Source organism: Bactrocera neohumeralis, chromosome 5 (assembly GCF_024586455.1).
Source record: "Bactrocera neohumeralis isolate Rockhampton chromosome 5, APGP_CSIRO_Bneo_wtdbg2-racon-allhic-juicebox.fasta_v2, whole genome shotgun sequence".
Taxonomy (NCBI): domain Eukaryota; kingdom Metazoa; phylum Arthropoda; class Insecta; order Diptera; family Tephritidae; genus Bactrocera; species Bactrocera neohumeralis.
Genome location: NC_065922.1, coordinates 59,822,445 through 59,894,524, shown reverse-complemented (window position 1 = coordinate 59,894,524; position 72,080 = coordinate 59,822,445). Strand labels below are relative to the sequence as shown.

Sequence of the window (72,080 nt, the reverse complement as noted above, 5' to 3'; positions counted from 1 at the left end):
TGCTTATCCCACGGCCAATTGTTCGTCGCATGCTCGAGAGTGGGAACACCAAGGTGCTTATTCATTTACGCGCCAGGTGGCAAAACCAAAAATGTTATATACCAATATGTTTTAGAAATGTTTTATAAATAAGTTTTACAACAATAAATAAAACACAAAGTAAAAACCCTTAAGAGTTTTAATCGATTTAGGTAGCGAAACGCACAGGGTAACAGCTAGTTATTTATAAATATATAAACTATTTTTAATAGTTTGTTTTGATATTTTATATTATAAAAAACGGTAATTGAAAACATAGATGCGTACAAAACTATATATGGCTGATTTCTGTATTTTTACCACGTTTTTCACTGTTTACACATTTCGCTCGCTAAGGAAGGAAAAGGACTGCAGGAATAAAGGGTTGTGAGAGCGCCTCAAAATTAGCGTTTTTTATAACATTTTCCATTATGGCCAGATTGAACAAAAATTACAATTTTTGGGCATTTAAATTCCCAAACACCCAACATTTAGTATGAATAAAAATTACTATATAGCGGTTATTATTATATGGAGAAATTCATTTAAATTTTGTACATTATTATAACAACTGATCCTTTCAATGCCCAATAATTGGATTTAAGCTTGTTAGCTCTCAATCATTAAACGTTTTTAATCATTTTTCATTGAAAATAAAACTATGATGCTTCAAATTACAAAACGTTTCATCAAATATCTTTAAATTTTACTAATTTATTTAATTTTCATTTTTATAAGTGGTCTGAACGATGCAACAAATCCCTCCGTTTATATATTTTTTTGGTAAGATTTCAATCTGGCCATCACTCGTTTCCAATTGGTAAACGTCAAAACCTCCTGAACTCGATCAACTGTCAACGCTTAGGTGGTTTTGACGTTTAGCAATTGTTCTCTCACTTCCAGTGAGAGAGGAGTTAAGCATCTCTTTATCTCTGAGGACTGTTTCTGCTATATAAAAAACGCTAATTTTGAGGCGCTCTCACACTGGAATAAGTTGGTGAGGGAGCAATTGCTAAATGTCAAAACCTACAGAACTTTGACAGCTAATCGAGTTCAGTAGGTTTTGACGTTTATCAATTGGAAACGAGCGATGGCCAGATTGAAATCTTACCAAAACAATATGTAAACGGAGGGATTTGTTGCATCGTTCAAGTCCAGTTATAAAAAATGTAAAAATAATTAAAATTAAATAAATTTGCGAAATTTTAAGGCATTTGATGAAGCGTTTCGTAATTTGAAGCATCATAGTATTATTTTCAATGGAAAATGATCAAAAACATGTAATAATTGAAAGCTAACAAGCTTAAATCCTTTTATTGGGTATTGAAAGGACAAAAGTCAGTTGTTCTAATATTCTATAAAAAGATTGAAATAGTTTCTCCATATAATAAATAAGCACTATTTAGTAATTTTTATTCGTACTAAATGTTGGGTGTTGGGTTTTTAAATGCCCAAAAATTGTTATTTTGTTCAATCTGGCCATAATGGAAAATGTTATAAAAATGGCTAATTTTCAAGCGCTCTCACACTGGAATAAGTTGAACATCCCTTTATTTCTGTCAAAAGTATTGCGATAATCCTCTTCATTCACTCCTGGCAGACATTGGACCGCTTTCACTTAGCGGAATAAAACTTATACTATGTTCGGACCGACACTGAAAACATTTTGAAAACACATTTGTATGTTGTGGAATCTAAGTCGTTCGGACCGACAATATGTGTTTTCGATGAGTTTTCACTGACAACTATCAATAGCGGCATTCTCTTGCTCTTGCAAGATTGCACAATGACACAAAATGCAAAAATCCTATACCGAAATATGCAAGACAAAGAGAGCACCCATTGCAGAATCTAGAGATATATGACGCCACGATAATAAACGTCGCTTTTGGTCTGACATATTTATAGCCACTGCAAATAATTTTCTGTGTGTATTTGTTGTTGTGCCGTTGCACCAAGAGGAAAATTCTGCAATTTCTGTACCGTGCAAGGTTTTGCAAGTGCAAGAGAATCCCCCTAATATGAGAATATGAAGTGACAGCTATATTTGTATATGGAATGAAAACAAATATCAAGTGACAATTTAGGGCCGGCAAAACATGTCTTCCAAAAACATCGATTAAACTAGAGCAGGCAACGATTATAATGAGTAAGTTCTCATGTAGTTTTCAGCGAGAACTGTTTTTTTGTTTCACAGATTTTACATGGACGAAAACACAAGTTTTCGTATATAAATTTACCACAAGAGGGGCAGGTAAGTGCCAAATAAATGCTATTGAAACCAAATCAAAGTAATTATCTAATTTTTGGTATTATACTATGTTCGGACCGACAACGAAAACATGTTTTCGTGGGAAAACTGGTTTTCGCACGAAAACTTGTGTTTTCGTCCATGAAAAATCTGTCAAACGAAAACACAGTTTTCGCTGAAAACTACTTGAAATCTTACATTCCACTCATTATAATCGGTGCTTGCTCTAGTTTAATCGATGTTTTTGGAAGACATATTTTGCCGGCCCTAAATTGTCACTTGATATTTGTTTTCATTCCATATACAAATACAGCTGTCACTTCATATTCTCATATTAGGGGGATTCTCTTGCACTTGCAAAACCTTGCACGGTACAGAAATTGCAGAATTTTCCTCTTGGTGCAACGGCACAACAACAAACACACGCAGAAAATTATTTGCAATGGCTGTAAAATATGTCAGACCAAACCCATGTTTATTTCCGTGCCGTCATATATCACTAGATTCTGCAATGGGTGCTCTCTTTGTCTTGCATATTTCGGTATAGGATTTTTGCATTTTGTGTCATCGTGCAATCTTGCAAGAGCAAGAGAATGCCGCTATTGATAGTTGTCAGTGAAAAGTCATCGAAAACACATATTGTCGGTCCGAACGACTTAGATTCCACAACATACAAATGTGTTTTCAAAATGTTTTCAATGTCGGTCCGAACATAGTATTAGCATCCAATCAATCAAAAGTCCAGTTCCAGTCTCCCGGTAAGTCTCAAACAAAAACAAGCCTGCTATCACTTTAAAAGCTACAAATTCTTCCGATATATTAGACCACTAGAAACACGTCTACTTTCACTAACTACTTGTGCTTGTAGACACATGTATATCGTGTATGGCGCTGTATGCACACAAAATCTCATTTTTCTCGTATCGCCGAATAGGAAACATCGCGAACAATTTTCTGCTTGCTTGTCGCACATATTCACTCTTTGAAGAACGAACGCAAAGTGGATTTGCATGCCGTGTATGGCGAAACCAGCCTCGGATGAGAGACCCACCTTTTGATGACGACCATGGCAAACGAAATAAGGACTACGATATAAGGGCATGTACCTGGAATGTCCGGACCCTTAATTGGGAATGTGCCGCTGCCCAGCTGGTTGATGTCCTCGCGAAAATAAAGGCTGACATCATCGCCGTCCAAGAAATGCGATGGACGGGACAAGGACTGAGACGAGTAGGTCCTTGTGACATTTACTACAGTGGCCATATAAAGGAGCGCAAATTTGGTGTTGGATTCGTGGTGGGAGAGAGACTCCGTCGCCGAGTACTATCATTCACTCCGGTGAATGAACGTCTAGCCACAATCCGCATCAAAGCGAGGTTCTTCAACATATCGCTGATTTGCGCCCACGCCCCGACGGCAGAGAAGGACGATGTGACCAAAGATGCCTTTTATGAGCGCTTGGAGCGCGCTTATGAGAGCAGCCCTTGACACGATGTCAAAATCGTGCTTGGCGACTTTAACGCCAGGGTGGGCAAAGAAGGTATCTTTGGCACTACAGTCGGTAAATTCAGCCTCCATGACGAAACATCCCCAAATGGGTTGAGGCTGATCGACTTCGCCGTGGCCCGAAATATGGTTATCTGTAGTACTAGATTCCAGCATAAGAAGATTCATCAAGCTACCTGGCTGTCTCCGGATCGAAAAACTACCAACCAGATCGATCATGTTGTGATAGACGGAAGACACGTCTCAAGTGTTTTAGATGTGCGTGCGCTCCGAAGTCCTAACATTGACTCGGACCACTATCTTGTTGCAGCCAAGATTCGCACCGCCTCTGTGCAGCAAAAAACGCACGCCAACAAACACAAGGAAGGTTCGAGGTCGAGAAGCTGCAATCACAACAGACAACCGATCGATTTGCTACTCGGCTTGCACTCCTGCTCTCTGAGAGCAATTATCAACAACTCGGTATAAGGGAGCTGTGGGACGGCATTTCAAATTCCTTACGTACAGCTGCAACCGAAGCCATTGGTTTTCGGAAAGTGCAAAAGAACAGCTGGTACGACGAAGAGTGCCGTGTCGCAGCGGAGAGAAAACAGGCTGCCTACTTCGCAACGTTACGATCGACCACAACACGTGCGGGATGGGATAGATACCGAGAGTTGAAAAGGGAAGCGAGACGCATTTGCAGACAGAAAAAGAAAGAGGCTGAAATGCGTGAGTAAGAAGAGCTTGATAAGCTGGCCGACAGGGGTAATGCTCGAAAATTCCAGAGCATACTTAAATTATGAAGGGAACCCTTCTCCAGCCTGCTGAATGGCAGTGAACGCACAGCACCAGGAGCAGGCGAACCCGACTCCCTAATCGATGACGATGGAGCAGACGTTCCATTGCCCGACCATGAGGAAGTTCGAATAGCAATCACCCGCCTGAAGAACAACAAAGCGGCGGGGGCCGATGGATTGCCGGCCGAGCTATTCAAACACGGCGGCAAAGAGCTGATAAGGAGCATGCATCAGCTTCTTTGTAAAATATGGTCGGACAAAAACATGCCTAACGATTGGAATTTAAGTGTGCTATGACCAATCCATAAAAAAGGTGACCCCACAATCTGCGCCAACTACCGGGGGATTAGCCTCCTCAACATCGCATATAAGGTTCTATCGAGCGTATTGTATGAAAGATTAAAGCCCACCGTCAACAAACTGATTGGACCTTATCAGTGTGGCTTCAGACCTGGAAAATCAACAACCGACCAGATATTCACCATGCGCCAAATCTTGGAAAAGACCCGTCAAAGAAGAATCGACACACACCACCTCTTCGTTGACTTCAAAGCTGTTTTCGACAGCACGAAAAGGAGCTGCCTTTATGCCGCAATGTCTGAATTTGGTATTCCTGCAAAACTAATACGGCTGTGTAAACTGACGTTGATTAACACCAAAAGCTCCGTCAGGATCGGGAAGGACCTCTCCGAGCCGTTCGATACCAAACGAGATTTCAGACAAGGTGACTCCCTATCGTGCGACTTCTTCAACCTGCTTCTGGAGAAAATAGTTCGAGCCGCAGAACTAAATAGAGAAGGTACCATCTTCTATAAGAGTGTACAGCTGCTGGCGTATGCCGATGATATTAATATCATCGGCCTCAACACCCGCGCCGTTAGTTCTGCTTTCTCCAGGCTGGACAAGGAAGCACAGAAAATGGGTCTGGCAGTGAACAAGGGCAAGACGAAATATCTCCTGTCGTCAAACAAACAGTCGTCGCACTCGCGACTTGGCTCTCACGTCACTGTTGACAGTCATAACTTTGAAGTTGTAGATAATTTCGTCTACTTAGGAACCACCATTAACACCACCAACAACGCAGGATTGCTCTTGCCAACAGGTGTTACTTCGGACTGAGTAGGCAATTGAAAAGTAAAGTCCTCTCTCGACGAACAAAAGCTAAACTCTATAAGTCGCTCATAATTCCCGTCCTGGTATACGGTGCAGAGGCTTGGGCGACGTTACGAGTTTTCGAGAGAAAAATTCTGTGAAAGATTCATGGTCCTTTGCGCATTGGCCACGGCGAATATCGCATTCGATGGAACGATGAGCTGTACGAGATATACGACGACATTGACATAGTTCAGCGAATTAAAAGACAGCGGCTACGCTGGCTAGGTCATGTTGTCCGGATGGATGAAAACACTCCAGCTCTGAAAGTATTCGACGCAGTACCCGCCGGGGGAAGCAGAGGAAGAGGAAGACCTCCACTCCGTTGGAAGGACCAAGTGGAGAAAAACCTGACTTCGCTTGGAATATCCAATTGGCGCAACGTACCGAAAAGAAGAAACGACTGGCGCGCTGTTGTTAACTCGGCTATAATCGCGTAAGCGGTGTCTACGCCAATTAAGAAGACGAAGAGTATGGCGAAACGATTTCATACAGACCGAACACACTAGTGTGTCGTGTATGACTACTTTTAAGTGTTGAACACATAGAGCGCGACCAAGAATGATAGAAGAAGAGATTACGCAATGCGCATGTTAGTTTTCTGTCAGCTGTTCTTGCTGACGTCACGGTTGACTTATTATTCGCCCGCGCCTTTGAATTTGAATTCGAATTGTATTTTCGCGTGTAGTATTAATTGTGAAATTTTATATTTTTTTAAATGAGTTGCGCAGGGTCCGGATGCAATAATAATAATGTTAAAAATAGTGCTACGAAATGAAAATTTTTATATTTCTCTTGGGATAAAACAGTACTAAAACAGTGGATTAATTTTTGTGCACTTCGCGCCAGAAGCCTTCGAAAGAAATTTGCAGTTTGAAATGGGTAATTATAACATTTTGATTACAATAATTTTACTTTTATAACCAAACACTCTTGCAGGTTTAAGTTCGCGGAGTCTAACGAAGTTGCTTCCTATCGCTTTTCTCACGTTAACCAGATTAACTCCTGCAGAGGCTAATGAACGGCAGAAAAGGATGAAGTCTCGTTTAAACCAGGGCGTTTTAGAAAATTTGTTTGGCGTAATCAGGTTAAAAGGCGGTCTTCACGATTACCCTGACAGGAAGGAGTTCAAGTATAGGCTGCGTTCCTATACACTTGGTCACAACGAAGGACCGATTACAGATGAAGGAAATGTTGAAGTCCACAACACCCCAGATTTGGAAGGGAATTACTAATCTCTAACCGGTAATTATCAAAATATTAAACGTACATAGTATTATAAACCTAAAACTACAGAAAACATTCTTATATAAAAATGTATTGATGTTAACAATAATGCAAATATGTACTTACATACAAACAAAGTTTTTACCACTGTTTCTTATCCTAATTGTAATAATAATCTTAACTAACAATTTATTCCATTTATTTATACGCATGTATGTATGTTTATTATATTTTTGCAGGTAATATTTTTCAACGTGTGTCAGTTGATCTAAATTCCGCTGACCCAATTGAAAAAAATTATGACTTGAAGATTCTCAACACCGACGGGCTTGAAAATTTTGCAGGGTACATCTGCCACAAACTTGGTAAAGACAACCCCGAAATTTGTGCCAATTCAGAAAATTGTTCGTCTTATACTTGGGTGGATCACCTATCTGAAGGAGGACCCTCAAAACCAACAGATATGTTGATGGAGCATATGAGAGCCTTGCAAGCAGTATTTGACGACTTAAATGGTACTGATTTGCATATACAAATGTACAAATTAAGTCCAGAAGCACTTAGATTTAAGTAATTTTGTAAATTGCTAGAATGTATTTTAGGACTCGTTCCTTAAATAAAAACTTAATTGAAAATATGTACAGCAAAAAAGAAAATTAAATAAGACAATAAATTGATAGTTGGTCACAAAATATTCAATATTTTTATTTGCATAAATGTATATAGTTGAAACAAACACAACAAAGAGACAAAATTAAGGGGTTATTCTACTCTAGAATTTTGAAAAATTCGATTTTTTTTTATATATTTAAAGTTTAGACCCGTAATAACATATCCTCCAAAGGATTTTTAAAAATTAAAATTATTTTAAGAGCTACAGTTACTTTAGTGACGCAGTACCTAGCCCGGTTCGGCTTGACTCACTTTTTTAAACGCGTTTTTCTCGAAACTACTTTTTTCCACACGGTACCGGCACTATCTCAAGTTCTATACAACCGATTTACTACTTGAAATTTTGTGTGAACCTTCTTTATATAATTCTTTATCGTTCTTACCAGCATCGTGTCAAAATTTTTGTTTTAATATTTTTAAAGAATTCAGGAATTTCAAAACAAGCGTAAAAAATGATTTTTATTTTCAGGCAGTCGCCATTTTTCAAAAAATTTTTTTCGTGTTCCCTGAGGTAGGGACTATAACAGCATCCTTACTGATTAAGAATTTGTTTTGATTTTTTTTTTTTCAGACCACCAGGAGAGTCAGGATCAATGTCACCAGGATGCGCCATTTTTTTTTACACCTGTCTCTCCCTCCCCCCCTCTAATTATTTTAATTTTTAATATTTTTTTGTAAAATTTTTTTTCTGTATTCTTAAGATATCAATAAAAACACTATAAAAAAATGGATAATAAAAATATTTTTTGGTTTATTTTTTAAATACAATTCAAAAAACTGCCCAAAATTTGATTTCTGGACTAGAATACCCCCTTAAATAATACAACGAAACTACAATGAAATGAATACTCGTATGTATGTAGGTAAATGTTCACTATAAAATATTCACTTATATTGATACTATCTTTTATTAATATTAACTTATATTGATACTCAGGGGTGTTGTGGAATCCAAGACAGAATTGCTTAGCTGTCAGAATTGCAAACCAATTCTGATTTTCATCGGTGTAACAGAATCTGATTGGATTTTCGTCTTTTCGAACATACGCAAAACCAATATTCGAATCAGCTGTGTACTAATGTGACAAAACTTGCAAACGAATACATTTGGTAGCAATCCTATTAAGTTTTAAAGTAATGAGTTCTGAATTAAAGAAAGAGTTTAAGAGATAACATTTATCGAATGAATAAAGACGCATTTGGATGTTAAATTACGTTTATTACGTTTTGTAAATCTTCTTTAAGGGGGAACCTGCTTTAAAAGCTTTAAAAAATTGAATTTTTTTTTTGCTTAAATCTCTTTAAAAATTATTTAAAAATAAAATAGAATCATTCCCCAAAGTTATAGATGGGAATTCGAAAAATTGTCGAAGCTACAAGGGAAATAGTGACCGAGCGTCTAGCAGATATATGAGCGCTTGGTCAGAAAGCGAAACTATGGCGCGCGATTTCTGTTTTTCAGTTCTACGATTTTTCTTAATTGGCGGGCAGGATAGAAAAAACTAAACGTCGTATGGAATTGGGGCAAATCTTTGGCATTAAATTATTTACTATTTAAACTAAAAGAACTAAGAAAAGTTACGTTTGAAGATATGTTCAAGTAAAATTTTTTTAGTTAAAAACCACTTTTTTCAAATTTTAAAATATTTCATTTTTTTTTGTTTTATTAGTTTAACTTGAACATAAGTTATTAAAAACTATGAATCTCTTTGAATTTTTTGTTTCCGATAGAAATCGCGACCTGCATCTTGCCCGACATATGCATGTGCGAAAAGCATCTGACAATTGCTTCCCAAAGGTAAGCCTTTAAAGGTTTCGTATAAAAAAAATTTGCGGATGATGTTTAAATAACTATAAATCTTAAAAACTTCGCTTTAATCAATTATTTCTTTCCCTCCAAAAAAAAGTCAAAAAATCGATTTTTTAAGCCTCTAAAGCAGCCTTTCTTTTAAATATCCGCATTTTTTTGAAAACTCAATAATTAAGACATTTCGTATTTTATTCTTATGTTTTCTCCTATAGAAATAAAGATTAATCAATTCGTAACAATAAAATAACTTGATTTCTTAACTTACATTTCAGATCTGTGTGCGACTAAGTATCTTCTTGATTTGTTTCTGACAGCAAAACCGATAAAATTGGTTTCCGTGACACCCAAAACCGATACAAATTCTGTTTCGAATATCAAACCAATAATATCTGAATTCATGACACCTACTGCTTTTTTTGATCGGTTTCAATTCTGATTCCGACAACTATCAGATTCCACAACACCCCTGACTATCTTTTATTAATATTCACTTATATTGATGTTAACTGTTGATGATGTTCATGTTTTTGTATGCCTGCAATACAAAATTGATTCTTATTGCAAAGAAAAATAAGCAACTGAAAATCAGCTGATTGTACGATGGTCAACCGTGACGTAGTGCGCAGAACAAACAAAATTTCTCACTTAAAGTGGCCATACACGACACACATGTGCGTTCGATCGGTATGTGTGCGATTACGGTTTATTCATGTATGGGCTTGTCCGCTTCAGCTCTCGAGCCATTATGTCTGGCGGCGTTATCCCAGATATAATGCTAGCGGCTTAATGAGATACCGTGCGGAATGCGCTAATAGTTCTAATTGCGCTTAGGCGGAACAATGATTGTGCCATTCTTGCATATGTTTTTTGCATAAGCGCTGGTCCCCATACAGGTGCGGCGTACATTACGATTGACTGGCTAACCTTGGCCAAAAGTGCTCCGCTGCTTTGTTTTGGACCTCCTATGTTGGCCATAATTCTGGTTAGGGCCGCATTCACACGGGCAGCTTTTTCGCAGGCTTTCTCAATGTGAGTTTTGCATCTCAGTCTAGCGCCGATCATTACATCAAGGTACTGTAGTGCTTATTGTGTGTGCAATGCTATGTCGTCAATGTTTAAGGAGACATTCTCGAGTTTTTTCTGTTTGTGATAAGCACTGCTTCCGTTTTTTGTTCCGCGAGTTGGAGTTTTGAACTATTTAGCCAGAGTTTTATTTTTGGTATCGTCTCACTACATATCCACTGAATTTGGTGGAGTTCTTTGGCCACTATGGTTACCGCTATATCATCCGATAATCTGTACTTCCTTAGGCAGCGGGAGGCGTAATATTCCATCATACAAGACATTCCATAAGAGTGGACCCTGTACGGAACCTTGTGGCACACCACCAGTTACCGTATACTCTTTTGGACCTTCGTCTGTGTCATAGAGCAGCAGCCTTTCGGACAAATAGTTCTGTATGATGCTCAACAAGTAAGTTGGTATTTTTTTTCGCCTGTAACGCACGCAGTATGTGAGACCAGTACGCCGAATTAAATGCGTTTTTCACATCGAGCGTTATGACCGCGCAGTATTGTTTATTGCCGTACATCCATCTTTCTCCTTCTATGGCCTTTTCCGCAATGCCTGTGAGCTTCGTAATTGCGTCAACAGTTGAGCGTTTTTTGCGGAAGCCGTATTGGTTATTAGATAGGCTGCAGGCCTCCCCTTCTAGGTAGCTTTCTAGTCGGACACAGATAATCCACTCCAGCATTTTTCCCATTGTGTCGATCATGCATATTGGGCGATAAGAGCTCGGTTCCCCTGCTGGTTTATTTGCCTTCTGCAATAGCACTAGACGTTGCATTTTCCATATCTTGGGGAAAATTCCGTCACGTAGGCATCATGTAAATAGCTCCATAAATGATTTTGATTTATATTTCACTGCGAGTTTTCGGACCTTGTTCGGGATTCCATCCAGGCCTGGTGCTTTGAAGTTGCCGAACCGTTCAGCATCTTGTAGCACTTCGAGGTCATTCACTGGTTCTGCATCTGTGGGCTCTGCTTTTTCGAGAGGTAAACTTCCACCTTCTTGGCTTTGCTTAGGAAATAGCGTTTCTACCACATTTCTTAGCAAAGAGGTACAGGTCGGTACTTGCCCTTTGTCTCCTCCTATCCTTCCCATTACTATCTTATACGCCTCTCCCCATGGGTTTTCATCTACTTTTTCACATAATATCTTGAAGCAAGAAGTTTTGCTTGCCTTTATCGCTTTTTTGAGGTCCCTGCGCTTTCCTTTGAAAACTTTTCTCATCCTCGTACCATCGCCGCTGCCTATGCAACGTTGAAATCGGCGCCTCGATTTGTGGCACTTGCTTCTCAGTAAAGTGATTTCATTGTTCCACCAGTATACCGGCTTTCTATGGGCTGTTTGCTTCCTTCTGGTCATAGCCGCATCGCAGGCTTTGGATATGTGTTCTACCAGCAGTTTGGCTTTGAGTTCTACGTCAGTATCTTCCTTCAGGGTATCGTCCAGCATAAATTGGAAAAGTTCCTCGTCAAGTGTTTCGATCCTCCACCCTATGGACTGCACTCTTTGGAGACAAGTGGTTCTGCATAGTCCTTGCGTGGGTTTACTGATATTTATTAATATAGCCAGATGATCACTCTGGGTATATACTTATATCGCTTACCCGCCATTCAGTTGATCGAATTAATGTTCTGCTAGCAAAGGATACGTCAATAATGGAGCCACATCCAATCTTTTCAAAGGTGTTCTTTGTCCCTGTATTCAGCAGAATAGCGTCTAGCACCGCGAAGGCTTTAAGCAGTGCCCTTCTTCTCGGGTTAGTTGCTTTGCTTCCCCATTCTATCGCCCAGGCATTGAAGTCCCCGCAATTATGTTTGGTGTAGTTGTAGTTGCGCCTTTCACAAGTTCGTCAAGTATTTTTTCATATTCGTCAAGTGGGATACTTGGCGGTATATAGCAGCTGTAGAAGTTGATCCCGTGTATTTTCGCTCTTGCGTAATAGCTATATATAATTGCTTAATACAGCACTAGCTCCTGTCTTCCAAGTTGCTGCACGCCTTCGCCACATGTCCATATTCGAGACACCTAAAGCACTTCTTCAGTTGAGCTTTCTCCCTTATCCTGCAGACTGTCCAGCCGATTTTAATCTTCTGGGCCTGTAGCAAATCAAGTTTCTAAAAAAAAAAAAAAAATCACGATAGCTATCTAGGTGCCCGCGTAGGCCGCTCTGATGGTTTTTATTGCTGAAAGAGGCCAAGCTCTTTAATTTCTGATCGGATTGCTTCCGCTATGTCTTCTTTTGTGCTGATATCGTCCAGGTCCAGCAACTCCACTGTGGTTTCTTGCTTCAGTGTTTTGATTTGTGCCTGGTCGCCCAATATTCTCCTTATCTCTTCTTTGTATCCTTCAGTGCTTCCTGTTTGCTCCTTTTTTAGTTCAAGTAGAATCTCTCCTTTGGCTGTCTTTTTTACTCTCGAGACATTTTTGCCAAGTTCTTAAAGTGTCCCATTTGTTTTAACTGTTCGAAGTATATCTGCGTACGTCATTTCACCAACTTTTGCAATCACGATAGCATCAGGTCGGAGCCGTTGTGTCGTGTTTGCATTCTTCTTAACTTTTTTTTTCTGTGTCCTATTCTGGACCGTGACCCATTCTTCACACACATGGCTCAAGCAGCTCACTACTTCCGGTCTTTGACCAAGTATCCTCTGGGTAGCCTACGAGCATCCGTTCGAAGGCGAGCTAAAGTGAGAAGGCGAAAGATCCCCTCCGCCGGGTTGTGCGCTGGGTTTGGGACCCGCCACGTAAAAAAACACCCCCAATGAAAGGAATCAACAAGCCTCGGATGAGAGACCCCCCTTTGATGACGACCATGGCAAACGAAATAAGGACTACGATTTGAGGGCATGCACCTGGAATGTCCGGACCCTTAATTGGGAAGGTGCCGCTGCCCAACTGGTTGATGTCCTCGTAAAAATAAAGGCTGACATCACCGCCGTCCAAGAAATGTGATGGACGGGACAAGAACAGAGACGAGTAGGTCCTTGTGACATTTACTACAGTGGCCATATAAAGGAGCGCAAGTTTGGTGTGGGATTCGTGGTGGGAGAGAGACTCCGTCGCCGAGTACTATCATTCACTCCGGTGAATGAACGTCTAGCCACAATCCGCATCAAAGCGAGGTTCTTCAACATATCGCTGATCTGCGCCCACGCTCCGACGGATGAGAAGGACGATGTGACCAAAGATGCCTTTTATGAGTGCTTGGAACGCACTTATGAGAGATGCCCCCGCCACGATGTCAAAATCGTGCTTGGCGACTTTAACGCCAGGGTGGGCAAAGAAGGTATCTTTGGCACTACGGTCGGTAAATTCAGCCTCCACGAGGAAACATCCCCAAATGGGTTGAGGCTGATCGACTTCGCTGGGGCCCGAAATATGGTTATCTGTAGTACTAGATTCCAGTACAAAAAAATTCATCAAGCTACCTGGCTGTCTTCGGATCGAAAAACTACCAACCAGATCGATCATGTTGTGATAGACGGAAGACACGTCTCAAGTGTTTTAGATGTGCGTGCGCTCCGAAGTCCTAACATTGACTCGGACCACTATCTTGTTGCAGCCAAGATTCGCACCCGCCTCTGTGCAGCAAAAAACGCACGCCAACAAACACAAGGAAGGTTCGACGTCGAAAAGCTGCAATCACAACAGACTGCCGAACGATTTTCTACTCGGCTTGCACTCCTGCTCTCTGAGAGCACTCATCAACAACTCGGTATAAGGGAACTGTGGGACGGCATTTCAAACTCCTTACGTACTGCTGCAACCGAAACCCTTGGTTTTCGGAAAGTGCAAAAGAACAACTGGTACGACGAGGAGTGCCGCGCCGCAGCGGAGAGAAAACAGGCGGCCTACCTCGCAACGTTACGATCGACCACAACACGTGCGGGATGGGATAGATACCGAGAATTGAAGAAGGAAGCGAGACGCATTTGCAGACAGAAAAAGAAAGATGCCGAAATGCGTGAGTATGAAGAGCTTGATAAGCTGGCCGACAGGGGTAATGCTCGAAAATTCTACGAAAAAATGCGGCGGCTTACAGAAGGTTTCAAGACCGGAGCATACTCTTGTAGAACCCCCAAAGGTGATCTAGTGACCGATGCCCAGAGCATACTTAAATTATGGAGGGAACACTTCTCCAGCCTGCTGAATGGCAGAGAATGCACAACGCCAGGAGAAGGCGAACCCGATTCCCCAATCGATGACGATGGAGCAGACGTTCCATTGGCCGACCATGAAGAAGTTCGAATAGCAATTACCCGCCAGATGAACAACAAAGCGGCGGGGGCCGATGGATTGCCGGCCGAGCTATTCAAACACGGCGACGAAGAGCTGATAAGGAGCATGCATCAGCTTCTTTGTAAAATATGGTCGGACGAAAGCATGCCCAAGGATTGGAATTTAAGTGTGCTATGCCCAATCCATAAAAAAAGGAGACCCCAAAATCTGCGCCAACTACCGTGGGATTAGCCTCCTCAACATCGCATATAAGGTTCTATCGAGCGTATTGTGTGAAAGATTAAAGCCCACGGTCAACAAACTGATTGGACCTTATCAGTGTGGCTTTAGGCCTGGAAAATCAACAACCGACCAGATATTCACCATGCGCCAAATCTTGTAAAAGACCCGTGAAAGGAGAATCGACACAAAAGGAACTGCCTCTATGCCGCGATGTCTGAATTTGGTATCCCCGCAAAACTAATACGGCTGTGTAAACTGACGTTGAGCAACACGAAGAGCTCCGTCAGAATCGGGAAGGACCTCTCCGAGCCGTTCGATACCAAACGAGGTTTCAGACAAGGCGATTCCCTATCGTGCGACTTTTTCAACCTGCTTTTGGAGAAAATAGTTCGAGCCGCAGAACTAAATAGAGAAGGTACCATCTTCTATAAGAGTGTACAGCTGCTGGCGTATGCTGATGATATTGATATCATCGGCCTCAACACCCGCGCCGTTAGTTCTGCTTTCTCCAGGCTGGACAAGGAACCACAGAAAATGGGTCTGGCAGTGAGGGGCAAGAGGAGTCGTCGCACTCGCGACCTCCACTCCGTTGGAAGGACCAAGTGGAGAAGGACCTGGCTTCGCTTGGAATATCCAATTGGCGCCACGTAGCGAAAAGAAGAAACGACTGGCGCGCTGTTGTTAATTCGGCTATAATCGCTTAAGCGGTTTCTACGCCAATTAGGAAGAAGAAGAAGGCCCATTCTTCAGCTACAGACGAACGGCGGTTTCGCTCTAGCATTTTTAGGATAGCTTCCTTTGTCCTCACTTGTCAGATCGACTACTGTTCTCATCGATAGCACTTCATAGGCGGTTTTGGTTTTCTTTGGGGGCGTTCTTCTCCCCATTTGCTTGCCGTCACGTGGCCTTTTAGGGGTTATTTCGACTACCTTTGTCTGGCTTGACACATTACGCTTTAATTCACCCAGTCGGGAGTGCTCCTCCTTGGCATAGGCGTGGATCTTCGCGATAGAACTAAGAGCTCCCGCATGGGGTTATTGATGGAGCGCTGTGGTGGGCGCATCATATCAGCTAACTTCTGTATCATTTCTCCTAACTCCGTCATGTGATCTCGTTTGCCTAGTCTTCCCATTAATGACGGCGTATTTTTCTGCAGCGCTGGGGGTGAAGATTGGGCTCGCGCAGGTCTATCCACCGATAGCATTTTTACAGGCGATCTGGCCAATCGCGAAGCCTTCTTAAAGGATCCATCTCTGGGTACTCCACATTTTTGTTGCTGCTATTGTTGTTGTCGTCGTTGATTTTTTCCATTATTTCCTCGATAAATCAGTTTTACCAGCGCATCGTGTGCAGGGGAGCGGACCGAAATAGACAGGAACGGGTGTACCCTCGTGGACGATGCCCCTACACCAGGTCCCTGAGGCCTGTCCTTCGCTTTACCGGTCCCGGAATACGCGGACGAACCGGCGCTCGCCCGGAGCAACGCAGACTACTAGTTCTGCGCCCACTGGACACTTGCTGACCAAGGCCCGAAGGGGCTGGTTACTGATACACAACGTGGCTAACACTTCGGAAGAGCAAGCTCACATCACCCTTTCCACACCATCAGTGGTAAACAGCTGATGGTGTTTCGTAGGACTCCCAGTGCGCCCCCGCACCTAACATGGTGAACAGACGCTGACCAGGAGCCGCTCATTGTGAGTCCGTCGCGCCTGGGTTTTTATATTACCCACCATGCCCATGCATGATGGGGGGGACACCTATTTTTAAGAGGCGGTATCGACTCGCCTCTGTCACAGGGGCTTTATCGGCTTAGCTGGCTTTTATACCGCGACCTCCACTCCTGCCGCTGCTCGTCGGGGGTTGCTTATTTCGCAATTAACCTGCTACTACAGGCCGTCCGGCTATCCGCGACCTGCCGACCCCCCCGGTAGCTTAGAGCTTAGCTGAAAAGCCTGGTCCCACTGAAACCAAGACCAACGGGCACATGTGTGTCGTGTATGGTGCTGTGTGCACACAAAATCTCATTTCTCTCGTGTCGCTGAACAGTGAAGATCGCTGCCCAACAATGGCAAGTGTTAAGGGGGGAGCCTGCTTTAGAGGCTTCAAAAACTCGATTTTTTGAGAATTTTTTTGGGAGGGAAAGAAATAATTGATTGAAACGAAATTTCTAGGTTTTATAGTTATATATTTGAACATATTTCACAAATGTTTTGGATACGAAATCTTTGATATTCTGCCTTTGGGAAGCAATTGCCCGATGCATCTCGCATGTGCATTTTTCGGACGGCGGGCAGGATGCAGGTCGCCATTTCTATCGGAAACAAAAAACTCAAAGAGATTCATATTTTTTAATAATTTATCTTCTAGTTAAACTAAGAAAATTCTATAAAGAAGTGTAAAATTTTACAAATTTTTTAAAAGTAAAAAAAGTGATTTTTGACCAAAAGAATTTTACTCTATGTTGTTTAAAAATATGTTCAAACATGACTTTTCTTAGTTTTGTTTTAGTTTAAATAGAAGATAATTTTATGCGAAAGATAATAAATATGCCCCAATTCCATACAACGTTTAGATTTTTTCTATCCTGATCGCCAATTAAGAATAATCGTAAAAACGAAAAACCGAGAAATCGCGCTTCAAAGTTTTCGCTTTTCGCCCAAGCGCTCATGTATCTGCTAGACGCCCGGTCACTATTTCCCTTCTAGCTTCGATAATATTTCGAATTCCCAACTATAACTTTGGGGACATATTCTTAAATAATTTTTAAAGAGATTTAAGCAAAAAAAAAAAAAAAATCGATTGTTTGAAGCTTATAAAGCAGGCTCCCCCCTTAATAAAGATTTCGTATTAGAATTTATTGATCTTATAAAAAATGAAGTGGCAATTTGGCGAACGAAAAGTGATAAATATAAAAATAAAATTGAGAAAAATAAAAGTTGGAATAACTTATTAACGAAATACAAGAAAATGGGCAAAAGTGATACATTAGAAATAAATTCCAAGAAATGTTCCGCTTGCCTGTCGCACATGTTAACCAGGAATAAAGGGATGTTAAACTTATTCCAGTGTGAAAGCGCCTCAAAATTAGCGTTTTTTATAACATTTTCCATTATGGCCAGATTGAACAAAATTACAATTTTTGGGCATTTATCAACCCAATACCCAACATTTAGTACGAATAAAAATTACTAAATAGTGGTTATTTATTATATGGAGAAACTATTTACATCTTTTTAAATAATATTTAACAACTGACTTTTGTTCTTTCAATACCCAATAATAGGATTTAAGCTTGTTAGCATTTAATCATTAAATGTTTTTAATCATTTTCTGTTGAAAATAATACTATGATGCTTCAAATTACAAAACGTTTCATCAAATACCTTTAAATTTCACAAGTTTATTTAATTTTCATTGTTTTACATTTTCTATAAGTGGTCTTGAACTTTGCAACAAATCCCTCCGTTTACATATTTTTTTGGTAAGATTTCAATCTGGCCATCGCTCGTTTCCAATTGTTAAACTTTGACAGATAATCGAGTTCAGTAGGTTTTGACGTTTAGCAATTGATCTCTCACTTCCAGTGAGAGAGGAGTTAAACATCTCTTTATCTCTGTGTTAACTCTGTGAAGAACGAACGCAAAATGGATTTGTGTGTCGTGTATGGGCAAACGAATTCATACCGATCGAACGCACTTGTGTGCTCGTGTATGGGCACTATTAATGAAAACACTACAGCTGCCCTTTTTCGTCGCCGAAATTAGAAATGGTTTTAATTTAGAGGCAACTACATTACAACTACAAGCTTTTTGCCGTGAAGTCATGCTGTAGTCTAAATAACTATGTCCATAACAAGAATGATAGAAACAAGATTGCGCAATGCGCATGTTTGCTTTCAGTCAGCTGTTCTTGCTGACGTCACGGTTGACTTATTATTCGCCCGCGCCTTTGACTTTGAATTCGAATTGTATTTTCGCGTGTAGTATTAATTGTGAAATTTTATATTTTTTAAATGAGTTGCGCAGGGTCCGGATGCAATAATAACAATGTTAAAAATAGTGCTACGAAATGAAAATTTTTATATTTCTCTTGGGATAAAACAGTACTAAAACAGTGGATTAATTTTTGTGCACTTCGCGCAAGAAGCCTTCGAAAGAAATTTGCAGTTTGAAATGGGTAATTATAACATTTTGATTACAATAATTTTACCTTTATAACCAAACACTCTTGCAGGTTTAAGTTCGCGGAGTCTAACGAAGTTGCTTCCTATCGCTTTTCTCACGTTAACCAGATTAACTCCTGCAGAGGCTAATGAACGGCAGAAAAGGATGAAGTCTCGTTTAAACCAGGGCGTTTTAGAAAATTTGTTTGGCGTAATCAGGTTAAAAGGCGGTCTTCACGATTACCCTGACAGGAAGGAGTTCAAGTATAGGCTGCGTTCCTATACACTTGGTCACAACGAAGGACCGATTACAGATGAAGGAAATGTTGAAGTCCACAACACCCCAGATTTGGAAGGGAATTACTTATCTCTAACCGGTAATTATCAAAATATTAAACGTACATAGTATTATAAACCTAAAACTACAGAAAACATTCTTATATAAAAATGTATTGATGTTAACAATAATGCAAATATGTACTTACATACATACAAATAAAGTTTTTACCACTGTTTCTTATCCTAATTGTAATAATAATCTTAACTAACAATTTATTCCATTTATTTATACGCATGTATGTATGTTTATTATATTTTTGCAGGCAATATTTTTCAACGTGTGTCAGTTGATCTAAATTCCGCTGACCCAATTGAAAAAAATGATGACTTGAAGATTCTCAACAACGACGGGCTTGAAAATTTGGCAGGGTACATCTGCCACAAACTTGGTAAAGACAACCCCGAAATTTGTGCCAATTCAGAAAATTGTTCGTCTTATACTTGGGTGGATCACCTATCTGAAGGAGGACCCTCAAAACCAACAGATATGTTGATGGAGCATATGAGAGGCTTGCAAGCAGTATTTGACGACTTAAATGGTACTGATTTGCATATGTATATGTACAAATTATGTCCAGAAGCACTTAGATTTAAGTAATTTTGTAAATTGCCAGAATGTATTTTAGGATTCGTTCCTTAAAAAAAAACTTAATTGAATATATGTACAGTAAAAAAAGAAAATTAAATAAGAAAATAAATTGAAGGTTGGTCACAAAATATTCAAGATTTTTATTTGCATAAATGTGTATAGTTGAAACAAACACAGCAAAGAGACAAAATTAAATAATACAACGAAAATACCATGAAATGAATATGTAGGTAAATGTTCACTATAAAATATTCACTTATATTGATATCTTTTATTAACATTCACTTATATTTAAGTTAACTTTTGATAATATTCATGTTTTTGTATGCCTGCAATACAAAATTGATTCTTATTGCAAAGAAAAACAAGCAACTGAAAATCAGCTGATTGTACTTTGGTCAACCGTGACGTAGATGCGCAGAACGAACAAAATTTGAACTCGTCATTGCGCAATCTTGTTTCTATCATTCTTGATGTCCATAAGAACTTGCGTATTTTAATATTTGTCGTTTGTCGTTTATCGCCGTCTATGTGTACCACGTAGTATACAAAAGCAAACATCAGGGGTATTCTCTTGCTCTTGCAAAACCCTTGCACGGTGCAAGAATTGCATATATTTCCTCTTGGTGCACCGGCACAACAACAAATACACGCAGAAAATTATTTGCAACGGCTGTAAAATATGTCAGACCAAAACCTATGTGTTAGCTGTCATTTTACATAAAGACATATTACGTCGTTAAATTGCTGAGGAAGGTAAGTTTTAAATAGATTTTATTATTTCTATTTAAAATATAAAGATTTGTTACAGTTTTTTTTTGTTAAAAATGTATTCACAATATCCATGCTTAATAGTCATTCACAACAAATTGACCGAATTAGCCATTCATATATCACTAGATTCTGCAATGGGTGCTCTCGTGCCCTTGTATATTTCGGTATAGTATTTTTGCAATCTGCAATCTTGCAAGAGCAAGCGAATACCCCTATCGAACTTCGCTGTCAAAGCAAAGAGAACCAAAAGTTGTATGTGAATTAGCCATAATAGAACATCAATTGAAGTGAGTTATCAACACCGTTTCTACCATATGTTTGGATATGTGAACTCTGTAGTGGGAATCAAATAATTTAATTGAACTACAGTGATTCGAGAGATAACATTGCGCTAGAATTATGGGGCCACTTTTTAAGAAGCAACCTAAAGGCTTTGCCACGAAAGCTATTCACGCAGGACAAAATCCTTCGCAATGGAATAGTAGAAGTGTTGTACCTCCAATTAGTTTGAGCACAACATTTAAACAACACGGTCCTGGAGAACACGAGGTGTGTAAAATTGCAAAGTTATATTATAAGTGTTTCATTTCGTGTTTCACACTAACATATTTTTGTTTGGGTTGAGGTAGGAACCAAGTGACTTATTCTATAGGTGTTATTACACCTACATACATATTTCATAGACTTGGAAGTATTTTGATTTTCACTTGTGCACATTATCGTCAATATATACTTATGTTTGCTCTTACATATCAATAATACTTGTCTAATATTTATTTACTACGCTTACTATAATTATAATGGCAACATATTTTATCAACGACTTATCACTCAAATATATTTATTTTTTGATGACAAGTTTAAATAAAAGTTGTAGAAGCGGTTTGGAATATGTCGTTATTAAATTATTACAGTATTATACCTGGTTTTAAAGAATTTAATTTCTAACTTCGAAAGTATTTTGAATATAATAGCTGAGAATTTAAATAAATATTTTAAAACCATCTTTAGAAATGTTTATCAAGAAATTAAATACAATGTTAATTTCCAGTCTGTAGTAATAAGTTAACAAATATATTTTATTTCGATTGAGTCTCAACTATCTTGACAAATTTATAATAAAAAATTAAAGGCTGCGATTTAGAATAGCTTCCCCGGATTTCGGGGAAAAAATGGGTATCAATGGAAAGGTGACGTTCTCCAGATCACGAAAATATATACATATGTATATATATAGTTGGCTGACATAGTTTTTAAGATATTTGCAATTAAAGTTAAAAAATTCACAACTTTTAACTTGTTAATTTGTATATTGTGACCCATTTTATCCCCGAAATCCGGGGATGCTATTCTAAAATTTACCCAAATTAAAGAAACATAGATTTGTAGAGTTTTAAAATGAGCCCAACTATACTTCAATTTTATTATCTGCTCAGATATGATAGTAATTTGATACTTTTGTAACATTTTGTATAATATGTTCCTTGTGCATTAAATGTTATCACTTTTTAAAACTGATTTTAGTTTAAAAACGTTTATTGCTTATCGATAGCAGATCTTTTGCCAGTAAACAATATACTATATCATATATGTTTCCTTATCTTTTTGCAACAAAATTTAAACTTTATTTAGGGCCAATTTCAGCAATTAATTTGACTTTTATAAAAGATGACAACTCTTTATGTTTGATCCTCTCCTTTTTTATTCTCAAGATTAAAGGAAAATTGTTATAAGTTTACATATGTATATTTCCATTATAAAAAATATATAAGTTTGCGTATATTTATAAGATAAGAATATACTCTTTAAACATACATACATACGTACATTATACGTGCCATAAATGAAGGTCATTTAAATTTTTATACTCGCAACATGTTGCTGCAGAGTATAATAGTTTTGTTCTCTTAAGGGTAGGTTCCAGCTCTCAAGAAATGTAAAAACTTCATATAAAAAAACTCTTAAGCAGCTCTAAAGAAATCTAGTACTAATTTTTAATAAAATTTTTTCAATAAAATATGAATATGGCAACGGATGTTATGCGAAGAAACATGAAATCAACAATTGTTTCTTGAAAGAAATTCAAAGTAATCGTTAAATTCATCCTAGATAAATTAAAATCATTATTAAGAAGAATAGTTCATGTTGAAATGTTGTAGAAAACTTTCCAATCATCAACAACATTCCTTAAATTGCAATGAAAATATTTATGTTACTACACACATACATACATATATACATATTACACAAACAGCTCTATTCTCATGCCCTCACAAAAGTCACCAACCTCACTACAGTGATGTTTCTCACTATAGTGAGGGTTACCTTATTCTGTCGAAAATTCAAAAGCTCAAATGCTCACTATTATCACAAATATCTGTGACGTGTGAAAGCAGCCATCATAATACAAAACATCTGGGTTTGTTTTGTTTTACATCAATATTTGACATTTTTTAAAAAATATTTGAGTGTTATGGATGTTATGTTATAGCATGGAGGAACTGTTCTTTGTGTATGCGACAATTGTTGAGGAGGGGGAATCGGGGGGTAGAAGGAAAATTTTGAAGGGTTTACGAGACAAAAGCGATCCTTTTACTGTGCAAGACACAACAATTATAAATACATTTCGATTCCCAAAATCGCTATGTAAAGTACTTATAGGTGAATTAGTTCCGCATGATGTGCAGAAGTCGAATATATCTTTTGATCTGCGTTTCCTGGCGTGTTTGTATTTTTACGGGCATGGCTCTTACCAAAAATTCGTTGGTAATAGTTATATGCTCTCTATGAGCCAGTCCTCTGCGTCTGGAGCTCTGCACTTTATTTCGAAATTAATTATGGATGTTAAGGGCTGTGAAATTTATTTCCCTTCAAGCGCGCAGGATGTTTCAGATACAAAGAAGGGGCAAGATAAATAAATATAAATAAATAAATAAATTTTCTCTTAAAGATTTTGCATGAAATTTGGGATCAAGGGCACAATCGGCGCAATCGATTGTACCCATATTGGGATTGTTTCACCCTCAAGCACAGACGCATACATATCTTTATTATCCATTTGTGTTTTTGTTTGTTTGTTTTTATTACAACAGCTGTTTGACAACAAAAAGCTTTTTACCTCACGTGGTGACTTTTTTAAGCTTTTTTCTTATGAGGTTTGAGCAAGAATAGCCTCACAAATTTTATTTTATAAAAGCTTACATAATAATACAATTATTATACAAACTTAAGAAAATACGCAGCACTAGCATCATGGGCTATCGGCCGACTGGTTATGTTATATGCGTCGAAGAAGGTCGCTGTCTTTCAAAAAGTTGTAGATTTTCGAAATGTTGTTGCTTGAGGGATCCATCAATAAAATTATTGGATCAGTATTATTGAAGTTTGACAGTCTATGAGTTTGAAGTGCTGGACAATGTTGCAGAAGATGCAATAGATTTAAATCTGAATCACAAAATGGGCATTGGTTGATCTGAGTGCCATTTAGTATGTGAGCGTGTGTGATAATGGAGTGGCCAATGCGAAGTCTGATATATGGAATGATATAATTAGATGAAAGCGATGACGGAAAGGATGGTTTGATACGATTTGAATTTATTCTAGAGTAGTGGTGTCTGTAATTCATCCAATCAAGCGCCAATTTAGTGGATCTTTGTTGAATAATAAGCCGTTTTATATCACTCTTAACAAACAAGGCAGATGTAGTTGTTGGAGTGATGCACACCTCCTTAGCCACCGAGTCCGCAAAAGTATTTCCAATGATTCCAGAGTGACCGGGTATCCACATTATTTTTAGTCTATGTGCTAACGAAAACAACAGCGATCTAATGCCAATAATGACGTCATTGTAGTTACTGCGGTTTTTTAAAGCTTGAAAACACGATAGACTATCTGTACAGATGATGAATTTACCAAGGTTTTGTTGGGCATACTGGACAGCTTTGAGAATACCCGTAGCTTCAGCGGTAAAAATTGAACAAAATGGAAATAATAAACCATACGATATTCTTTGTTGGTTATCATCAACTACAGCAAAAGATGTATGCGACGATTTGGAGCCATCAGTATATATAAACTGCCAACCAAAAGATTTGAAGTGCGCAGATAATTCCAAAAATCGAGATTTATACACAGTGCTTGGAGTGATGGATTTGCGAAGAAAAGTAAGATCACTAATGAAAGAAGATTCATTTACTTTCCACGGTGGAATATATTTACTGCAAGGCAGCAATATTTTAAGCGGCAACTCATTGGTTTTAGCAAACAAAGCACTTTTAAAAATAGAAGACGGTATTTTAGGAGACCTCTTTCTGCAAAGTGATGATTGAAAGTCCTTTTTTATAGTAAAATTCTTGCTGAGTATGAGTTTTGAATAAAGCTTATTTAAGCTATCTTCCACTGCATCTTTTAGAGAAGGTAGGCCAGCTTCCGTCAGTATGTTTTTAATTGGCGATGTTGGAAACACTCGAAGAGAACAACGAACTGAAGAATGATAGGGCGCAGCAAGCATCTTTAGATGATTCTTAGAATGATGTCCATAAATTTCCAAGCCATAATTAATTACAGATGAGATGAGGGCTTTAGTGACGTTGACCAGTAAAGCCGAGCCGATGAGTGAGCGCTTACATGAGAGGTATTTAATAATATTTAAATTAACAAAAAGTCTTTTTCTTATATACTGACAATGTTTCTTAAATGTATACTTAGAGTCTAATACAATACCAAGGAACTTAATACTATCTGTACACAAAATGTTTGTATTATCAAATGTGAGCGTTGGGATAGTACATTGATGTTTTTTACAAATATGAAAAAGTTTCGATTTAGGAAAAGATATTGATGTGCCTGAAGTAGAGGACCAACGAGAAAGACGCAATAAAATTTCAGAGAAAGTAATTGTTACTGAAGTCAAATTTGAAGTTTTTGAGAATAAAATTAAATCATCAGCATAAATCTGATGCCGGATAGTAACAAAATCTGATAGAATGGTACTGATTTCATCAAATGCAATAGTAAATAGGATCACCGAGAGCGGTGACCCTTGTGGGGTACCATTATCTAATGGTAGAACAGAGGATGAAACATTGGATATGATAACACTTAATTTACGGTTGGATAGGAAAGATTTGACAAAGTTAAAAATACGAGAACCCACTCTCCACCTACTAAGCTGTCTTAACACTACATGAATCCCAATCCTGTCAAATGCTTTTAGGAAATCTAAAGAAAGAATAGAAACATGATTTTTGTGGGACAGAGTATCAGAGATAAAGTGATCAAGGTGCAGGAGAGCATCCAACGTACCCTGCCCCCTCTTGAACGCAACTTGGTTGTGCGAAATGAGATTATTAGATTGAGCATACCAGGCGAGTCTAGTAGCAATAATCTTTTCAATCAATTTACCAAGGCAAGGAAGAAGGGAAATGGGACGATAACTGCTGACCACACCAGGAGGTTTACCAGGTTTTAAAATAGGAATAATCGCGCTAGTCTTCCAGAGGACAGGGTAGTTGCCACTGAGAAAAATACTATTGTAAAGTTTGACTAGACGGGATATAAGGAATGGAGGAAGGTGCTTGATGATAAGGTAAGAGATTTTATCAATGCCAGGAGTTTTGCCCTTGACTGACGAGAGGGCTAAATTAAAATCAAGTTCAGATATATCGGCATCTAAATATTCAGCTGATTGAGATAAGGTGGAAGGAGGAAGGTAAGGAGAGCAAAGAGAAGAAAGTTTACTAGAGGAAAAATCAGAAGAGAAATTGGAGTCCAAAGAAATATTGGAAAAGTGGGTGGCAAACTCTAAGGCTATATCTTTGGGATATAGTAGAGTGCCCCGAGGAGTATTTAAATAAGTGATAGGAGAAGAAGGTGATAAACCAGCCAGTCTTTTCATATCAGTCCAGATTTTTCTAGAATCCGAAGAAGAAGTGATATTATTCGTAAATTCTTGGAAACAATGAACCTTAGCAGCCTTAGCTTTATGGCGAAAAAGTGCATTGGATTTTTTGTAAGCTATTAAGTTTGCACTAGAACGTAAACGTTTAAATTGATGCCATGCGATCTGTTTCAGATTTCTTAGTGCAGAAAGCTCATTATTCCACCAAAGAGGAGCAAGCTTGACTGGTTTAGAAGAAGAAAGGGGAAAAGAATAGTTAGAAGCAGAACGTATAATTTTTTGGATTCTAGAAGCCTCTTGATTTATATTGGAAGAAAAGGGGAAATAACGTGAATGCGAAAAACAGGCTTCTTCAAACCTATCCCAATCAGCCGAATCAGTTTTAAACCGAATCCTGGGCTTAAAAAATGAATGAGGGCGAGAAGTAGATATTTTGGAAAGGATGGGAAAATGATCACTGCCATGGAGATCATCAATACAACACCAGGATATTTTTGAGGAGAGGGAGGCAGAACATATGGAAAGATCAATATTAGTGAAGGTAGAGTGAGTGGAAAAATGGGTGGGGGAACCATCATTTAAAACAATGCAGTTGGATCTTAGTAAGGCATCCTCAATGCTACGTCCCTTGGAGTTAGCCGAAGCAGAGCCCCAAAGGGGACTCCAAGCATTGAAGTCACCACACAAGATAAAAGGATTTGAACCGGAAGGAATAAGATTTAAAAATTCAGTAGTAGAAAATGATTGATCAGGAGGGGAATAAGCACAGATGATTGAAATTTTATAGGGGGCGAGGATCTCAATAGCTACAGAAGAAAAAATTGAAAGGGGTATGGGAAGTAATACGTGAGGTAGATTTCTTTTAACTAGGATGGCAACTCCCTGCTTGTTGGTGGTGTTATGTGGGAGATTAATAAAATATCCCACATAAGCCCTAGGGGTAAAAGCTGAGGCATTATAAGATAGGTGAGTTTCATTCAACAGGATAATAGATGGATTGTACGATCCCATAAGTAACTCTAAGTTAATATAATTATTAACATAACCGTTAATGTTCCATTGAAGAAGTGTAATCATATCATATGTAAACTTATAAAAGAAAAAAGTTAAGCTACGAATATTTTATTTAAACTAAATGTCTTCATTGTAAGAAGGAAAATTGGGTAATGCAAGAGGATCTTGCGAGCAGGAGAGGGTGGGGGAGGGTGTGATAGGACAGGAGGAAAGGATATTGAGAGGAGAGTCAGAGATGGATAAAGGGGAAAAGAGAGGGGAAGGAGAAGTGACAGAAGAGGAGGTAGGATGGGTTGGAAGGGATTGTTTAGATGAATTGATGTCTGTAGTTGTTGTTAGATTAGTTTTGGTAGGATTGTTGGATTTGTTATTAGGTGTTGTTTCATTATTGATTTGATTAGTATTGTTAGAAATTTTAGCTATAGAGGCAAAAGAGTTTGCATTAGAAGTTGTATGAGAAAATTGAATTTTATACTTGGTAACAGCTTCACGCATACTACATTTATAAATAGTTTTAATTTTTAATATTTCTTTGGATTGTTGATATTTAGGGCAAGTATTAGATGATGCCGGGTGGTCGCCCGAGCAATTTGCACACATTATTCTCTTACATTCAGTAGGTGGGGTATGATCGGAAGGGAGGTTGCATGAGACACAAGAAGGTGAATTACGGCAGTATTTTGCTGTGTGGCCAATTAATTGACATTGCTTACAACGCATAGGATTAGGGTAATACGGACGGACAGTGAGGTTCCTCCAGGCAACATCAATTCTTTCAGGAAGTTTGTATTTATCAAAAGTTAATAAAACTACACCCGTAGGATTACGGGAGCCGTCAGCAATTCGTGAAAACTTATGTACAGCAGAAACACCCTGCTCCTTAAGACCATCAACAATATCTTCTTCTGATAAGTTATTCAGGAATGGGGCGTATATGGTGCCTTTAACCGTATTCAAAGTATTATGAAGCTTGACATTGATATGACCTCCGCCAGGTAAAATTTTTGCAGAAAGAAATTTGCTAGCTGTTTTGTTGTTATTTACAAAGAGCAGTAGGCTACCATCACGTAGCTCAGTAACTTTACTTACTTCCTTACTGATTGCTTGAATACCTTTATACGTAGCGAAGCATGATGACGAATTAAGTGGCTTGTTGTCGTCCAGCGATGACATGACCAAAAATTTTGGATCATCCGTGTTTGAGACTGGTAATTCTGGAAATTGGTCTAACGGGATCGGATTTGGTTTTTTTCTTTTCTTTTTCATTATTGGAGATAATAGGGAAAACCTATTATCCCCTAATTTGGTGGCCCCAGGGGCCATAGTAAACGCGAATTTTAGTTTAACAAATTAAGAAATTAAGTGATTGAAAAGATATAAAACGATAAAAAATTAATTCACAAACAAAGCACGAGCGTAATATAAACGCAGAACAAACCGTTATACCGTTTTAACAAACTCAATAAGCACAGAGCGAAAAGCAACCGGTTACGATGACAGTTCGCATATGTAGCTACTACACTTGCTAAGGCGGAATTATTTTGACAGTATGAAAATGAGTTAAATTAGAAGACCAGGCTCACTTCCCGTAAAACGGTTATTTTGAAAAAAATGCGATAAATGAAAATGAATTAAAGAATTTTTTGGTGTTTTTGGGGCACGTAAATTAGCATACTTCTTTTTATAAGTAGTTGACCGTGAGAACATACTGGTTTACAGTTTTCTGTAAATAGAATTTGTGCCGAATTTAATAATTTATGTCGAATGCTACTTAAAGTTTATGAATGTTATGTAATAAATTAATACTCCTAAAGAAGTACACACAGAAAATGTTTGCACCCCATAAGAAATAAATACAACAGAACATTTTAATTCGAGAAGTTCCCTATGTAATATTGGAAAGGTTACTATGATGAGTATATACCATATCGTCTGGATATAAATTGAATGGTTATAGAAACAGGCGTAATTACAATTGATTTTTGGTGACATGCAAAGAAGGAAATTTAATCAACCGAAACTGGAAATAAACACAAAATTTTTAGCAAGTTTTATAAACATTACAATGCAAAAGAAATCAATATTTACCACAATATAATGAGAATTGAATTTGTTGCATCCTATGAGTTCGCGATTAATCCTTTTTTTCAGTAGTGAAAACTTTTGAGGCCTTGCCACTCCCGACTTTCCAACACCATTTGAGTCCAACCGAATAGTAACACAGCTTTCGTGCGTGCACAGCACCGCCCGAGCATTTAGCGTTCGAAAGGCCCAGATAGCTCGCGACCTTTACCAAAAACCACCCTGTGAGAGTACTATCATCATACAGCTGAATTTGTCGAAAGCATACGAGTCAACTATACAACGCTGGTTGAAAACATCAAACAAACCACGCACTCTAGGATTCAAGAAGTGGACCATGAACTATCCTCGCTACAGTTTAATCTTTGCATAATTACCACCTTATTTACGAACTGAGCTAAGGTCTACAGACTAGACCTCAACATTTCCGCCGATAATATTAAAATTCCAACTGTAAACAATCTTAAAATTTTAGTTGTTACATATGACAGTCTGCAAGGCAATTGGGCGGCCGGTCGACAACTAAGCCGCCTAACAGATTAACACTTACCGATCCTAGGGTTAGATCGCCGAGAAAACAGCTCTTGGTCGGATGAAATCCGAGTCAATTCCGGTGCGTAGAACCGGCTGTCGTGAGAATTGGCAACTAAGCCGCAGATGGTGAAGCTACAGACCTGCCAGAACACCCACACTCTGGACTGTGACATGATGAATTCTGAGGTCCCCCTTCAATCATTTATGCAGTGAGGTCCGCTTCTTGTAAAGAAGCATAACACTCTTCTCTCCAAGCAGTTTCTGCTCGGACCTGTTCGTAGAAACCATCTCTGCAGTCACCTGGTTGAACAGGAGCAACCTCCCAGAAACATCAGGAGAACATTCCTTCCACAATTCGACGAAATCGAATAATATAGAAAATGAACTTGCGCCGATTGCTACCATTACCGAGTTTAATATTCGCATTAGTATCTAATTATATCCTAAATATGTGTTGGAGGCTTTCCAGTTATACTATCTTTAAAGATTACTCGCACGACTACAATATTTGCATAGGAAAATAAAAATCTTAATTGACCATAACCGAAACTGATAGTTTCATATTTCGAAACCAAGTTAAATTTCCTTACCAAATTTTGTAGAACGTTGCTTGTTTTTGCCATTTGAAATTAAATTTATCAAAATCATGCAAACTTATAATTAACATAATTAAATAATAAAAACTAATTCCTAATTTTACAAATTTCAATAAAGGGACCTCAATATTTTTTAAGTAGATAACGTATACAATGGACTTGAGGGTAAAATTTAGAATAGCATCCCCGGATTTCGGGGATAAAATGGGTATCCCTGGAAAGGTGACGTTCTCCAGATCACGAAAATATATATATATATAGTTGCCGCTAACTTATAGTTTTAAAGATATTTGCATTTAAAGTTGAAAAATTGATAACTTTTACATTGGTAATTTGTATATTGTGAACAACTTTTTCACTTATATTATGCACTTTTCACTTACTTAGAAACGTTATAGTGAAGTGTGAAATAAAGCTTTATATACAACAAATATTAAAAAAATTAATATACAGAAACGTTATAGTGAAGTGTAATGTAAAAGTTTTCAATTTTTCAACTTTAAATGCAAATATCTTTAAAACTATAAGTCAGCGGCAACTGTATATATACATTTTCGTGATCTGGAGAACGTCACCTTTCCAGTGATACCCATTTTATTCCCGAAATCCGGGGATGCTATTCTAAATCCCAGCCGGACTTGACTTTGTTTTCTTGGTTATCGTTGCTAATTAGAAGATCACTAAATAATGTATACCTAAGCAATTATTTAGATTATTAATATTTAGTCACTGCGTTTCGTTTTCAGGGATACGAGTATTCTCGAAGCGGCAACCCTACACGAAATGTGTTAGAAAACTGTTTGGCAGCTTTGGATGATGCCAAATATAGTTTAACATTTTCATCTGGGCTAGGAACAGCAATGGCGGTGTTCTCTATGTTGTCTGCCGGAGATCACATCATCATTGGAGATGATGTGTATGGAGGAACAGCGCGTTTAGTAAGGTACACTTAATCAAAGTCATTAATAGCCTTAGCATTAAATTATGATAAGTACATTTAAATGCATTATTACTTTTTGCAGTTCTTTATTGATCACTTTAGTTGAAGTTTGGAAATTCTGTTAAAACTTGTACTTGAAGTATTATTGTTATCTCACTTTGTTAACATTTTTTGTAGCATTCCCGTTTACAACAATAGGCGTGTTTTATTTGACCCGCAGATTAAGCTCTTATTATGAAAGACTTAGCCAACATAATTATGTTGGCTTGTCATTAGCTATCATAGCTTGCATACTGAACATTGAACTAGAGGCATCGCCAGTTCATCGTCTTTTTTCATTCACAATAGCTAGTTTCTTTTTCCAAAAAAAAGTAGTTGGCAAAAGCGAGAAACCTCATTTTGATAGATGAAAATGTAAACAAACCAAAATTACAGATTTATTGGATGCGTATTGAGTTGAAATTAAGACAAATATGAACACTTGTTTTCAGTTTTTTGTATTCTAGACCTCAAATAAATATAATAAATATATTTGTATAGTATATTAATATTCCGTTTACAAATTTGAAATTTCGAACTAAATTGTATATCAGCTGATTGTTCTTGTGCCAACACAATTCATTTTTAAGCGAATATATGAAATAAGCTAAGTGCGTTTTATTTGTCCATGATTTAGCTAGTAGCTTGAGATGGTCAAATAAAACACGGCTAATGTAATGTAATTTAATCGACAACTGCTATTTTGAACTCGCGGAAAAAATCTAAAAATTGGTCAGATATCATTTTAAAAGCAATAAAAATTTTTATGTAAAACTTACACAGTATAATAGCGCTAGAATAGTTGTCGTTCAATGACAGTGTAGCAGTGGACTACCTACTGTCGTCAAATGAGTCTGTAGTCACCTTTTTGTGCATATTGTCGATTACTATGAACCTTTGTTGTAGTATGTAGAAATGTCAAAATTGGGAAACTGATTCTTGATTTTTTATTTAAATACGAACGTTTCTAACTGATACGAGTATATTCTTAAGCTCTTTATGAATTAATTCCCCGTAATGTGAGATTTTCCATAACAACTTTAGATATCATAGGTCTAACATTAAAACCATTTCAAATACTTTCATCAACAAGAAAACGTAGAGTTACACATAATCTTATAAATATATAAAATTAAGTGGGCTTTTTTCTGTTCGCTATAGCTGACTAAACTATACCGTTCATGAAATGAAAAATAGCCTGAAAGACTTTGAAGGGAATCCAATGAGAACGATTTGTAAAAAAAAAAGTTCAGAAAATGTTCATTTTACTGTTCGACTAATTCAACATTTAGCTAAGCTGCAACACACTGATAAGAGCGAGTAAATTCTGAAAGGTTCGAGCAAATTTACAATACCAAGTGGAACATGTCTCTCTTTGTTAACATTTTTTGACATTCAGATTTGTCACTTCATATGGATTTCCCGTTGCATTTGTGATAAATGCGCGGATAATGAGATAATTTACGTAAATTTCTATATGACGCACTCTGGAAATACACATTAGATGTGGCGATTTCACAAAAATGAAGCTCAACAGGACCCCAAAATGTAGTAAAATGACTTTAAGGCTCCTGTGAAGCAAAGTATTTTGTTACCAAATTGTAAAAACTGAAAAATGAAGTAGAGAAATAATTTGCATGAGTCAACATACATATTTACTGGTGTGAAAACCGCTTACGCGGTTATAGCCGAGTTAACAACAGCGCGCCAGACGTTTCTTCTTTTCGCAAGGTGGCGCAAATTGGAGATTCTAAGCGAAGACAGCTCCTTCTCCACCTGGTCCTTCCAAAGTAGTGGAGGTCTTCCCCTTCCTCTGCTTCCCCCGGCGGGTACTGCATCGAATACTTTCAGAGCTGAAGTGTTTTCGTCCATTCGGACGATATGACCTAGCCAGCTGTCTTTTAATTCGCTGAGCTCTGTCAATGTCGTCGTATATCTCATCGTTCCATCCAATGCAATATTCGCCGTGGTCAACGCCCAAAGGGCCATAAATCTTTCGCAGAACTTTTCTCTCGAAAACTTGCAACGTCGACTCATCAGATGTTGTCATCGTCCATGCCTCTGGCACCATATAGGAGGACGTGACAATTCCCACGACAGCCGGTTCTACGTACCGGAATTGACTCGGATTTTATCCGACCAAGGGCTGATTTTTCGGCGACCTAACCCCGTTTGGATCGGTGAGTGTTAATTTGTGTTTGTCATCATTGGAGCAATGCCTTGAAGCAGAGTTGCTCTGTATCCTCCTGAGTCGAGCTGGCATTGAGGCCAACCCGGGCCCGGAGGAATTTTTCTGCTGCGTATGCGCAGAAAGCCTCCATCCAAACTTCACCTCGGTCAGGTGTAAATCATGCAATGGATGGAGCCATCTTAAGACCTGCTCTTGCCTTAAGACTCACAGGGAGTGGACCACGAGTTACGTGGCCCCATGTTACCTACGCAATACTGCGACACCAGCCTCTACGGCTGTGCAATCTGCACATTGTTCGCGCGCTGCGCCGCCGCTCACCCCGGGTGGCCAACAAAGGACCTCCACGATCCCCAGGAGCTCAAACAGGCAACATAGCTCCCACTCTGACCAAGCTAAACAGCCGCTCAGATCTTCTAAGTTGTGCAGGCTTCCACGTAATGCGTAAAGATCGCGAGCGAGGTAATGGTGGTGGCCTAGCCTTCATATTGCACAACACCGTGCAGTATCGTCTAATCAATGAAGACATCGACCGCAGGGAAACAACCCTAGAATGTCAGGGTATAGCTATCCGGTCAGGCGATGTCGAACTTGAAATACTCGTGGTGAAAACCGTTTGGTACTAGGCGACTTTAACGCGCACCACGAATTTTGGCATTCCTGCCTGTCAAATGATCGTAGGGGGATGGAGCTGGCGGAACAGATTGACGATTCGACATTCTGCACAATGAATGACGAAGCCCCCACCAGAGTTATGGGCACCTGTAATAACTCGCCCGATATTACCATTGCTAGCGGTGGTCTGATAAATAGCATAACCTGACGACCTATGCTAACTCTCGCACCAGACCATCTGCCCATAATTATCTCGATCGAGAAACCTCCCGATTTCGTTTCTGTGGACAACCGTACCTTCATTAACTTTAATAAAGCTGACTGGATACAGGCTCTACAAAACACCTATCAACCTCAACAATGAGTGGAAGCAATGGAAGTTGACTCATTAGCTCAATTAAAGAATCCAGAGTAAACCAGTTCACAGAAGAACAGCAGGAAATAAAACCGCTTTATAACAAAGCCCCCAACAACACGGCATCACTCTAATATAAACCATATAAAAACAAATACACTGCATGGAAGTTCAGTTATAGCACATTAAAGGGAAATTAAGCTGTTAGGATTCAATTTAGTCTTATAGATAAACTTAAAGATTCCTTAGAAATATGTATGCTCTATTTTTTATATATCTATATTTCTATGTTTTCTAATTTTAACAAGAAATAAAAAATTAATGAAAATTAATTATAATATTGAATTATTACCTTTCACAACTAGAGTAGAGGCAACGATTAAAACTGAAAGTAATCAACCTGTGTGGGTTAGGAAATATCCCTATCTCTTTGCTGACAACGACTTAGTGAGAAGGAAAATACAGAAACAATTAAAAACTAATATATATATCAACCAAGTAAAAGTCAATATAACTCTCCAATATGGACTTGACAAAACAGACAGACGAAAATTATAAAATAAAAGAAGAATGGTAATTGATTTTCAAAAGCTGAATAAACACGTAATCTCATATATATGTAGGTATCCTAAACCAGATATAACCATGACTCTTTAGTACTTGGGGAAAAGCTAACTATTTCACTACACTCGACTAAGAATCAGAATTTCCCCATATCAGGATTAAACAAAAAACCAGAGAAAAAATATCATTTTCTTTTTTGTTTCAATTGCAAAAGCTATTAACTCGCTTTGTTGTTTTTTAGCGATTATTTAGCGATTTATTACTCGCTCTCATTCAGGTGTGTGGTTTTGAGCCGATGGTCGTTAGCTATCTTAGCGTGCAAGCCTTTTGAATGGCCTCTACGCCTGCATAACGCTTTCCTTCCATGGGCAAATGCATTTTTCCGAAAAGGAAGACGTCGCACGGTGTCAAATTAGGTGAATACGGGGAATGGTTAATGGTTAAAATGTGATTTTTGGTCAAATAATTGTCAATCGATGAGACGGATTCGGAGCAATTTTTAGTCGTCAGTCAATTTGTGCTGAACAAACCGTACACACATCTTTCGTAAGCGAAAATGTCCGGTCAAAATGCGATAAATCAATGTTTTGGAGATGTTAAATTCCATTTCCGTGAATTTCAATGATGATGTCGGCTGATTTTTGATGAATTCACGCACAGTTTCGATGGAATTTCGGAATTTCCGGTGATCACGGATTTTGATTGGCCCACATGTTGATCGTCATTTATGTCCCCACGACCACTTTGAAAGCGTTGAAACCACTCGTGCACTCTGCTACGGGATAGGCAATCTTCGCCATAAACTTGTTTCATCAATTAAAACGTTTCGGTAAAAGTTTTACCAATTTTAAAACAAAATTTAATGTTGACTCTTTGTTCGAAGCTCATTTTCGCACCGATAACACAAACATACTGACACTTAAAACGCAATAATTTCACTTCCAATCAATGAAATGTCATGAAATTCTCACTGTACAATCGATAAAGATAGCATATTCTAACGCACCAGTCTACATATAGATGGCGCCAGCAGAGGGTGCTAGATTCAAAAAGTCCTGTTTACTTTGGAACACATCTTGTATTTCGACGGCAGCAGTGCTTTGCTTGTTACTACTACTTTCCTAATTTTTAATCCCAGCATCGAGATTAAAGGAGAAATTTTTTAATTTTATTCCAACGTTTTTATACTCTTGCAACCTGTAGCTACAGAGTATAATAGTTTTGTTCACCTAACGGTTGTATGCATCACGTAAAACTAAGCGAGATAGATATAACCCTATATATACATAAGTATATATATATATAATACATATATTATCAGGATGACGAGAAAAGATGAAATCCGTCCGTCCGTGCAAGTTGTAACTTGAATGAGAATGTCTTGATGAAACTTGGTAGTACAGAAAACACCTGCCACGCCCGCAATTCGCCATTAAACGGAAAACTTTAAAGTGTCATGACTAAGCACTAAATGTAGTAGCAAAGGGCACCTGTACATATGTACATATCTCCTAAACTAATAAAGGCAAAACAACAAAATTTGCTCAGCGCAAATATTATAGAAATCTTACCGACTATGTGAAAATAGATGAAATCGGAAGATAACAGACATTAAATTTTACCTCCGACATGGTATGAGAGGGCTTATATGAGCCGGTGCAAAAATTGGACGATGGGCGTGATATCGCCCACATTTTAGTGAAATCACATATGTATCTCGGCGCCCGACCGAACGAATTAAACAAAACTTAGTATATGACATTAGTTTAACATTCCTATATCACAGTGTGAAAATGGGCGTAATCGGACTACAACCACGTCTATTTCTCACATAACACAATTTTTAATTGTACTTTTTTCTTCCACTTTCTAGTACACAAATCAAGAAGCAATTAATAATTCCTTTAAAGTATGCCACCTTATAACCAAAAATCTTTCAAATCAAACCAAAACTGTTAAATATATTGGTCAATGTATGAGATATACAAATGAATTTCAGAGAGAATCTTTTCCTGATAAAAATATATCCGTGTATTAAAAATTAGTTGAATCGGGTCAATACTTTTCGAACATTCAGCTGACTATGCTCCAAATGATTGGTGGCGATCAGTGTATGAGTTATATAGAGTTATAGTATGTGTATGTAAAATTGCTTAGATTCGGATCTACTGGTTGATGTTTTACATTTTAAGTTATTTCCCTGGCTTTGATTCTTGCAAGTTGCAAAAGTATTACATGTTCAGTTTTACCCGAATTTAGCCCATTCTTACTTGTTTTATTTAACAATTATTAGTTTCTTTGTTTATATTTTTTTCTGTAATTCTATTAAGAGTAAGGGGAAAAACAGGAGTTGTCACCCCGTTGGTGAAAAGGTTATATCACCATGTTGTCAGAGCCTGGTTCGTATTAAAAAGGGGGTGCCACCTGGATGGTTGACTTTTGGAAAGGATAGGCTGTGTATTCCCATTACCAACAGTTAGTCGAAATTTCTTTTCGTATTTTGTCAGTAGAAAAATTAAATTCGGGGAAGTAAAAAAAAAAAGTTACAGCTGTTCAAAAATGAGTGAAAATAATGAAGAAATTCGCTATATTTTGAAATTTTTGAATAAAAAAGGGAAGAATGCCACGCAAGCCGCCAATGAAACTTGTGAAGTTTATTACGGAGACGATGCTGTATTAGTTCCTGTAGCACAATGATTCGCTCGCTTCCGTTCTGGAAATTTCGAATTACACTGATGGAATAATGTCTAGCGGAAAAATAGCAAAAAGTGGTCGACCAAAATGGCACATATTTGTTTATTTATTTATTATTATTAATATAAAAAAATAGTTAAAATTTTATTAGAAATTCGAAAATATTTTTCGACTACCCAATATATCATATATTGACCGACATTTTCGAACAAAAGTTAACTATAGGTACCGGGGTCAAAATATTCAGTACCTAGGGGTTTGAACAGTTTTTGTTGGATTTAAGCAATTTTTGGTCATACGGTGACACACACTAAAGACAATATTTGTGCAAATTTTCATCCCGTTATATCAATTGCTACTTGATTTGTGTACTAGAAACAACGAATCAAGTGGAATTTAAAATTGTGCTATATGGTAAGTAGGCGTAGTTGTTGTCCGATTTCATCCATTTTCACAATGTGTCATAGAAAAGTAAAAAGAATGCCATGTACTAAATTTTGTCGAAATCAGGAATGCGGGCGTTCAGACAGACAGTCAACTGGATCCGGCATCCTGATCATTTATATATATATAACCCTATATCTATCTCGTTTAGTTTTAGGTGATACTTACAACCGTTAAGTGAACAAAAGTATAACACTCTGTAGCAAGTGGTTGAAACATTGAATTACAAGAAAAACACATATAAAGCTGGAGCAATTCATATGAAATTAATTATGTACCTGTTACGTATTAAATAAAAAATATCAAAGTTTACCGTAAGTTTGCATTGTTAACGACTTAAATAAAACGTTTAACTGATATTACGCTTTTTTGCGCTTGGTAACAACTTTTTGATACATAAAAAAATGTGTTTTAGTAAATACATTTATTTGCAAAATTTAGTATATATGAGTTACTTTGGTTTTATTTGTTTTTTTTATAACTCAATATTTTAATGAACATGAAATCCAAATCTTTTTAAAGTTTCTTTGTTACTTCTATACTTATGCAGATATAAAGATACGAAGCACAATAATTTTTGCTTCCCACTGTATGTTAAAAGGATAACAAATTTGATTGTAATCCATTCACAATTTCGTCGAACAATTTTATATTTTTTTATTTGATTTATACATTGCAACTAGTTCAAATAAAAAAAGGACTAACAAGCAACTTGAATATGATTTAAACGTATAATTACAAAATGACAAAACTACTATGAGAGTATTGGCTGATTTGAAAGATCGCTGGGTTTGAGTCGTCTTGGCGGTCCATCTCTAGAAGTTAATATAGGTTCATTACAATGCTGTAGCAATCTTGCATTATGTGCTTTTGCATTTTTTAATATTTCCGCGTTAACCGAGTTTACACCTAGATCACGCTCTATATCAGCCCATCTACAATACCAAGGCGCTTTGACAATTAGTCTTAGTTCTTTGTTTTGAAATTATTGGATGACTTTCTTATTGCTTGCGTTAGTACATCCCCAGAGTTGTGCACCATAGCTCCATATCGGAGTATTTGTTTATAGATAAGTAACTTATTTTCGATGGAAAACACTGATTTGTTACCGATTAAACAATTATAATTTTTGAGTCGCATGTCCAGCTCTTTACTAATGTTTTTTAATTGAACTTTCCACCGTAGCTTAGAGTCAAGCGTCATTCCTAAGTATTTAGCGGAATTTCAAGTACGGTATTCGTGCACCGTCTATGAAAATTGGTAAGTGCTGTATCTTGTTGTATGTGAAAACAATGTGTACAGACTTAGCTTCATTAAGTTTTATCTGCCATTTCTTTGCCCATTATAAGACCTTATTTACAGCTTTTTGAAGATTAGTAGTGGACTCGTGTTCACTACTACCAACAGCAAGCAACGCGGTATCATCTGCAAATGTGGCTGTTGTATAATTGCAGGCAACTGGCAGGTCGTGCGTGAACAGAATATAAAGAAGAGGGCCCAACACACTACCTTGTGGAACTCCTGCTTTTATTTCCCTAAGAATAGAATATTTGTCTCCTTTTTTAACGCGAAGATAGCGATCTGATAAATACTATTTTATAATGTCGTCGAGCAATGAATGTTAAATTCTATTGTAACGTCTTTAAAATTAAGTTTGGTCAACACCCGGGCTTTGATATTGGCAAGTTGTAAGAGCATACAATATTCGGTTACATCCGAATTTAGTCCTTCCTTACAAGTTGGCTTTATTTATTAATTTTATAAGTAAACTTAAAACTATGTCTTGCTAAGTTTTCTGGAAAACCAAATTATTAGATCATAAACAATTGCTCAAAATTCATGTTTGTAAGAATCATTATACATACTATAACACATGGAAAAACAAAACGCAGCTGAAAGCAATTTATCAGGGTAGTATAAGGTGCGGTCCAAAGTAAACAGGACTAGCGCCCCCTGCTGGCGCCATCTATATGTCGACTAGTGCGTTAGAATATGCTGTCTTTATCGATTGTCCAGTGAGAATTTCATGACATTTCATCGATTGGAAGTGAAGTTATTGCGTTTTAAGTGTCAGTATGTTTGTGTTATCGGTGCGAAAATGAGCTTCGAACAAAGAGTCAACATTAAATTTTGTTTTAAAATTTGGTAAAACTTTTACCGAAACTTTTCAATTAATTAAACAAGTTTATGGCGATGATTGCCTAGCAGAGTGCACGAGTCGTTTCAAAGTTTTCAAAGTGGTCTAGAGGACATAAATGGCGAGCAATATGTGGGTCAATCCAAATCCGTGATCACCGGAAACTCCATCGAAACTGTGCATGAATTCATCAAAAATCAGTCGAAATCATCATTGAAATTCATGAAATTGAACATCTCCAAAACATCGACTTATCGCATTTTGACCGAACATTTTCGCTTACAAAAGGTGTGTGCACGGTTTGTTCCGTACAAATTGACTGACGACCAAAAAATGCTCAGAATCCGTCACATCGATTGACGCTTGTGACCGCTTATTTGACTAAAAATCACATTTTAACCATTAACCACTCCCCGTATTCACCTAATATGGCACCGTGCGACTTCTTTCTTTTCGGAAAAATTAATTTGCTCATGAAAGGAAAGCGTTATGCAAACGTAGAGACCATTCAAAAGGCTGGCATCGGCATACTGGCGGCCATACCGGCCAACGAGCTAAAACACTCGTTCGACATGCTTTTGTACCGTGCAAAAAGCTGTATTAAAGCAGAAGGAGACTATTTTGAATAAAATGAATTGATTTCGCCGAAAAAACCATTTGTTTTGTATTTTTTTTTATGTCCTGTTGACTTTGGAACGCACCTTGTAAAATTGTGAAGTTACCGGTTGATGTGTTTGTTTCGAATATTTATATGATTGTTGTACCGATATTGCCATTATGAAAGCTATGCCGCGACCAACTTTCGTTGTCGACAACAGTTGGATTGTTCCGTATGCGCCACTTATTTCAAAAACATTCAGTGTTGCTCAGCATATGACCTGTCAAAACGATTTGTTAGCACGACCTTTGCTTTACTCGGAGATGCCACGTTATTACATCATCGAAAAAGTTTCAACAACGGAAGCAAGGTGAAGCAGTTCTTGGTTATCCAGATGTGCATTCTACTGATTATCTTGATCGTATGTATACAGTTCATCCAAATAATAATGAATGCTTCTATTTGCGGGTATTGTTGGTAAATGTGGGCCAACGTCATTTGCAACACTACGAACTGTTGATGGTATAATATTCCCAACATATCGTGCTGCGTTTGAAAAATTAAATTTACTAGAAAACGATACCCATTGGGGTACGACAATCTTTGAAACCATTATCTCTTAATCTCCAAGTCAGATACGGATCTTACAAGGTCAATCTTTTAAAATTTGTGATTTGAATCTGGAATATGTTTTTCGCATGGTTAGTTATATGTGGCATGTTCAAGAGACGGAAGACCATCTTCGTTGTTTGTTATTGCGCCTGATAATTAAATAGAAAATACCGTGAATGACAAGGTACCTTACTGAAGAGTACGACCTCTGCACTAGAACACATGAACAATAAATAATCATTAAAATACATAAAAATTTCATTTTTATTTCCTAAACAAAGGTCTTAATAAAATCCAAAACCAGCTTATTTGTTTCACCTAAGGCAAAGCAGAGTTCGCCGGGTCCTCTAGTGTAATATAAATCCTTTCACTGTATAGAACGTAAGAATTAGTGCTATTTATCTCTATTCGCTGTAACAAAAAGTTCTATCTAAATTTATTTGATGCTTATTTTCTTTTTAGGCAAGTCATCTCAAGACTGGGTATTCAATTTAGTTTCATAGATCCAACTGATTTACCGGCTTTTGAATCAGCAATTCAATCGAATACAAAGGTAACTATAATTTATTATCTCATTACACATCTACAATGAAGCGAATATAGCCGTCGTTCGACAACAGATGATTGATTTATTGTCTGTCACCATTTATGTACATATGCAAGGTGCGTTCCAAAGTAAACAGAACTTAAAAAAAAAAAACAGAACAAATAGTTTTTTCAACAAAATGAATTTATTTTATTCAAAATAGTCTCCTTCTGCTTCAATACAGTCGCACGGTGCCATATCAGGTGAATACGAGGAGTGATTAATGATTAAAATGTAATTTTTGGTCAAATAATCGTCCTTCGAATGTTGGATTCTGAGCAATTTTTGGTCATCAGTCAGTTTGTACGGAACAAACCAGGCACACAGCTTTCGTAAGCCTAAATGTTCAGTCAAAATGCGATAAATCGAAGTTTTGGAGATGTTCAATTCCACTTCCATGAATTTCAATGATGATTTCGACTGATTTTTGATGAATTCACGCACAGTTTCGATGGAATTTCCGGTGATTGCGGATTTTGTTTGGCTCACATGTTGATCGTCATTTATGTCCTCACGACCACTTTGAAAACGTTGACACCAATCATCGCCATAAACTTGTTTCATCAATTGAAACGTTTCGGTACAAGTTTTACCAATTTTAAAACAAAATTTATTGTTGGCTCTTTCTTCGAAGCTCATTTTCGCACCGATAACTCAAACATACTGACATTTAAAACGCAATAACTTTACTTCCAATCAATGAAATGTCATGAAATTCTCACTGGACAATTGATAAAGATAGCAAATTCTAAGGCACTAGTCGGGATATAGATGGCGCTACCAGGGGGCGCTAGATTCAAAAAGTCCTGTTTACTTTGGAACGCACCTTGTATTATTAAATACTATTAGAAAAGTCGTGCCTTTTTAAAAACGAGTACCTCTATTACGTTTTCAACTCCACTCAGTTGAATTGAAGTTAATGCAACCATATTAATTTTTGGTATTACGAACTTCAACTATTTTCAGTCGATAATACATGTTGTCAGACTAGAAAGTTAAGATTTTAAAGTTAATACCACAACAATTCACTGCAGTTTTTGCTCAGGAAAAGGTGAATAATTATTAAAAACTGATATATTACAATGACAAAACGTTGGGGCTAAATGATGTGCTGAGCATAAGAAAAAGCCTATGTGATTAAATCCGTTGTAATTTCCTAACATCAAGTAAGTCAGAGGTTTTCTTGCAGATTTTTAAGTAATTGTCTTTTAAATGAAGAAGAATTTAGTTTTTTTCTAAATGAGGTGACGGAACATTACCACAAACTCTTTTTCCTTGCTGCCGATAGTTAATCATAAATGATTTTAACTTTGGGCTGAAACAACTTGCGATATACATATGTACATATGTATATAGACGTTACAAAAAATGATTTTAAATATGAGGGAAATTCAGAATCTTTTGCATCTGAGTTTGCAAAATTATGAAATTGCAAATATTTACCATCAACAATGAACGTCTTTTTTGTGGTTTCTGTGCAACCCTTGCAAAGACCATTAATTCACAGCTGATCGGCGAAGAAAAACATTGTTTGTAAACAAAATTTTTGCACAAATTGGAAAATGTGCCGAAAAAAAGTTTTAGGGAAAAATTAACTGACGCTTTAATTAATGAAGCTGCTGAAGAAATTATGGACATTGATGGTAAGAAATATTTTTATGCGGAATTTCAGTTAATAACAATTTTCTTCTAGAAATCGAAAGTGATGATGACGCAGTGGATGCAGTTTTAGATGAATTGGCTGACAATATATCTGTTATGGAATGTCGACGAGGAGTTTACTGCACAATACCTAAGTCAGACATTTATCGCAATAATATTTTGACAACACTGGACGAAGACCGATTCCGCCAAATGTTAAGAGTAGATAGAGACCAATATAAGGTGCTGGTTGAGTTAATAAAAAACGATGAGCAATTCAACAAAGCGCGCTCATGTAAGCAATTTTCTGTAGAATAGCAATTAGCAATCACATTGTTTCGATTGTGTTTGTGGGAGAAAGCGCAGCATATAGAAAAATAGCGACAATTTTGAAGATTGAAGACCATATATCATACTTCTCCAGAAATCACATATATTCAATAAAAGCACATAAAAGTGACTATAAACGAGTAATTCGACATGTTGTGGTTGGTCACCCTGGGAGCTGGCATGATGCCCGTATATATGCTGTATTCTCTTCAACATTTTTATTAATAATGGTTCCACTTCGTCCGATGACGGTTCAGATTCGTCCACCACTACGGAAGATTCTATTGAACCTGATGACCATATACTCAACAATGTTGGAGAAATTAAAAGACAAAATTAAATGTAATTTAATTCATTTGTCAGTTTTTAATTACATATATTTTTACATAAAACTATTGTATACAAAATAAATGGTTATTTTAATTTAAGTATTTAGTTCAAGACAAACATGAAAAAGCCGCTTTGAATGATAGAAGATAGTAAAACATCAATAACCGTATTAAATAAGAATTCCTCTCAACAGTAATTGCAATTAAAAATTTTAAATTTCAAAGATAAATAAAGTATAGAGATAAATAAAATACTGTTGAGAGGAATATTTATATTTTATCTCAATTTCGACCTGTTGTAAGCGTTTCTCATTTTCAATTTGAAGTTTTTGCAATCTTTCATCTTTTTCCAATTCTAAAACTTTTAAATCCAATTCACGGTTTTTTAATCCTATTTCAGCTTTACCTCTTTCAATTTAAATTTGATCATTTGCAGATTTTCATTATTGGCAATGTCAATTGGAGACGCAATTTCTTTGCCGACATCAGAAAAAGTGTTTTCCAGTATTTGGCTGGTCGCGCTTTCGTTCATAATGAACGTGGTGCCACTATCAACCACTTCGAAAGGCAATTCACTTGTGGTTTAAAAAATGTATTTTAGTTGATTTAAGTGTGGGCACATCTGCAACACTTTACAACGTATGAGATCCCACGTGGCGTCTATTCTTGTTGTCTCAATTAATTTTTTGTAGAATATTTGAGCTATTGAAGTCTTTTAAAATTAAAATTATTGTTAAATAAATTGTTGAAAAGTGCTCACAACAAAAATTTCACTTACCTCTACTTCTGGAGCTTCCTGCAAGAAATCCAGTATACTCTTCCACTTTCCACTTATTTAGGGGTGTTGTGGAATCTGATAGTTGTCGGAATCAGAATTGAAACCGATCAAAAAAAGCAGTAGGTGTCATGAATTCAGATATTATTGGTTTGACATTCGAAACAGAATTTGTATCGGTTTTCGGAGTCACGGAAACCAATTTTATCGGTTTTGCTGTCAGAAACAAATCAAGAAAATAGTCGCATACAGATTTGAAATGTAAGTTAAGAAATCAAGTTATGTTATTGTTACGAATTGATTTATCTTTATTTCTATAGGAGAAAACATAAGAATAAAATACGAAATGTCTTAATTATTGATTTTTGAAAAAAATGCGGATATTTAAGAGGGGAGCCTGCTTTAGAGGCTTAAAAAATCGATTTTATTTACGTTTTTTTGGGAGGGAAAGAAATAATTGATTAAAGCGAAATTTCTAGAGTTTATAGTTATATATTTAAACATCATTCGCAAATTTGTTTTATACGAAACCTTTAAAGGCTTGTCTTTGGGAAGCAATTGCCAGATGCTTTTCGCATATGCATATGTCGGGCAAGATGCAGGTCGCGATTTCTATTGGCAACAAAAAATTCATAGAGTTTCATAGTTTTTAATAACTTATGTTCAAGTTAAGCTAATAAAACTAAAAAAAATGAAAAATTCTAAAATTTGAAAAAAGTGGTTTTTAACTAAAAAAAATTTTACTTGACCATATGTTCAAACTTAATTTTTCTTAGTTCTTTTAGTTTAAATAGAAGATAATTTAATGCCAAAGATTTGCCTCAATTCCATACGGCGTTTAGTTTTTTCTATCCTGCCCGCCAATTAAGAAAAATCGTAGAACTGAAAAACAGAGAAATTTTTAAGCAAAAAAAAAATTAAATTTTTTGAAGCTTTTAAAGCAGGTTCCTCCTTAAAAAAGATTTACAAAACGTAATTTAACATCCAAATGTGTCTTTATTCATTCGATAAATGTTATCTCTTAAACTCTTTCTTTAATTCAGAGCTCATTAAAAACTTTAATAGGATTGCTTCCAAATATATTCATTTGCAGATTTTGTCACATTAGTAAACAGCTGATTCGAATATTGGTTTTTCGTATGTTCGAAAAGACGAAAATCCAATCAGATTCTGTGACACCATTGAAAATCAGAATTGGTTTGCAGTTCTAACAGCTAAGCAATTCTGTCTTGGATTCCACAACACCCCTGATTATTCGGCTTTTCGCGTTTAGCCTTTTTTATTTAAACCGGTTTGCTTCATTTCTTCCCTTTGTTTACAATGTTTTTTATTTTTGATAACAGCTGATAATTTGCAAACCAGTGTTGCACATAATACAATGGCGTTTTTGTGTTGCTTTTTTGCAAGGGTGTAGCAGGTGCATCGCTATACATATTGTTTGTGTAAAAGCAAAATTATGCTCGCGAATTTGCAATTGCAAAGAAGATTCTGAATTGGCCAATTGTGTTTATTTGTGCGGAGTGCATAAAACACAAACGACTGAATAGAAAAATTATATATAAATTGTTTATTTACCTAGTTTTCATGTTATATTAATATTTTTTCTAAATATCCGCATTGATGTGCACTGCAACTGTTACAAAACAGTTTTGATATTCTTTTCAACCTTAATGGCACAGAGTTGAAAACCGTAATACCCCCAAAAAAAGTTGACAAGACTTCCGAAACTTCAAACAAAATGCAGTTGAGTTGAAAACTATACATATATAGATGGCCTAACTAGTTTATTATTCCTTTGTTCCAATATTTCGATCATGCGTTGTAAAGCCTCTTTCCTTGTGGGCCTTTCAGTATATGTCCAACCTTATCGTAAACTTCGCGTAACTAAATCATTCTCATGTATTTTTATTTTCACGCGAACGAAAAGTTCGTATCCCAAATTTCGAGTGAAATGTTCGAATTTCGATTATGCTTTTGTGAACTTCGGCAAACTGTCATATACGGTTTTTCTTTGATTTAGTGGCATTGAAAATTTTTTTAAACTTATTAAGCCAATTATGGGACTATTTAAGCTTAAATACGTGTTTTTATTTTTAATTATATATCGTACATATTTTTTGGATAAATTATGCAGATAATTTTGGAATGTACTGGTACATTTTAAGGAATAATGGATTTAAAAAAACTTTAATAAACTCACATTGGGTAGCAACATGAAAATCGATGGCTACCTTTTTTCATTCTGAAATAAATTTCACTGCTGGCCCCTTTCTATTGGAGGAATCATGTTACTTTATTCAAAATATATAGTACGCACATTCTTGTTGTTTTCTGTTTTGAAACCCTTTGCTTTATCAGGATTCTCGGCCTTACTGCTGACCAAAAATGTCAAATATATTTTGTTAATAGGCCGTAGTTCATATAAAAAAGTTTTTAAAATCAAATAAATAGTTAATAAAGTATACTAACATTTTATTGAAAGTTGTTAAGTTTTTAGATCTGGTTTACGTTGATAACGCTTCAATATTCCCTTTTGATCCTTTGGTTCTGTCAGAGGACTCTTATCATCCCGCTTTGGAAATTAATATCGAAATCATAGCCAATTTACATCACAATAATAAACAAGACCTTTGTGCTCGCTCAACTTTGCTAAAGCTAATTTTAAAAAGATTAATTGCCATATTACAGTGGCAATATTGAATTTAGTGTCTCTCATTTTAAGGAATCTATTTTAAATCTATTTGAAAAATATGTTCCGAAATGTGTTGCTACTAAAAGAATTTGTTCTAATTTTTAGTTTTCGAGAGGGACGTGTAAATTAAAAAATAAAAAATCTCGTGCTTGTAAACTTAAAAAAACTGGTTTAGTTATTGACTATTCAAAATATATTAAAATTTGCGACAATTTGCTGAACTTAACAAAATATGTTATAAAATATTACATAAACAAAATAAAAAATAATATTTGTTCAATTCACAACCTGTCGTAAAGCATCGTAAAATCGTAAAATTATAAATTTTTACAGGTTGTGAATTGCTCAATTATATATAATATATGATTTCGTCAACTCCAAACGCAAAATTTCTAATTTTCCGTCCGTGATGTGCAAGTCTACTATGTCATATCACACAATTTCTAATATGTTTGCTGAATTCTTTAGAAACAATTACTCCCTAAACTCTCCTACAAATGTTCCGTATCAGCACAAGTTATGTCCGATTTCTGTAATTAATGCACCTACCATTTTCGAAGCAGACGTTCTTCTTCTTTACTGGCGTAGGCACCGTTTACGCGATTATAGCCGAGTTAATAACCTCGCCAGTTGTTTCTTCTTTTCACAACGTAGCGCCAATTGGAAATCCCAAGCGAACCCAGGTCCTTCTCCACCTGGTATTTCCAATAAAGTGAAGGTCTTCCTCTTCCTCTGCTTCCCCTATCTGGTACTGCGTCGAATACTTTCAGAGCTGGAATGCTTTCGTTCATTCGGACGACATGTCCTAGCCAGCGCTGCTGCTGCCTCTTCATTCGCTGAACTATGTCAATGTCGTCGTATATCTCATACTGCTCATCGTTCCATCCAATGCGTAATTCGTCGTGGCCAACGCGCAAAGGACCAGAAATCTTTCGCAGAACCTCGTAAAGTCATCGTCCATTCCTCTGCACCATATAGAAGACGGGAATTACGTGTGAATTATAGAATCTAGTTTTTGTTCGTCGGGAGAGGACTTTACTTCTCAATTGTCTACTCATTCCAAAACACCTCTTGGCAAGAGTTATTCTGCTTTTGATTTCGAGGCTGACATTGTTGTTAATGCTGGTTCCAAGATAGACGAAAATCTAGCAGATATTTCGTCTTGCCCTCGTTCACTGCCAGACCCATTTGCTTTGCTTCCTTATCCAGTCTGGAGAAAACATAACTAACGGCGCGGATGGTGAGGCCAATGATATCAATATCATCCTCATACGCCAGCAGCTGTACACTCTTATAAAATATTGTACCTGCTCGATTAAGTTCTGCAGCTCGAATTATTTTCTCCAGCAGCAGATTGAAGAACTCAAACGAAAGGGAGTCGCCTTGTCTGAAACCTTGTTTGGTATCGAACGGTTCGGAGAGGTCCTTCCCGATCCTGACGGAGCTTTTTGTGTTGCTCAACGTCAGTTTATACAGCCGTATTAGTTTTGCGGGGATACCAAATTCAGACACCGCGGCATAGAAGCAGTTCCTTTTCGTGCTGTCGAAAGCAGCTTTGATATCGACGAAGAGATGGTGTGTATCGATCCTCCTTTCACGGGTCGTTTCCAAAATTTGGCACATGGTGAATATCTGGTCGGTTGTTGATTTTCCAGGTCTAAAGCCACACTGATAAAGTCCAATCAGTTTGTGGTGGGCTTTAATGTTTCACACAATACGCTCGATAAAACCATATATGCGATGTTTAGACGACTTATCCCACGGTAATTTGCCCGCCGCTGCGACACGGCACTCCTCATCGTACCAACTGTTTTTTTGCATTTTCCGAAAACCAATGGCTTTAGTTGCAGCTGTACGGTTGCAGTTGCCTTATACCGAATTGTTGGCGAGTGCTCTCAGAGAGCAGTAGTACAAGTTGCGTAGAAAATCGTTGTGCTATCTGTTCTGATTGCAGCTTCTCGAAGCCGAACCTTCCTTGTATTTGTTGACGTGCGTTTTTTGCTGCACAGAGACGGGTGCGTATCTTGGCTGCAGCAATACATATATCGGTCCGAGTCGATGCACCTCGGAGCGTTCGCACGCCTAAAACACTGAAAACGTGTCTTCCGTCTATCACAACATGATCGATTGGGTTGGTGACTTTTCAATCCGGAGACTGCCAGCTTGGTGAATTTTTCTATGCTGGAATCCAGTGGTCCATTTCGGACCCCGGCGAAGTCGATCAGCCTCAACCTATTTAAGGATGTTTCCTCGTGGAGGCTGAATTTACCGACTGTTGTGCTAAATATACCTTTCTTGCCCACCCTGGCGTTAAAGTCGTGTAGCACTATTTTGACATCGTTTAGGGGTCAGCATTTATAGGTGCGCTCCAAACGCTCATAGAAGAGCACAAATCAGCGATATGTTGAATAACCTCGATTTGATGCGGATTGTGGCTAGACGTTCATCTAACGGGGTGAATGACAGTACTCGGTGACGGAGTCTCCCTCCCACCACGAATACCACACCGAATTTGCGCTGCTTTATATGGCCACTGTAATAAATGCTACAAGAACCTACTCGCCTCAGTCCTTGTCCAGTCCATCGCATTTCTATCCTATCCGGATGTCCATCATCCGAAGTAGACGTCTTATATCAGTTAAATATGCTAAAAAAATTATTTAGTTATGGCCCAAACATGATTCCCTCATGCTTCCTTAAAAATTGTGCCAAATATATATATGCCAACCCATAAAAAACTATTTAATGCATCTCTTAAAAATGGCTTATTTTCACCAATATGGAAAAAGTCATTTATGATTCCTTTACATAAGAGTGGATTTAGGTAATCCATTGAAAACTATAGGGTATTAGCAAAGTTGTCAGCAATACTTTTTGAAGTAAATTACTTTCTCCTTTAATTTCTTGTTCTCAGCACGATTTTCGTAAAGAGAAATACATAGTAACTAATTAACTAGAATTTGTTACACATGTATCAACGGGCTTTAGGGAGAATAACCATACTGATGTTATATCCACAGATTTTAGTAAAGCTTTTGATAAAGTAAACGACTCAATTCTTTTGAATAAACTGGATATTCTTATTTTTCAACCGATATTTTTAAAATGGGTTACTTCTTATCTTAGTAATAGAACTCAAACAGTTTAAATTTAATTTGATTCTTTTTCTGATTTAATTAATGTCCCTTTCTCAAGGTAGCCATCTTTGTCCAATTGTATTCTTGTTATTTATTAAATATATATCATCTGTATTCAAGAGTTTTATTTTATGCCGACGATGCAAAACTTTTTAAATCATATACTTTAAATAGTGAAAGATGTCAGTTGCAAACAGATTTACAGGGTCCGGCACTCGAAGACTTCACCGTTCGCGCAGCTGTCGCACTGGAATCAGCTATTTTAAAATTTGCTGAATGACATCTCGGAGTATTGTTCACAAGTGTACAAAAGCGTTTTGCCAAAAGTGAACGCAAAAAAAAGTGATCAGCGATGGAATTCAAACGTAATCGTGTGATTGCTTTATATTTAGCTTGAAAATCACAGCCAGGAAAACAGCATCGGAAAACGCCATGGAACTGGTCATCAAAAGCCTGCAACGTCACGTGAGATGGTTCGGAAAGTGAAGAAGCGACTTGGGTGAAATCCACGACGAAGTCCCATTCAAATGACTAAAGAAATGAAAATATCCGACCGCAGCATCCGACGCACATTGAAAAATGAGCTCAAGGTCAAGCCTTACAAGTTCCAAAAGGCCCATGATCTCACACCGAAGCAGCAACAAGTAAGACTTGAGAAAGCGAAGCAGTTGCTTCGCTTGGCCGAAAGCGGTCAAATTCCGACCGTTGTGGCCCACAAAGCGGGAGTGAACCAATAATGACTGAAAAACAACGTTCCGAACTTCATTACGACCACACAATGGCTCTCGAATTCACCAGATGCGAATCCAATGGATTATTCTCTGGGCCATTTGGGAGAGCAAGGTCCGAAGTAAAAAATACACTAGTCTCGAGATGCTGAAGAAAGCCATTGTCCGTAAGTGGGCCAAAATACCGGCAAGTCACATTCGGGCAGCTTGCGTTTCGGTTTTTGACCGTCTCAAGGCCAAAGGCAAAAGGTGGTATATCGAGCAAAACTGAATTGGTCCTGAATTTATGATTATTTTCACACACATTTTAAAATAAATAAAAATAATTTTCCAAACCGAATTTATGGCTTTTTCAATTGGTTACACTTCAAACAACTTAGTTTCATGACATGCCATTGAACCTTAACAAATGTGCCACGATGAGACCGTTCATACGTAATACAAAACTTTACCTTGAAGTAAGTATGGAGTTTTGTTTATCTAGGAGTAACTATGGATTCCAAACTCAATTTTAATCTTCAGCACATTTTATCTACTCTTACTTTATCCTAATTCCTAATTTTGGCTGATAAAACTTTTGTTTCTGTAGCCATTGTTAAAAGTTTTAAAACGGCAACGCAATAGGGCCGGATATTTTTCAATAACCCTATTCGCATGCAAACAAAATGAATAAAATCTATGTATGTATTTGTTGTGGACGGTTAAAAACATTAGGGTAAATCCTTTTGTTAGATATCATTAAAGTTCAGATCAAAGCCGATAACTAATAATAAATAAACTAATACTGATAATGTAATATCTATTAAAAGTTATGTAAAATATCCTGCGTACCGCGTCCTTTAAATAGTTTTATAATTTTACAAATATATTTTGAATTGTTATGAATGTAAAAAATTGTTATAATATTGGCATACTTATTTATCATTTATTATTTCAGCTTGTGTGGATAGAAACACCTACGAATCCACTGATCAAAGTTGCTGATATAGACGCTATTAGCAAATTTTGTCAAAATAAGAATGTTATATTTGCAGTTGACAATACATTTTTGACATCATATTTCCAAAGGCCATTGGAATTGGGTGCTGATTTAGTATGTTATTCTTTAACTAAATATATGAACGGTCATTCTGATGTCGTTATGGGTTGCATAACTACTAATTCGGAAGATTTATACCAAAAATTGAAATTCCTACAAAATGGTAAAGTTAATTTTGACTAAAGGTTACGCTGAGTACAATTATTTGTTTTTATTCTGTAGCAACGGGAATTGTACCCTCTCCGTTTGATTGTTACCAAGTCAACCGTGGTTTGAAAACTCTTCCCCTTCGCATGGAACAGCATCAAAAGAGTTCAATCGCTGTTGCAAAATTCTTGGAAGAACATCCTTTTGTTCAAAAAGTTTTACATCCAGCGTTACCCTCCCATCCACAGCACCAGCTCTCTCTAAAGCAAACATATGGATATAGTGGAGTGTTTTCATTTTTCCTTAAAGGCGACTTAAAACATTCGAGAGCTTTTCTTCAGAATTTAAAATTGTTTGCGTTGGCGGAAAGCTTAGGTGGATATGAAAGTTTGGCAGAACTTCCGTAAGTAAACTCTATTAAATATAAAATGAACTAAAACTGAGAATTCGATTTAATCGTTAAAATTAAAACATGAAATTGTGATCAATCTCAACTAACGGATCAGAAGTTGTTACAATAGAGAGATTGTATAGAGAGAGAGATTGTAACAACTTCTAATTAAAAATTAATAATATGATTTTACATTTAACTATTTTTCTTTTTATGGTAGCAACTTTCATACAAATAATTTTACATTATTTATTTTTAGGTCAATTATGACTCACGCTTCAGTACCAGCAGAAGAACGAAAGAAGCTGGGTATAAGCGATTCCCTCATACGCCTTTCTATTGGACTTGAAGAAACAGAAGATTTGATTGGAGATTTAGAGAATGCTTTAAAAATATCTATGGCTTTGTAGAATTATAATAACTTGTATGAGTCAAATATATGATATTGAGTTGGTATATTATGTTATATATACTTTTTTTGTGTGTTATGTATGTATATACTTTCGTGTGTAAATACACGTAAAATTATATACTCGTTTTTAACATTGCATGTCATTAGAACGCGAGTACTCCTTTTAACCTCCTAATGGAGATCTCTATGATTACTGCTATAGGAGATCTCTATGATTACTCCTAAAGGAGATCTCTATGATTACTGTTATAGGAGATCTCTAGGATAAATCCTATATTATTTTCAACCTGCAATTATTTTAACAAAAACAAATTTTTATAATTTTATTTTTTATTAAAGTTTTTTAATTAAATGAATGTACATGAAATCTATTATTTTTTTATATTATAAGTGTTCCTGTAAAACTGAGCCTTACATTTGAGAAACGCCTTTTTGATCTTTGCCTCAAAATCAGGGTATGAGTAATCATCTTTTACGGCCTCTAAAAATTAAACTTGTTAAAAAAATATAAAATAAATTGAATAAATTATTTAATTTTTTATTCACTAGGCGTTTTAAATGCCTTTTAGAGTACATTTAATTATCAATTTAAAATATTTAATACTTAGATATAAAACACTTACGTCTGCACGCTTTAAAAAACACAGTTAAAATGAACAATTGCTTGAAGACAAAAATTAACAGTTATTATTTCACGTTAAATTATAATTTTTGAATCAAAAGTACGATTTTTAAGCTACGAAAAATTAAAAAATCTCCTTTATTGCTCCTAAAGGAGGACAAAAGGAGAACAATACTAAAATGAAGTAAAAAAAAATCACAATAGAAGTATAAAATCTCCTTTTTTGCTCTTTAAAGATGACAAAAAGAGGTCAACACTAAAATAAAATATAAAAAAAAACACAATATAACAACAAAATTAAAAAATCTCCCTTCTTCTTCTTCTTCTTCTTAATTGGCGTAGACACCGCTTACGCGATTATAGCCGAGTTAACAACAGCGCGCCAGTCGTTTCTCCTTTTCGCTACGTGGCGCCAATTGGATATTCCAAGCGTAGCCAGGTCCTTCTCCACTTGGTCCTTCCAACGGAGTGGAGGTCTTCCTCTTCTATACTTTCAGAGCTGGAGTGTTTTCGTCCATTCGGACAACATGACCTAGCCAGCGTAGCCGCTGTCTTTTAATTCGCTGAACTATGTCAATGTCGTCGTATATCTCGTACAGCTCATCGTTCCATCGAATGCGATATTCGCCGTGGCCAACGCGCAAAGGACCATAAACCTTTCGCAGAACTTTTCTCTCGAAAACTCGCAACGTCGACTCATCAGTTGTTGACATCGTCCAAGCCTCTGCACCATATAGCACTCATATATTATAGAGTTTGGCTTTTGTTCGTCGAGAGAGGACTTTACTTTTCAATTGCCTACTCAGTCCGAAGTAGCACCTGTTGGCAAGAGCAATCCTGCGTTGGATTTCCAGGCTGACATTGTTGGTGGTGTTAACACTGGTTCCTAAATAGACGAAATTATCTACAACTTCAAAGTTATGACTGTCAACAGTGACGTGAGTGCCAAGTCGCGAGTGCGACGACTGTTTGTTTGATGACAGGAGATATTTCGTCTTGCCCAAGTTCACTGCCAGACCCATTTGTTTTGCTTCCTTGTCTAGTCTGGAGAAAGCAGAACTAACGGCGCGGGTGTTAAGGCCGATGATATCAATATCATCAGCATACGCCAGTAGCTGTACACTCTTATAAAAGATGGTACCTTCTCTACTAAGTTCTGCCGCTCGAACAATTTTCTCCAGAAGTAGGTTGAAAAAGTCACACGATAGGGAATCGCCTTGTCTGAAACCTCGTTTGGTATCGAACGGCTCGGAGAGGTCCTTCCCGATTCTGACGGAGCTCTTCGTGTTGCTCAACGTCAGTTTACACAGCCGTATTAGTTTTGCGGGGATACCAAATTCAGACATCGCGGCATAGAAGCAGTTCCTTTTCGTGCTGTCGAAAGCAGCTTTGAAATCGACGAAGAGGTGGTGTGTGTCGATTCTCCTTTCACGGGTCTTTTCCAAGATTTGGCGCATGGTGAATATCTGGTCGGTTGTTGATTTTCCAGGTCTGAAGCCACACTGATAAGGTCCAATCAGTTTGTTGACGGTGGGCTTTAATCTTTCACACAATACGCTCGATAGAACCTTATATGCGATGTTGAGGAGACTAATCCCACGGTAGTTGGCGCAGATTGTGGGGTCTCCTTTTTTATGGATTGGGCATAGCACACTTAAATTCCAATCCTTGGGCATGCTTTCGTCCGACCATATTTTACAAAGAAGCTGATGCATGCTCCTTATCAGTTCTTCGCCGCCGTGTTTGAATAGCTCGGCCGGCAATCCGTCGGCCCCTGACGCTTTGTTGTTCTTCAGGCGGGTAATTGCTATTCGAACTTCTTCATGGTCGGCCAATGGAACGTCTGCTCCATCGTCATCGATTGGGGAATCGGGTTCTCCTTCTCCTGGTGTTGTGCGTTCACTGCCATTCAGCAGGCTGGAGAAGTGTTCCCTCCATAATTTAACTATGCTCTGGGCATCAGTGACTAGATCACCTTTGGGGGTTCTACAAAAGTATGCTCCGGTCTTGAAACCTTCTGTAAGCCGCCGCATTTTTTCGTAGAATGAATAAAGGGGTTTCTCATCCGAGGCTGTTTGTCATTTTTCATTGGGGTAGGCTTTTTACGTGGCGGGTCCCAAACCCAGCGCACAACCCTATGCATGGGATGTTTCGCCTTCTCACTTTAGCTCACCTTCGAACGGATGTTCTTAGGCTACCCAGAGGATACTTGGTCAAAGACCGGAAGTCGTGAGCTGCTTGAGTCATATGTAAAAGAATCGTTTCTGGCCACTCCCAAGTGAATGGCGATCAGAGAACTTTCCTCACTTGCGTGAACTTCTACACATGACCCCATCCTCCCTTACTGCTCCTAAAAGAGGTCAATAGGAGGACTCCTTCATTCCTCCTTTCAGGAAATCTCGCTTTTAAAGCTGCTGGATAGCTATATAGGATACAATCTACCAAATCATGGAATCCAGTAAAAATTTAGAATACTCGTATAAGTAACTGTTAGCACTTTTGGACTCATACTACTGTGAGCAAAAATTCATACGATTTTTTAAATTAAATTTCGCGCGAAACCCCGTCGTTTGATTCGTTGAAATATTTGCCAAATGTCACATCAAAATAAACGTGTTTAGTATGCACTTGTCTTTCTGACGTTTATAAAGCGATTTTCGGCGATTTTTACGATGAGTGAAATTATTCAACAAAGAAGTCTCATTAAACTTTGTGTACGGAATCAAAAGGCCTGCGGTGATAATTGATTGTCGCGCGCAAGTGGTTCTTTTTGGTACAAATTATTCAAAGAAGGTAGAAAACGTGTTAACGACGAGCCTAGTCTAAGACAGCCATAAAAATGATGATCATCAACACGTCAATAAAATAAAGGAATAAGTGTTTGAGATATGACGATTAACAGTCGTCATTTCTGATTTATTGGCACAGATATCACTGACGATAGTCGTACCAACCTAAATAAAAAATTCGAAATGAGTTTTCATGCGAAATGTAAATTAAAAAGTCTTACTATTTTTTGCTCATAGTAGTACTTAAAAACACTTACAGATTAATAAAAACGCGGAAACTACAATTGTATAATAGTTAAATGGGAAGTTTTATGCCCTGAAACCATTCTCAAGTGGGTATTATAGTCTGGAATTTTGAAAAAAGTTCCAAAAAAATTGTTTAAATATTCACAAAAATCTCCCTAAAATATTTTTTTAATTCAAATTATTTTGAATGTTATTGCCATTTTAGTGGGGTGGCAGCTGAACCGGTTTGAGCTGTGGACCAAAGGAGGCATAACTCATTGATTTTTTTTTATTAATTTTTTGTACTCTTAAAATATGAACAAATGATAGTAAAAATATTAAATGTTTTTATCAGTTGCCAATAAACGCTCTAAATTCGAGCCTCTAGACTAGAATACTCATTTAAATAAGCGTAGTAAACGTCGAACAAGTAGTTCACCATGCACATTCACCTTTCGTCATAGGGCAATTATAAGTAGGGTCTCAAAAGAACAATAACCTTTGCTTTACCCGAAAATTTTCTACACGAAAAATCTTAATTACAATATTTATAATATGACAAAAGAAAAAACGTTAACTTCGGGCTGCACCCAAGCTAATATACCCTTCACAGGTGCATTTCTTTTAGTAACTATGTGTTCAGTTTGTATGGAAGCTATATGCCGTAGTAATCCGATCTGAACAATTTTTTCGGAGATTATGTTATTACCTTAAGCAGTAATCCACGTGAAATTTCGTGAAGATATCACGTCAAAGCGAAAGTTTTCCATACAAGCGCTTGATTCCGATCGTTCGGTTTGTATGGCAGCTATATGCTATAGTGATCCGATCTGAATAATTTGTTCCGATATTACATTATTTCTATCAACAATAACTCATACCAAATTTCGTGAAGATATATCGTCAAATGAGTAAGTTTCCCATGCAAGCATTTGATTCCGATCATTCAGTTTGTATGGCAGCCATATGCCATAGTTAGCCGATCTGAACAATTTCTTCGGAGATTACATTGTTGCCTTAGAAAATTATCTATACCAAATTTCGTGAATATATCTTGTCAAATGCAAAATTTTTCCATAAATAAAAGTTTGGCCAAGCCCCCAGGCTAATGCTATTTACCTAAAATACAAAATTAACAGTTTATATATTTTTTTTGGTAGTGCGGATGCCTTCCGTCATTACTTTTCTTTACAAGAAAGGGCTGACTTAGCTTTAAACCAGCTAAAGCAATTTTGCTTTTCGTCTGTGTGTGACCTTACGTTGGAATCGTTGCTAATTGCTTTGAAAATTTAAATATGATCGACCCTATTCTTGTTGTCATTTTAATTGTCGTTGTCATTCCTAAATTCATGTTCCTCAAGTATATCGTCAACTGCATTCCTGAAAACTTGGATATCTGCATCGAAAAGGGTAATCGTGGCGCCTTTTTCTCAGCTCGCATACCGAAAATGAATATGTGGATGCAGCAATTCCCACGACAGCCGGTTCTTCACACCGGAACTGATTTTATCCGGCCAAGGGCTGTTTTTTCGGCGATCTATGATCACGATGGATCGGTGAGTATTAATTTAGGTTTGTCGTCACTAGAGCAACGCCTTGCAGGAAGGTTGCTCCGTATCCTTCTGACTCGAGCTGACATTGAGTTTAACCCGGGCCCGAGGAATTTTTCTGTTGCGTTCGCGCCAAAAAACTGCATCCAAATTCCACCTCGGACAGGTGTAATACATGCAATGTAGTCATCTTAAGACATGCTCTGGCCTTAAGACACATAGGTAGTGGACCATGCTACCACAGCACTTAGCGCCATAAACGCTCAAATAGTTCGTGGCCTCAACCAGAAACCACCCTGTCAGAGAACGATCCTCGTAACGTTGGACTTGTCAAAGGCTTTTGACACCGTCAATCACACAACGCTACTGCAGGACATCGAACAAACTACGTTCCCTCCAGGACTGAAGAGGTGGACCATGAACTACCTGAACGGTCGTCAATCATCCGTACTGTTTCGAGGAGAAAAATGCAAACCGAAAAGAATTAAACAAGGGTTTCCGCAGGGTGGTGTCCTGTTCCCGCTACTGTTTAACTTTTACATCTCAAAACTCCCACAGCCACCAGAGGGAGTTTCCAGAACATCGGAAGCTGATAATTGCACAATATTGACGTCGGGCAATGGAATCGGTGGCATGTGTTCAAAGGTAAACGGCTATCTCTCCGACCTTTTTCGCCACATTAACTATCCAAAGCAACCATATTTACGAACTGGACGAAGGAGTATAGACTTGAATTTAATATTGCAGTCGATTTTTGGTGTAACTGTTGATAGTCTCTGCTCCTTCACTCCCCATATGACCATGATTATCGCCAAGGTACAGAGCCGCAATAAAATCCCCAAGTCGCTAGCCGGCAGCACATAGGGAAAAGACAAGCTTCAGACCTGGGGGCCTATTCTGTAACTCGATTCGAAAATGTATTCTATTCGAAATTCGGATCTACTTTATCATTATGCGAAAGTTGTACAACCCTGTGCCAGAAAAAATACGTACAATTTTTGTTTTTGCTTTCTACAACTCAAAAGCTATCGAATATTTTATTCGAAAATTGGCTTGAAAATCAGAAAATCGAGTTACAGAATATAAAAAATCCGAATTCGAGTAAATTGATTTTCGAATCGAGTTACAGAATAGGCCCCCTGTCAGAAGAACATTAAGAGGAATGACCTCAACTATATCAACGACATCTTCAATTCTAAAGGTAGAATGTTTTTAATCTTAAATAAAAGGCCTTCATGCCACACCTTATCAAACACTTGAGCCACGTCTAGAAATATAGCTGAACAGTACTCTCTGTGCTCAAATGCTTTTCTTATTTCGTTAGTAATTCTACTTAATTGCTATATCGTGCTATGTTTTTCACTAAACCCGAATTGGTGCGGAAAGGAGACGTCTTAGATAGTAACACTTTTTCAAATATCTTAGAAAGCATTGTAGAAGACTGATTGGTCTGTATGAAGACGCCTTTGTTAAGTCTTTCTCAGGTTTCAGAGATAATCTGCGACTTTTTCCATCAAATTAGATAGTATCCGAAACTCAGAGCACCTCTACAGGAATATTTAGTAACTCAATTCACATTTTTGGGATAATATTATCATGTCCCGGCGACATTTTTGGGTTAAGTTCTTTTATGATTCTAATAATTTTAGAAGGTAAACTCTTAAACGGCTCGAGTGACTCGTTAGCTGTGTAAGAAAGCTGGATAGCTTAAAGTTGTTCTTTGGGGAATTAGGTTGAAATACTTTTTTCTAAGTGATTTGCAAAACAATTAGCTTTTTCCTCGTCACTTCGAGCCCAATTTCCACCCAAGTCTCATATAGGCATGTTGGAGTCAATTGGTGGCTTCATGGACTTTTGGGCTTTCCAAAGACAGCTTCTTTATATAAATTTCAATGTTGAATTCTTATTCACGTTTAAGCACTTTTTTATTTACGTGCAGCAGATTTCAATTGAAACTGAGGTGAAGGAGAGGAATTTATCTGCCATTCACGTCTAGCACGCCTATTTTCATTTTCAAGCTTTTCTATTTCACTATGTATTAGTAATTTTTCTGATACCAAGCGGCTTATTGCTTTTGTTTGGTGTTGGTATGACAGTTGGGTTAGTTATTATATCATTGAGTTCATTTATACTTTTGTCAATATCCTTACTAGAAACCTATGACCTGCGTTCCAAAAAATCTTTAAGAAAACGCTCCCTTAGCAATTTTTTATAGATATTGTTGTAGCTTGTAACTGCGCTGTGGCATGATATTCTAGACAAAGAGTCTAAATCAAAATCCCGACATAAAGAAATTGTTTTTATTCGTAAGATGATTTTCTGACAATACCATTACATCTATATTATTTGCATCCAGAAATCTAATAATCTTTAGTTTATGTTGGTTAACACAGCTGGCATTTCATATACAAATGTCAATACGCTTATTTTTTACCTAAAAAAGTTTGCAATATTTGGTTTTGTGCTTTGATTATCTCTTGAATCATATTTTGCATTGTAGACATAAATTGTGTCATACATTGGGTAACATTGAAAATCATAGTTTAAACGCTTCCATTTGGTTGGTTTTGAGGCAATTGCATTTGTGCAGCTTTGCCTTTCATCACGTTTGCCTATCTCCATTGTGTAATATTATCTTCCAAGATTTACTGGTTTTGAAATATGGACATGGATTTAAATACTTTCGTTAGGAGGAATATTTAACATTTGGTTACGACGTGCTTGAATTTCGACAGACACTTTCGTTTTTAAGTCTTTATACATATATTTATTATTTAGTGTATGTTTGAATATTTTTTTCCATATGTTACCTTTTTTCAAGGCCACAATGTGAAAATTGTTTAAGCCTATTAATTGCTTATTTTGGCATTCACGAATGTAGTGATACCCTTTGCATCATCATTATGCTTTTTGCTTAGTAAGATAACTAAGGTTGATTTTCTCGTCTGGATTTCCTTTTTAGATTAATGTAGCGATAAATACCAGTCTGAACAGATGGTCTTTTTATCTATTAGTTTCGTGCACTATTTGTTTATATTTATTGTTAATAATTTGTGTGCTTTGATTTCTATTTGATTCTTTGTTCATTTATTATTACTGATTGTTTACTTTTTGCAAAATCTGAATACACGGAGCGAATTTAAAAGAACGTCCATTCACCTTGAACGTCAAAAATACTTGGTGATTTTTTGGTCATTTACAGTTCAATATGGACTCAGTTTGTCTAATTTTTCCTACACGGGTGCCATCGGAATGATAAATCTCGCATTTAGCAAAATATTTTTACTTAAAAATTTACAAAATTACAGCTAAAAGGTTCGTATCCAGCTCTCAAGTAATTGCTCAAGAAAAAAAATACATTATTTCTTCAAGTAATTTTTACAGCTGGTTACGCATTGTGAATGATCCACATTAGAAAATCAAGGGAGAATAAACTAAGAAGATAAACTTTGTGCACTTTGTGTATATATGTGTGTAGTAACACACTTTTTTTTCTTTGCGATTTAAGGTTGTTGATGATTGGTAAGTTTTATACAACATTTCAAAATGAAATATACTTCACAATAATGATTTTAACTAATTTAGGACGAACTTAACGGATACTTTGAATTTCCTTCAAGAAACAATTGTTGATTTCATGATTCTTCGCAAAACCAGGTTTGCCATATTCGCATTTTATTGAAAAAATGTATTAAAAATTAGTACTAGATTTCTTTAGAGCTGCATACTAGCACAAGAAAATTTACCGCAGAAAATTTTTTTGACCATTTCTTAAGCGTTTTTTTATATGAAGTTTTTACATTTCTTGAGAGCTGGGTACTAAGCTAAAGGCTCAATGTATAATATATAGTAACAACTCAAAAGCTCTGTGCTTTATTATTTCACTATAAAAAAAAACCGAAAAACTTTTAAAAAAGGGCCGTCACAGAGGATGACCCCTTTAAATGACTCGAGCCAAATACTATTTTTGTGATACCACCATAGTGATTTCACAAATCCATACAAGTAGTGTATTCCGAAAAAAATGCACTTACATTTAGATTCAATGTCCACTCTCTTGTATCTCTTATATCCACAATTTGCAAAAGCAGATACCTTTTTCGTATTAATAGCTTTAAAAATTTGTTTTTTGAAAACTTTTATTCACAAAACTTTAAAAACGTCAACACTAAGTAATTCATTCAAATTATTCGTCTTTTTCTCCTAGATTTTTTAAAGACTTTTCGAACTCAACAGGTTCTAACGCTCGGTTTGCAACGTCGTAAGCTGGTGGTCCGATCAGAGTAACTACTTCATCATAAGACAAAGTTTCCTTCTCCAGCAGCGCTTCAGCAATCTGAAAATAAATGAGGAATAAAACAGTGGCAATGAGAATAAGTTTCCTTTATACTTTTTCTAATTTATCCAAGTTTTTTTTCAATAGTTCCTCTGTTTTCTGGTATGCACTGCTTACTAGATTTTGAGCTTCTTTGTCAATAATCCTGTGCAGGTTTTCCGAAAATGGGTGATTGAAACTTCCGCTTTCCTCTGCGTCTGTTATATATATTGGCCCTAGATTTGCATTCATTCCAAATTTTTTTATCTAGTAATATTAAAAGTTAAGTTTTAAAATATTATTCAGTGTGGAATTGTGAGTTTCATATTTATACAAATTGCTATTAACTTTTGTACCTGAGCATATGCGATTTTCGTAACTTTCTCTAAATCATTTTGTGCTCCAGTAGTAATTTTATTGAAGATTATATTTTCAGCAGCCCTGCCGCCAAGTGCTACGCACATTTTATCAAAAAGCTCTTCCTTGCTATGCAGCTTCTGTTCGCTTGGTGTATATTGTGCAAATCCCAAGGCAAGACTTGTTCTGGGCACAATTGTCACTTTTAGTAATATATCAGAATTGGGGAGAAGCCAACCAACAAGAGCATGCCCGGATTCATGATAAGCAACAACTTTTCTTTCCACCAGTGAAAGTGCATGTGATCGTTTTTCGGTTCCACCTTAATTTGGAAAATGCAAAAATTAATAATTAGTTGATGGGTTAAATTTAAAATGTGTGTACAAATTATTCAAATAACATATATTTGAGTTAACAATTTGAAGCGACCGGCAATTAAACACTTTTAAAAATTTAAAAGAACTAAAGGCGTGTGATATACCATACTTCGAAGTGTCTCTAAAATTCATTATAAATATAACTTGTTTTATTAGCAAATCTTGGTTAAAGACCACTGGAATATCTGATGCCAGTATAATAAAAAAAAAACAAATATAATATTTCAGTTAACAATTTGAAGCGACCGGCAGTTAAACACCTTTAAAAATTTAAAAGAATTTAAGGCGTGTGATATACCATACTTCGAAGTGTCTCTAAAATTCATTATAAATATAATTGGATCCAAATTAACTTATGTCTATTTTGTTTTATTAAGAAATCTTAGTTAAAGACCACTGGAATATCTGATGCCAGTATACTAAAAGGTCAATATTTATTAAGACTTATGAAATTAACATCATAGTGAATAATGGAATCTTTTTTTATTTTATTAAAAATCTCTTTGTCTTTAGCAGGCAAGAAATTATTTTATTACGAGGACATTACGTTGGGTATATCAGCAAGATAATGACCCAAAACTGGTTAAGAAAACATATATGTATATACAATAGAAAACCTATGGGGAGAACTAAAAAAAAAATTGCCGAATCAGTCTTTCTCTAACAAAAACCAGTTACGGAAGTGCATACAAAAAACTTGGTATGAGATACCTAAGGAAACCTGTCCGCCTTTAATCTGTAGTGTGACCAAACGAGTAAGTAAAGTAATCCATGGGTAACCCATAGATAATACTACTACTAAATGATTTCTATTAGTTAGATTATAACCATTAGTTAATGAGATATAGCATTTTTGTGAAGCAAATTGTTAGTTCACAAAAAAATGGATCATAAATGCATTTCGTGTGTTAATAGAGCATTGCGTTTTGGGGGAAAATACTGTTGAATTTGGGCTCTGTTCAGGGAGATCAACCGTTGAAAAGAGTTTTGCTTAGTTGGAAATGCACGTGGTATAATATTCATAGACTGATTCAGTAATCAGCCAGTTATAATCCATTGCACTGTGTATTTGGTTACAGTTCTATTCTACTATTCCAAATATTTAGCAGTTGTATTATTATATAATATATTTAAGTTTAAGTATTCCTCGCTAGAGAGCTCCGATAATAAACGCGTACGATCGCTGCTAAATTCAAAGTGCTATAGGGAGAACCGCGGCTTCCAACACGCTATTTGTAGGCACGACAAAAAAAATGTTATTGTGGAATATCCATAAGTGATAGACATATACCATCGGAGAGTTTTCTGTAGACCTTTTCAATGGATACAATACTTAGTACAGGAGTAATTATTTACGACATCACATTAGAAAACTCTAAAATTACCATATTTCTCCACTATTTAATAGATGTTATTATATATATGTAAATACAAAAATATAAGTATGTTTGCGTTTTTCTTAAAAATTTAAATAAAACTTTTTGTTGATGAGCTTTACTTGAAAAAGTATTGTGTAATTATTATTTTGAGCAGGTGTGTATGTAATTGAACCCACAACAACAGAAATTTACTTTAAAACTTCAATTTGCACAATTAAGAAACCTACAAAAATTTAGCAGACGTGAATACAATATTGTCAATGGAATGAACTTACCTACAAGTCGCTCAACGGCATACTCCAAATTTGATGCCGATACCTTGGTTTGACACTGTCTGGCAGCATGTAAAGCAGCTTCGTTACATACATTAGCAATATCAGCGCCTGAAAATCCTGGTGTCAATCTGGCAAGTTTTCCCGAAAACTGCGCAGGCTTAGAATCCAATTTTATATCAGATAAATGTTTTTCAAAAATCTCTTTACGTTCTTGTAGAGTGGGCAAGTCAATCAATATATGTCGATCGAACCTACCAGGTCGAAGTAATGCCTAATATATATATATTTGTAATAATGCTTATTTTTATAAATATGTGTAGTATTGTTAGTTACCTTGTCTAATATGTCAGCACGATTGGTACTTGCAAGCATAAGTACTCCTTCTTTGGATGCCATACCATCCATTTCCACGAGAAGTTGATTTAATGTTTGTTCTAATTCGCCAGAACTACCTTGGCCCATGCTTTCAGTTCCAGATCGCTGCCGTCCGATTGCGTCGATTTCATCAATATATATTATGCATGGAGCTCGTTTTTTGCCTTCTTGAAAAAGATCTCGTACCCTTGCTGCTCCGAGACCGCCAATCATTTCAATAAACTCCGATCCGTTCATACTTAGGAAAGGCACTTGAGCTTCAGTCGCGACGGCTTTCGCCAACAATGTTTTTCCACAACCAGGTGGTCCCAGTAGCAAAGCGCCTTTGGGCACTTTTGCTCCTAATCTTTGATACTTTTGTGGTGCTTTCAAGTAGTCAACAAATTCTCTTACTTCTTGTTTGGCCTCCTGTAGGCCTGCAACATCTCTAAAAAGTACTCCTCTTCCTCCTTCAAAAGGATCGACTAGAGTAAATTTCGCTCTACCCATTTGAGACTATTCAAATATTATTAAATGTACGATATGTTTTTTTAAATTAAAAAACTCACAAAAGAATCCATGCTTATAGGACTTCGGACACCCTTCATTCTTGACGCGATCGACATAAGCAATGCGAAGAACAAAATTAACACCATTATACGTCCAGTAATATCACTATGTCTATCATAAGTAACAGCAACACCTAACATTGAAAATGTATACAATTGTTTTACAGATATGCACTGTTATACATTCATTAAATAATATACGAAGTGATATTTGTTTAGTTTTTCCTAAAGTAATAAATTATTAATTATTATTAATTAAGCTAGATATAAATATAATAACATAGCTCTATCCGTCAGATTTAAACAGGTTTAATTTGTTCTCGTCTACAAAAAATACGTTATTCCGGTTTTTTGGGTTTGGCAGTATGGCGTATGAGTTTAATTAAATATTTTATTATGATTTTTGATATTACGAACATAGTGTTCAGCGATATTGCTGCACAGTTCTTTGGATTAGTTTCACCATTTCCCCGGATTATTCGTTGACTATTTCTCATCTTGACAATGTTTTAGAATTAATTCGTACACTTTAATACTAGCTAAATGAACCATTTTGATCTACAACTTTTATGAATGACATTAGTCATATGTACCAAATTAAATTAAATTTATTAATAATAATTGTAAAATAAAGATTATTATTTACCAGGCATTTTTCATCTAGTTCACATGTACTTGCCTTCAGTTATACCAAGTCTTGATTCGATTTCCCGCAATTTTTCTTCAAATTTAGATGCATCAGCTATAGCCATGTGGAAAATTGTAGATGTAACCTTTTTTCCTTTAATTATGGCACCATCATGTAAAATAATCGTTACCATCTCCATATCCGGGCGTATAATGAGTTCTTTAACTTCGCCAGTAGCTAACATGTGATGTACGAATTCATTCCAAGAAACATATCTCGTTGAACCCTTACAAGGTAATAGAAAAAATAACTGTTTATGCAGAACAAATAAAAACAAAAAGGTAACATTCCAGGGAGAATCTGGCGCAGTTTAAAAATATTTGGATCCCAAAAGATTAGATACTTTGTAAAGAGTGAAAAATCAATCATTGAAGTTCTGCTCCATAAAATTCAAGATAAAGTAAGTCTACCGAAATAAATATACAAAAAAAAATAACATTCAGTAAAGTAAAGTATCTGTTAGAAATAGTATATACAACGCAATATTCGTAACTGTAAAATCTCGTTGCCTGCGAACGATAAGGTTCTCTTTTATATATGTATGTACATATGTGTGTATTCTAACTTAGCCTTCAGTCTGAAATAAACTGTAGGACTAGGGAGTTATGGGCCCAGGCGAGAAAAAATAGTGTAAATTAAAATTTGATTATTGTACTGGAAAACGGCTGATTAATAATTGCAAAGAAGTGTGTTAAATTCATTAAAAATAGAAAATCGTAAATTAAAATTGTGAAAAAAACTAATAACTAGAAGTGACTAAGTGAAATTTCGCGTTGGACGACAACATGAATTACGTTATGCATTCGATTGAGAAGCTGAATGATACCAATCATACAGCGCGTGAGTCGTTCAGATGAAAAGCGTGCTCATACATGCAGAGTTATGGCTCGTAGTTTGCGGTCGCATCGTAAAAGACGAAGAAGATAAATAATGTGAAGAACTGCCAAACGTCAGCTAGTGCGTGGGAAAGGTTAAAAGAAATTCATATGCCTAAGGGACCTGCACGCCGCGTTACATTATTAAAACAATTATTACATATAAAATCGCCAGAATCTGAAAGCATTTAGAGAAATTCAGAGATCTGACTGAAAAATTCTATGAGATTGGTTTTACACTGCCCGTAGAGTGTTTGTGCATACTGTCGTTGCCAAGCTTGACCTACGCCTTTGATAATTTTGTGGTAGCAATGGAATCACGTGAATCTTTGCCGGCATTAAGTGCGTTAAAAATTAAATTGCTCAACAACAAGGAGAGCAAAAATGTTCTCTTCGCGAGGCGAAAATCAGCCGAGTGGACACATTTCAAAGAATTGCCAAACAAAATTCAGCGAAAAAACCGAGAGCGTCAAAGGCAACGAAAATGAGAGGGACGACAAAGGTCGGAAAAGTCATACTCAGTGTTTGCATGTTCTAACGATGATTTTGCACCGAAGCGCATGGGAGCCTTAGGTCTCAAAAACCGGACAAAATTATTTAAAGTGATTTTATAAAAATGCATGATTAAATATAATAATGCAATATATTAAAATAAAACAAGTAAGGAAGGACTAAGTTCGAGTGCAATCGAAAATTTTATATTGAATATATTTGAGAAGGGGGTAGTACCGACCAGATTTTATCTATTTTTGCTCATCCCACATTCTACTAATATGCCACATACTCAAAAAAATGTTCCCTCGGTTTCATTTAGGTACCTTTCATACAATCAGCAATCATATGGAGCAAGGTCAATTGGATGTCCGAAAATCTTGGTAATAGTTATATAGGTGGGGTTTTTTTTCGCGCAATTGTATCTATTTTAGGCTCAAAGATACACTGTTATGAATAAAATATGTTCTACAATTTTCATTGAGACTTGACTCAAATATTGGCGGATATATCTTACATAAAGTGACCTAGAAGTATCGGGTTCGCATATTCGGTACCTAGGGGCTTGAACAGCTTTGGTTGGATTTATACAATTATTGGTCAAAAGGTGGCTTACTTTAGAGAAATTATTACCGCAAAGTTTTATTCCGTTATATTAATTAATTCTTTATTTGTGTACTGGAAAGTGAAAAAATCAAATGGAATTTTAAATTATGTTATGTGGGAAGTAGACGTGGTTGTAGTCTGATTTCGCTTATTTTTACAGAGTAACACAGGAAAATGAAAATGTTACGTTCTAAATTTTGTCAAAATCGGTCCCCCTTATACCATCTATATACCACCCGTATAGAATAATTAAGCAGGACTTCAGTATTTAATTAAAATAAATAAATAAAGCACTACTCATTTTATGCAACTGACCAACTTTTTTCAACGCGCTTTTTTTAAATGGGGCGAAAGACGGGGAAAATATTTAAGCTTATATGTTAAGTAGAAACCCTGTAGTTTACTAGGAAAAATTATTCATAGCTCGACCTCGCCCGACACTATAACAAAAACACTAATTTCTAAAAAATTAAAAAAAAAAATTGTTTTTTTAATGATTCATTGTTTCCCCGAAAAAAACATAATAATACATTAACTAAATTAATTTTTATATCATTAATATTAAATACATACCATGTTGTCCTGAATCCATAAAAAATATTTTCAAGAATTCCGTTCACGCAATAAAAAAAGCAACTTGCAATTTTGAGAACAATGGAGAGTTCGCGAATAAGCACGTGCGTTCTGAACGAAGTCTAGGTTCCGACTACTTGTGTGGCAATATAGCGGCCTGAAGGTCATTCATTTAATCGGTTCATTGTAGAACGGTTATTTAGGTACCAAAAAAAATCAATTTTGAGTACCATGGCTGAAGTTTGTAATTTTCAATTTTGTCCGGTTTTTGAGGGCAAATGCTCCTATGTGCGGAGCAGCAAGATTTGTTTTTATTAGAGACAAACGACAATAAGTGTTTTGGTGCATAGTCTAATTTGACTGCAAAAAAAGCAAAAGTTTACAGTGATTTGAAGAATCATATGTGAAATCTGTGCAAAGTGTAAGATATGCGTAAAACCATTTCCAAAGAAAACTGAAAATCGCTCGAAAGACGTGTTGGATCTGGTGCATATAGACATTTGTGGACCAATGAATAAATCCTCACAAGGAGGAGCGCGATATTTTGTAACATTCATTGACGATAAATCGCGATACACGTATGTAAGTTTCTTGAAAATTCGTGATGAAATATTCGAAAAATTGAAAGTGTTCAACAAAACTTTGAGAAGCTGGACAAAAAGTTAGTATTTGAGTGGCACGTTTGAAAAATTTTTGGGAAGCAACGGTATTAAAGTCAGGTTACAGTACCATACACACCTCAACAAAATGATGTAGCTGAGCGCGCGAACAGAACATTGGTTGAGATGGCGCGCAGTATGATTCTACATGCTCGTCTGGATGAAGGCTTCTGGATAGAAGCTAGGGGACATGACATCATTCGAGTACATGAAAGGTAGCAGTAGCACATGACGTAATTTTTCTTGAAAGTTTATTTCATTGTTTTGTTGACGATTTGATTGTTGCCATCTATGAAAGCACTCAACAAAGGCGTCAATATGGCGGTCAGCTGAGGCATTTCCTTGGTATGGAAATAGAAAGAGAAGGAGCAACTGGCAACTTTACTATTGGTCACAAACAGTATATTGGAAACCTACTCCACGAGTATCATACGAGTAACTGCAAGGCGAAAGTCATTCCGTTGAGCGCAGGATTCCAGGGTAAGTTTGACAATGAAGAGTGTCCGCGAGCGAACCAGGCAAGCTATCAATCTATGATAGGTTCTCTGATGTATCTAGCCATTAAAACCCGGGCAGATATATACACTGTGTTGCGAAGCTGTCACAACGTAACGCAAATCCTCATAAGGAACAAGAGGTGGATGCCAAGCAAGTTTTGCGATACCTTAAAGGCACTGCTGAACTGAGTATGCACTACCAACGGACTGCAAACCCCATCAAGTGTTATGCCTATGCTGATTAGGCTGGATAATGCATGAACCGAAAATCGTACAGCGCCTGGACGTTTCTTGCAGCAGGAGCAGTGATCTCCGGGGAATCAATGCTAAAGAAGCAGCATACTATATATCCGTAAATTCATGAACGAGATGGGTTTGAGCGATGATCATTCAACAAAGGTGTTTAGCGAAAACCAAAGTGCGCAATGTTTAGGAAAGAGAGACAGTGCGCGGACGGTGAATGCCGGCCATGGGCAACGTTTTGTGGCCGATATGCGTCGTACCGAAGTGGTTAAGTATCATCATATCAGGAAAATGGTTAAGAACAA

At 36.8% G+C, this 72,080-nt stretch overlaps 2 protein-coding genes and 1 long non-coding RNA gene across 7 annotated transcripts in view; 2 read left to right on the top strand and 1 right to left on the bottom strand.

The window, feature by feature from the left end:
• Nucleotides 1–21,108: 21,108 nt before the first annotated feature.
• Nucleotides 21,109–54,379, top strand: LOC126760171 (cystathionine gamma-lyase). The gene is made up of 6 exons (XM_050475630.1): nt 21,109–21,361; nt 31,684–31,880; nt 42,586–42,676; nt 53,279–53,543; nt 53,603–53,930; nt 54,178–54,379. Exons 1-6 carry the CDS (start codon nt 21,212–21,214, stop codon nt 54,326–54,328), a joined length of 1,182 nt encoding a protein of 393 aa, XP_050331587.1. The 5' UTR covers nt 21,109–21,211; the 3' UTR covers nt 54,329–54,379.
• On the top strand, nt 42,686–45,091 carry LOC126760208 (uncharacterized). The gene is made up of 2 exons (XR_007667167.1): nt 42,686–44,352; nt 44,403–45,091. It is a non-coding gene; the product is annotated as an uncharacterized LOC126760208 (long non-coding RNA).
• A 9,258-nt stretch (nt 54,380–63,637) lies between the features above and the next one.
• LOC126760161 (paraplegin) overlaps nt 63,638–72,080 on the bottom strand; it is a 25,056-nt gene continuing 16,613 nt past the window's right edge. For 3 of the 5 annotated variants that reach the window (XM_050475615.1, XM_050475616.1, XM_050475618.1), the window contains 7 exons: nt 67,822–68,056; nt 67,143–67,276; nt 66,553–67,089; nt 66,220–66,490; nt 64,188–64,510; nt 63,907–64,098; nt 63,638–63,852 (listed from right to left, as the gene is read on the bottom strand). In XM_050475615.1, coding sequence (XP_050331572.1) covers nt 63,703–63,852; nt 63,907–64,098; nt 64,188–64,510; nt 66,220–66,490; nt 66,553–67,089; nt 67,143–67,276; nt 67,822–68,056 — 1,842 coding nt within the window. In that variant the 3' untranslated portion in view covers nt 63,638–63,702. Of the gene's footprint in view, nt 63,853–63,906; nt 64,099–64,187; nt 64,511–66,219; nt 66,491–66,552; nt 67,090–67,142; nt 67,277–67,821; nt 68,057–70,376 lie in introns of all 5 variants that reach the window. The other 2 variants (XM_050475619.1, XM_050475617.1) reach the window with 2 other exon arrangements.

Bases quoted from the DNA above. Each gene is read 5' to 3' on its own strand.
- LOC126760171 (XM_050475630.1), top strand. From the start codon at position 21,212: ATGGGGCCACTTTTTAAGAAGCAACCTAAAGGCTTTGCCACGAAAGCT. The intron at 53,544-53,602 runs GTAAAGTTAATT...TTTATTCTGTAG, and splicing joins ATTGAAATTCCTACAAAATG to CAACGGGAATTGTACCCTCT. The intron at 53,931-54,177 runs GTAAGTAAACTC...ATTTATTTTTAG, and splicing joins GAAAGTTTGGCAGAACTTCC to GTCAATTATGACTCACGCTT.